The sequence below is a fragment of the Rattus rattus genome, chromosome 18 (genome assembly GCF_011064425.1).
Source record: "Rattus rattus isolate New Zealand chromosome 18, Rrattus_CSIRO_v1, whole genome shotgun sequence".
Classification (NCBI taxonomy): Eukaryota; Metazoa; Chordata; class Mammalia; order Rodentia; family Muridae; genus Rattus; species Rattus rattus.
Genome location: NC_046171.1, coordinates 39,983,053 through 40,053,294, shown reverse-complemented (window position 1 = coordinate 40,053,294; position 70,242 = coordinate 39,983,053). Strand labels below are relative to the sequence as shown.

General features: G+C 46.1%; 2 protein-coding genes and 2 non-coding genes across 4 annotated transcripts; 3 read left to right on the top strand and 1 right to left on the bottom strand.

Moving 5' to 3' along the window:
• Positions 1 to 16,212: 16,212 nt before the first annotated feature.
• LOC116887751 lies at positions 16,213 to 16,425 on the bottom strand. The gene has a single exon (XR_004386253.1). It is a non-coding gene; the product is annotated as a small nucleolar RNA U3 (small nucleolar RNA).
• A 777-nt stretch (positions 16,426 to 17,202) lies between these two features.
• On the top strand, positions 17,203 to 26,920 carry Gtf3c6 (general transcription factor IIIC subunit 6). Its single transcript, XM_032888671.1, has 6 exons — positions 17,203 to 17,323; positions 17,674 to 17,754; positions 20,982 to 21,045; positions 21,145 to 21,189; positions 23,563 to 23,676; positions 26,053 to 26,920. Exons 1-6 carry the CDS (start codon positions 17,237 to 17,239, stop codon positions 26,343 to 26,345), a joined length of 684 nt encoding a protein of 227 aa, XP_032744562.1. The 5' UTR covers positions 17,203 to 17,236; the 3' UTR covers positions 26,346 to 26,920.
• A 915-nt stretch (positions 26,921 to 27,835) lies between these two features.
• LOC116887785 lies at positions 27,836 to 27,968 on the top strand. Its single transcript, XR_004386282.1, has one exon. It is a non-coding gene; the product is annotated as a small nucleolar RNA SNORA9 (small nucleolar RNA).
• Positions 27,969 to 30,775: 2,807 nt separating this feature from the next.
• On the top strand, positions 30,776 to 52,226 carry Rpf2 (ribosome production factor 2 homolog). The gene is made up of 10 exons (XM_032888670.1): positions 30,776 to 30,853; positions 32,792 to 32,924; positions 36,326 to 36,363; positions 38,862 to 38,901; positions 40,850 to 40,931; positions 41,974 to 42,050; positions 43,590 to 43,689; positions 47,368 to 47,470; positions 50,655 to 50,799; positions 51,776 to 52,226. Exons 1-10 carry the CDS (start codon positions 30,831 to 30,833, stop codon positions 51,953 to 51,955), a joined length of 921 nt encoding a protein of 306 aa, XP_032744561.1. The 5' UTR covers positions 30,776 to 30,830; the 3' UTR covers positions 51,956 to 52,226.
• The last annotated feature ends 18,016 nt before the right edge of the window (positions 52,227 to 70,242 follow it).

Below are 70,242 nucleotides of genomic sequence, written 5' to 3'. Positions count from 1 at the left end.
TCTTGGTCTTTGCATACTATTTGAGTCTGGGGTCTTCCTTCAGTGATTCTTGAAACCCAACAAATATGTTTGTATTTGGTATATAATATAATTCTCAATAGAAATGTATGTGTAGTTTTCATAACTTTTATTTCTGTTTTGTGTATATGGGTATTTTCCCTGTATGTATGTATGTATGTCCTGCAGTGTGCAGGATGTTGGGGGACACCCATGTTAGTTAGAACACGATTCTGTGTTCTGCTTGTGGCATCATTTCATGCAATACAGACCTCATGTAAAATAAATAGATAGACAAGAAAAAAAAAACTAACTAAGCAAAACCTGTTACAATGGATAGGTAAAGTCCTGTCTTCCCCTTCTTAAAGTGTGTCCAAAGTTAGCAGGGGCTTACAGAAAGCCACCACAATGCCTGTTTGTTCCTGGGCTACAGTCATGTCCACATAGAAAAGCCCCTGATGTGACTGGTTGGCAGTGGCACATGACTTTAATCCCAGTACTCTAAAGGCAGAGGCAGGCAGATCTCTGTGAGTTCGAGGCCAGCCTGGTCCACAGAGCAAGTTCCAGGACAGCCAGGGCTGCATTTTCTGAAGATTTATGTTCAGAAACAAGCCCAAGACATTAATTGTTGCTATAAAACTCTTGTTCATGGAGATGGGCTTGGGTTACAGCGAGTCTTCTTACTGTCTGGTCCCCGCACACTGCTCTGTGACAGAGTAACTTCCCACACAAGGGCTACACTCTGAGAGCGAGCAGAGGGAACTCAGTGCGCTCTACGAGGTACAGCACTGTCCCTGACCGTCTTCCTACACTCGCTGTTCAGAGCGCATGACTAGGACAGCTTTAAATCATGCACCCTAAATAGACTCTACCAAGGCTTATGGGTTTCTCTAAATATTTATTTTTTTATGTGTGTGAATGTTTGCATGCATGTATGTGTACTGTGAGTGCCTGGTGACCACCAGGCTCACCAAGAAGCCGTCCAAATTGTTAGGACAAAAGAAGCTCCCTTCTATGCCAGGCGTCCATCTTGGTACCCACCATTTGTCTCTGACTTCAGTCCTTGGGGGATAAATTCCAGTAACCCTGACTCAGTGATCCCGCTCAGAAGTGTATGGCGGTGACCGTCTACTTGTTTCTGCTTCCGTAACTTGCTCACGCAGATACCCGAAGACTGTCTTGAGCTGCCGTCATCAGTTAACTTGGCGGAACAGATCGGCTTTTACTTGCTTACGTGAGATGTTGAAGGTCTTCGTCTGGGGTTGGGGATTTAGCTCAGTGGTAGAGCGCTGTTTGCCTAGCAAGCGCAAGGCCCTGGGTTCAGTCCCCAGCTCAAAAAAAAAAAAAAAAAAAAAAGGAAAAAAAGAAAAGAAAAGAAAAGAAACAACATGGCGATGGGGGTGCAGATGATAAAAACAAAGTGTTAGGAGTTCAAAGGGAATCATTTTATTTTGGAAAAATTTTAAAAGATTTACTCATTTGTGTGTGTGTCTGTGTGTGTATGTGTGTGCATGTGTGTGTGTGTGTGTATGTGTGTATGTGTGTGTATGTGTGTATGTATGTGTGTGTATGTGTGTGTAAGTGTGTGTATGTATGTGTGTATGTGTGTGTAAGTGTGTGTGTGTGTGTATGTGTGTGCATGTGTATGTGTAAATGTGTATGTGTAAATGTGCATGTGTATGTATGTGTGTATATGTGTGTGCATGTGGGTGCATGTGTATATGTGTGTGTATGTGTGTATATGTGTGTGTATGTGTGTGTATGTGTGTGTGCATGTGTGTGTATATGTGTGTGCATGTGTATGTGTAAATGTGCGTGTGTATGTATGTGTGTGTATATGTGTGTGAGTGTGAGTGTGTGGAGAGAGAGCTTCACAGCACTCATGTGGAGATCAGAGGATAGCTTTGTAACACCTCTAATTCTGCATTGTGGGCCCCAGGAAAAACACTCAGGTCCTTGAACTTCACAGTAAGGGCCTTCACCGGCTGAGCCTCCTTTCGGGCCCCAGAAGTGGTTAGTTTAGAACTCTGAATTGGCCCTTCCACCCTACAAGTAAAGCAGCTCCAGTTTAATTCTTCCCACTTTGAGGAACACCCTTCCATATGGAGCTTGGGAAAGAAAGGGTACCTTTGCTGAGCTCAGTGACTCCAAGCGTCAAATGAGCAGAGCGTGGCTCTGTTTCTCTTCTCCAGTCACTCGAGCCCCTCTCAGCCCTTCCTTGGGTAAGCATCTCCTGATGCTGTTCTGGTAGCTAAGACTTGTATCTACCATTGTTCAAGTCAGGAGCTACTAGCATTTGAGAAGAATGTTATCTGCCTGGGTGGCTTTGCTGTGAGTTTTAAAGACCCATACTAGATAACGGTTACCAGCACAGAGTGTTTTCTAGCTGAGAGTTATGGCTGGCTGGGCACGGTGCTGTACACTCGTAATCCCAGCACTTAGATGGAAGCAGGAGGATCCGAAGGTCAGAACTTGTTTTGGATTCACAGCTAGTTCAAGGATGGCTTGGGGTGCAGGAGACCATGTTTCAACCCTCCAACCCCATGGGGCATCTGGGCTAATCCCCCAAAGTTCTTTTTTTTTTTTTTTTTTTTGCAAATATGGAAACAGAAGTTCTAATCTTAGGTAACTGTCAGGAGACACATGATGAGAAAATCTAAGTTTAAGAGTTATTGTGGGCCCTGACTCTTCTCTCCCTGATTCCTTTCTCCCTCTCTCTCTCCTTTCCACCCCCCCTCTCTCTCCGCATGTTCCTGGCCTTTTCTTTTTCTCCCTCTCTATGTCCTTCTCTGCCTCTACTCCCTTCTCTACTCCCCTTCCCATGCCCTAAATAAACTCTATTCTACTAAAAAAAAAAAAAAAAAAGAGTTATTGTGGGCTTAGATTTTTTTTTTTCAAAACCTACTTTTAATAAGGGTATTAAATGCTTTAGCCTCCCAAAGAAACCAGAAATTTCCACTTCAAGTTATCATATCCACCAGGTGGTGGTAGAGGCCCACACATTTAATCTCAGTATTTGGGAGGCAGAGGCAGGCAGATCTCCTTTGAGGTCAGCCTGGTCTACAAAGTAAGTTCTAGGACAGCCAAGGTTACACAAAGAAATGCTGTTTCAAAAAAACTGAAAAATGAGAGAGGGGTGAGGGGGAGAGAGGGGGAGGGGAGTGGGGGGAGGAGGAGAGGAGGGAGAGGAGGGAGAGGAGAGAAAGAAAGAAAGGAAGAGAGAAAGAAAGGAAGAGAGAGAGAGGAAGGGAGATAGGGCTGGAGAGATGGTTCATCTGTTAAGAGCACTGACTGCTCTTCCAGAGGTCCTGAGTTCAAATCCCAGCAACCACATGGTGGCTCACAACCATCTGTAATGAGAACTGATGCCCTCTTCTGGTGTGTCTGAAGACAGCTACAGTGTACTCATGTACAGAAAATAAATACTAAAATAAATTAAAAAAAGAAAGAAAAGGGGTTGGGGATTTAGCTCAGTGGTAGAGCGCTTGCCTAGCAAGCACAAGGCCCTGGGTTTAGTCCCCAGCTCCGAAAAAAAAAGAAAGAAAGAAAGAAAGAATTTTACCTAGTCCAGCCTGAGATCACACCTGAACACTGTTCTGAATTGTCCAGGTGCTCCAGCTTCAAGGACACTGACGTAGTTTCTAGGTGTCAGTTGCTGAAGTCCATCTCACTGTCCAGAATTGAGAGTTCTAGCTCTCTGGCTTGCTCTTGGCAGGTTTTCATTTTGAGAGTATAGCAAGCCTCCTGGAGATGGGGGTAGAAAGGAAGAAAGGGCCTTGGCGCGAACGCCAGCTCCGGAGACTTAGGGCAGGAGCCGCTGACTTAGCCAAGGATCATGCTACAATGGGCTTTGTGTCTCGCTCTCCTTTGTGGCTATCCGAACTCTCTCCGGGAAGGGAGAGCCAGCACTGGGTGCGTTTGAATCCCTGCCCTTTTTATTTTATGTGAGTTTTAATTATGGGGAAGCTGTAGGAAGGGCTGAGTGTGAGCGGCTCTGGCTCAGCGGGCGGTGACCGACTGCAGCCCCGTAAATTTCTCCTTGTAAGACAGCATTCTGGCCTGAGCTGTCTGCCTCTGAAGCCGGAGGGAGCCCCAGAGGCTACCGGCTGGGTTTTGTTCAGTAAGTCAGGCTTCACGGAGGAATGCTCTATTCTGTTGGAAAACGGAAAGCTAAAAATCTGACGAAGGCAGAGGGATACAGCGCTAGCCCAGCCAGCCTCATCGCACAGACATTCACAGACACACAGACACATGTAAACACACACGCACTTCAAAGATTGGGTCTCTGGCCTGAAGAATTTCTGCTCTCCGTGTGGAGGATAAACCCAATACGCGTTATTCTAATAATTCAAAACACTTAGTAAGTCCCAGTAAGAGTCAGGTTACTTCTCTAGGGCAGAAATAAGATAAACTTGGAAGGGGATCCTAGAAAGTCAGCCTCCCAACCATCAGTGGGGGCTGCGCTAAGACAGATACCAACACTCAGTGAACCCTTTACAATGTCACCCTCACCGAAATAAATCAAAACGTTAATAAATAAACGAATTGAGTCTTTAAGCAGGATTCGAGGGGCTGGAGAGGTTGCAAGTGTAATTCTGCACCCCCTTTGCTCCCACATAACTGCAGGGCGACTCTGTGCTCTGCTCTGCTCTGCTCTGCTCCAGCCTGTTTTGGCTCCCAAAAAAGTGACACAGAGACCTGGTATTTTTATTAACGAGCCGAAAGCCCGTGCCGGGCAGGTTCTGAGCTATTCTAACCTCTATGGTTGCCTCCTTCCCATGGTGTGATCCTTACCTGCATCTGAGTCGTGCCCCAGCTCGCTCTGGTCCGTGTGTGCCCTCGTGGTGGTGACTCCTCCTGCTCTAACCATGTAATTTCTCCACCGTCTCCTCCTCGTGGCCCTTCTCTACTTCATGAACCAATCAAGGGTGATGGGAAACGATCTTTTTATAACATTGAGACTGGAGATGCTCGGCCATACCATCTTCCTGAGCGTTACCAGTTGTCTGGGCACAGAAATCAGCATCTGAATACACAAAGCACAAACCATCCCCCAACGAGAGACGACTCAGCCGTTAAGAGCAACGCGTTGCTCTTGCAGAGGACCTGGGTTTACTTCCCAGCACCCACAAGGCAGTTCACAGCCATCCAGAACTTCAGTTCCGGGATGCACAGACACATATACACATAAGCAAAATACACATACAAATATGATAAGTATAAAAATATTCCTCTGAGTTTTGCAGGTTCATTACCCCATAACTGGGACGACTATCCATTCATCAATTCAGAAACACACAGGAAACGCAAAACTGTACAAAAGATACACAGAACTGACTCAAGGCACTAAGATGAGACCGAGAAAACGCACACCCACGAACTAACAAATATAACGTCAAATTGGAGCACGTGGCTTAAAGCTGTGGCTCGGGGAATGAGGGACAGATTGGAGTCTGTCCCAGCACAAGGCTCCTGGAGCAAGAGCAGTAATGAGCGGGAAGGAAAGTGGGCAGATGACAGACGCATCAGGAGAACAAAGCAGGTGCGGATTGACTGCTGGTTAGGGAAGGGCTGGGTGTCAGGGGAAAGGGAAGGGTGTCAACTTTGATAAGGTATTTAAGGTTCTGATACCAGTGAACTTCACCAATATTTAAAGCTATTACAGTCTAAGGTACAACAGTCTTTTCTTCTTCCTCCTCCTCCTCCTCCTCCTTCTCCTCCTCTTCTTCTTCCTCCTCCTCTTCTTCTTCCTCCTCCTCTTCTTCTTCCTCCTCCTCTTCTTCTTCCTCCTCCTCCTCCTCCTCCTCCTCCTCCTCTTCCTCCTCCTCCTCCTCCTCTTCTTCTTCCTCTTCTTCTTCTTCTTCTTCTTCTTCTTCTTCTTCTTCTTCTTCTTCTTCTTCTTCTTCTTCTTCTTCTTCTCCTCCTCCTTCTCTCCTCCTTCTTCTTCTTCTTCTTCCTTCTCCTCCTCCTCCTCCCCCTCCTCCTCCTCCTCCTCCTCTTCCTTCCTGCCTCTTCTTCCTCTTCCTCTTCCTCTTCTTCCTCCTCTTCTTCTTCCTCCTCCTCTTCCTTCTTCCTCCTCTCTTCTTCTTCTCCTCCTCCTCCTCCTCTTTCCTCCTCCTCCTCCTCCTCCCCTCTTCTTCTTCTTCCTCTTCTTCTTCTTCTTCTTCTTCTTCTTCTTCTTCTTCTTCTTCTTCTTCTTCTTCTTCTTCTTCTTCTTCCTCCCCCTCCTCCTCCTCCTCCTCCCCTCCTCCTCCTTCTCCTCCTCCTCCTCCTCTTCCTCCTCCTCCTCTTCCTCCTCCTCCTCCTCCTCCCCTCCCCTCTTCTTCTTCTTCTTCTTCTTCTTCTTCTTCTCCTCCTCCTTCTCCTCCTCCTTCTCCTCCTCTTTTTCCTCTTCCTCCTCTTGCCCCTCTTCTTCCCCCTCCTCTCCTTTTTTTTTCTTCTATTTTATTTTATATATTTTTGAGACAGGGTCTCACTATGTAACCCTGATTGTCCCGGAACTCACTGTGTAGACCAACCTGGCCTCAAGCTAGTTTCGCTTGCTCTGCCTCTTGAGTGCTGGGATTAAAGGTGTGCACCACCACACTAGACTTCTCTTCTTCTTCTCGGTGCTACATAGAAATGGAACCCAGGCCCTTAGTGTATGTTCCACCCCTGAGCTTCCCCAGAGCCCCTACAGTTCTGTTCTTGGAACTTTAACTTCCCAGCTGAGTGTGGTGCACACACCTTCGACGTCAGCACTTGGGAGGCAGAGGGGTGTGTATCTTCGGGGCCAGGCTGATCTACAGGCAAGTTTCAGGACATTCAGGGCTGTACAGAGAGACTCAAAAAACAAAATAAACAAATGCACACACAAACAAAAAAGAACTTTAACTTCCTGTTTTGAAAAGTGATGATAATAATAATATAGCAATTCCATAAGACCAAACTATCATATCTGTCTGTCTGTCTGTCTGTCTATCTGCCTGCCTGCCCACCTGTCCGTCCATCCATCCATCTATCCATCCATCCATCCACCTACCTACCTGTCTGTCTGTCCATCTATCCATTCACCCATCTACCTATCTGTCTGTCTGTCTGTCTGTCCGTCCACCATCCATCCACCCACCTATTATCTATCTATCTATCTATCTATCTATCTATCTATCTATCTGAGACAGGGTTTCACTGTGTAACCCTAGTTAGCCTGAAGCTCAATAAGTAGACCAGGATAACCCTGAAGCCACAGAGATCCACCTGCCTCTGCCTCCAGAGGGCTGGTTTTAAAGGTGCTTGCCATAACACCCCACCCAAGGCCAAACCATTGGTGGTATTGGGCAGGCCTGAGTAATGACACACATAATGTCAGTACTTAGGGACTGATTGATAGTTCCAAGCCAGGTGAGCAGGAGAATGATTGATAGTTCCAAGCCAGTTTGGGTTACATAGTGAGTTCTGGCCAATCTAGGCTAGAGAGACCCTGTATCAATCATTAAGAAAACGACAGACACACAGATAACCAAGTAAACAAACAGGCAATGTTTCGAGCATCATGGTCCACACTTTAATCTTTTCATTTTTGGATGCTTGAGCCAGAGTTTTACTGCGACGCCCTGGCTGTCCTGAAACTTGTTCTGTAGACCAGAGATCTGCCTGCCTCTGCCTCCTGAGTGCTAGGATTAAAGGGGTGTGCTACCAAAACCAGCTATGGTTCACACTTGTTACCTTACCACTTGGGAGGTAGGTCAACCTCTGATACATAGATAGCTTGAGGCTAGCCTGACTGTTTCAAAAACAGAGACAAAATAAAAAACAGACACCACGAAAACAGGCGTAGTGTTGCACGCCTTTAATCCCAGCATTCAGGAGCAAAGGCAAGCCTTGCATTCTAGGAGTTCAAGGCCATCTTATTCTGTACAGTGAGATTCAGGTCAGCCCAGGGGGATATGGTGAAACCTTGTTTCAAAAAAACCAAATCAAGCAAACAGATAAAAATCAAAAGAATTCCCAGAACCCATTAAAAAACTAGACCTGAGGGTTTGGGGATTTAGCTCAGTGGTAGAGCGCTTGCCTAGCAAGCGCAAGGCCCTGGGTTTGGTCCCCAGCTCCGAAAAAAAAACAAAAAACAAAAAACTAGACATGAAGGATCTCTGAATTCCAGAAGGCCAGACCCCCCCCCACACACACACACACAGAGAGAGAGAGAGAGAGAGAGAGAGAGAGAGAGAGAGAGAGAGAGCATGAGCCAGCAGCGGTATCATAAGTCTTTAGTCTCAGCACTCCTGAGGCAGAGGGATGTGGATTTCTGTGAGTTCAAGGCCAGCCTGGTCTTCATAGAATGTTCCAGGCCAGCCAGGACTACATAAAGACTATGATTCAAAGACAAAAACAAACAAACAAAATGAAATGCTGTGCGTAGTGGTGTGCTCTTGGAATCTCAGTGCTGGCGTGGCATGCGCTGAGGGATTCCTGACGCTCACTAGAAAACCAGCCTACTGTAATTGGGGAGCCCCACTAGTCCTAGGGAGAGATTCTGACCCCCAAAGACAAAGTAGGTGGAGCTAGCGAGATGGCCCAGCAGGGAGAGGCATCTGCTGCCCAGCCTGACAACGGGAGCTTGATTTCACACACACACACACACACACACACACACACGGCTCAGGATGTGGCTCAGTGGGTAGGATGCTTGAAACCCTAGGTTCAATCCCCCAGCTTGGCATAACCTGGGAGTGCTGGCATACAGTGACAATCCTGGAAACAGGAGGATCAGAAATTCAAGGTCAGCCTCAACTACACAGCTACAGGAGACCCTGCTTCATAAATTGATCTATCAACCAATCAATAAATGGTAAAATAAAACATTTTATATTAAAAAAATACTCATCTTTTAATTAACTTCTGCTTAATCTGTTTCGGAGGTATATCGACTCTTTTTGTGTTTCAAAAACATAGACTCAGGGGCTAGAGAGGGTAGTGGCTAAGAGTGTGTGCCATTGTAGGGGTCCAAGCTACTTCCCAGTGCCCCCCTCAGGCCCCTCACAGCACTGCAACTCCAGTTCCAGGGGGATCTGGCGCCCTCTTCTGGTATCGCCAGGCACCTGCATGTATATACCCTACACGCATGCACATATAATTAAAATTTAAAACATGAAGAATGTAGACTCACTCGGGCTACCTCGGATAATGAATACTGTATACTTTCGTGTGAAGTAAGATAACCAGAGGAATCTATCAGCAGCAACGTGGCTGGGAATGAATGGAAACGGGAAAGTTCCACGCACGTTTACAAACTGGGTTTCTGGGTTTCTCTAGACAGCCACAGGAATGCAGCACTCACCACCACGAGGGTGTGTGCCACCATCCCTCTCTGTGACTGCGAGCCAACCGCCTCATTTAGTCACCGTGACTGCTTGCTTAGTCATAACCTCTCTGTAGCCAACGTTCAACCCCTCTTCCAACTGATTCTTACACGCCCCAGTCCGAGTTCTTGTCAGAGAGGAAAATGAACCTGACTAGGCTTGACTCAGCTTTCAAACCAAGTATCAAAGTGTCCCGGAGAATTTAAACCACCAACTCGGGCTTTTGCGGGGGTTTTTTGTTTAGTGTTCTTGGGTAGAGCCTCAACATTTGCATTTTTGACATAATCCCAGCTAATGTTGAATACAGTCCCTTGGGAACCACCCTTGAAAACCACCGGCCTGGTTAATCATCCTTTTATCTGTTTGGACAGACAACTAGGGCAAGCCACCTCATGTTACCAGCGCCATCCATCTGAGCTGAGCTCAGGTTCATATTTGGAGATTTTCAATTCCCTCTCCCTCATTTATCTTATCTATACTCTATATTTGTTACTAAAACTCGGACAACAAGATTGCCTTTATTACAAATTCTTACAAACTAGAAAATCCAAAAGATCTACTCCAATTATGAACTCCTACCCAAACTACCCCAGACTCTTCCAAGTTGAATCTCAGATTTGAGGCTTCTAAAGCTCACCGGATACTTGAATCTCACTCTTACTACTTTGGGTCAAATTAAACAGTGACGTAATGAAGTCATCCGTGTGCATTCAAACTTCACACATTCTCTATAGACAAGTTGGGAAGAGATGTGCAGTTATCAGAAGAACGAAAGAATTGTAATATCATAGAATTCATGCATAGATCATTCAAAATGACTGCCGGACTGTTTAATCTCGTCATTTACAGTCGCTGCATGACATCGATGGCAGTAAGGACAATGTACAATTTTAGTCTAAACGGACTGTCTACCTTGCTTCGGGAAAGGTGCTTTCAGTGTCCCTCAAGATTTTTCCACTTTTGCTCTTAACCGTCAGCTCTCACCCCGGCCGCCATGTTCTGGGCGGAGTGGACGGGAGCTTCTCATGACTAGGGTTAAGGGTCAGCTTTCTCCGGCCCTTTGCTGACACTTCTGGCTTCCGAATCGTGGGATGACTCTTTTTTTTTTTTTTTTTTTTTTTTTTTAAGTTTTATTTATTTATTTAATGTATATAAGCACACTGTAGCTGTCTTCAGACACACCCAACCCCATTACAGATGGTTGTGAGCCACCATGTGGTTGCTGGGAATTGAACTCAGGACCTCGGGAAGAGCAGTCGGTGCTCTTAACCGCTGAGCCATCTCTCCAGCCCCCGTGGGATGACTCTTGTTCAGTTCATCCGAAGGAGATTTCCGGTTCACTGTGAGGTCAAACGTCTCTGATGGCTCCACAGCGGTGGGCGGAAGCCTCAACAGCCAGCGCCAAACAAAACTGCTCAGTCTTGGTAAAGAACAAAGTCCAGACTCCGGCGAGCAGAAACTAATGAGTCATTCCTTCTTTTCTTGGCTTCCACAGCTAGGCAAGGCACCCAAGCCTTATTCTTTGAGCAGGTTCGTCCCTGTCCTCTACCATTGCCTTACCCATGGTCCTCTGGGCTTCCCCATTCCTGACCATCAGAACAGCATCCTGTTCCCACTCACTCCACGCACGCCATTGCTAAAGCACCTCTTCCAGTAGTAGGACCTCAAGCTTTATGGATTGGCAAATTAAAAAAAAAAAAAACAAAAAAAAACAAAAACTCGGGCTGGAGAGATGGCTCAGCGGTTAAGAGCACCTGACTACTCTTCCACAGGTCCTGAGTTCAAATCCCAGCAACCACATGGTGGCTCACAACCATCTGTAATGAGATCAGATGCTCTCTTCTGGTGTGTCTGAAGACAGCTACAGTGTACTTATATATAATAAATGAAAAAATCTTTAAAAAAAATCTCTACACGTTTTACTTGCACTACTTTTACTTTTTAAAAAAATGTTCACCTTTGTTTTTCTATTTATGTTCGTGTTCCTGAGTGAGTTTATGTGTACCTCGTGCATGCAAATCTCCTCGGAGGCCAGAGGGTATTATATCCACTGTACTGGTGCGGGTGGTTGAGAGCCATAACCTGGTGCTCTTATCCACTGAGCCCCATCTCACTTCTTTAAAAGAGGGGTGGTGTGTGTGTGTGTGTGTGTGTGTGTGTGTGTGTGTGTGTGTGTAGGGGCACAAATGCCACAGCACATATATAGAGTACAGTAGGCAGTTCTGTGGAATCAGTTCTTTCCTTCCACTTCTAGGATTGAATGGCTTTCGTGGTTAAGTGCCTTCACCTGCTGCTTCTGCTCCCTTAGTTTACCATTTTGCTTCTCCTCCCTCCCTCCCTCCCTCTCTCCCTCCCTCTCTCCCTCCTTTCCTTCTTTCCTTCCTTCCTCCCTTTCCTCATCCATCCATCCATCATCTATCCATCCATCCATCCATCCATCCATCCATCCATCCATCCATCCATCCATCCACCTATCTAGTCAGGGTTTCTCTGCCTAGCCCTGGCTGTCCTGTAACTTGATCTGTAGTCCAGGTTGGCCTCAAACTCAGAGATCCACCTGCCTCTGCCTCTGGAGAGCTGGTATTAAAGGCGTGCACCGTCAGGCCAACTGAACTTTTAGTGGAAGAGAAACGGCTACACAAAGTTGTCTTCTGACACCCACGTGTGAATTGTTTCAGCTTGGCACCCAAACACATGTCTTGCGTGTGCACATACACACTGATAATAAGTGAAATTAAGAATTTTAATACATGGGTTGGGGATTTAGCTCAGTGGTAGAGCGCTTGCCTAGCAAGCACAAGGCCCTGGGTTCGGTCCCCAGCTCCAAAAAAGAAAAAAAAAAAAAAGAATTTTAACACATGTATTTTATTTTAAAGGCAGTCTCTGGATACGTTTCCTAGGCTGTCCTTTTTGTAATCCTTCTGCCTCAGTCTCCTGAGTCTGGGGTTAGAGGCATACACTACCACACCCTCTAACACTAATAATCTGGATTTTTCTTTTCTCATCTGCTCCTCTGCATCCAATTAGAAGCCAGGTGCCACAGATTCTACTCCACATCAAAAGGCTGCTGACACCTGGTGTGTACTTCTGCAGCTACAAATGTCACATGATATTCCAAGCTGCAATTACTTGTTTATTTGTAGGTGCTGGGGATCGAACCTGGGTCTTCACAAAACGCCAGCCATACCCTCCTCATTTTACTTTTATGTTGAGACAGAGTCTAACTAAATCACAAGGCCGACCTTGATTTTTTAGACCCTCCTGCCTCAGTGTCCAGAGTACTTGATGTGACTGCCCTTTACCTTCCAGGCCAAGTTACCAATCATTATTAAAAAACAAAACAAAACAGTATTTCAGTATTTCCCAAACTTTTCCACAGAGGTGTCTTTAACAGCAGAGAAAACTTTAAAAAGGTGGGCAGAAGAATACACTCATGGAATGTAGCTCCTTGACAGTTGGTTCCAACTGTCAGGTGAACGAAATCTAGAACCACCCGGAAAGAGGGTCTTTTTTATTTTTCTTTAAGATTTTATTTTTTCCATGTATGTGAGTACACGGTCGCTGTCTTCAGACACACCAGAAGAGGGCATCAGATTTCATTACAGATGGTCGTGAGCCACCGCGTGGTTGCTGGGATTTGAACTCAGGACCTTTGGAGAAGAGGTCAGTGCTCCTAACCACTGAGCCATCTCTCCAGCCTCAGCGTTACTCATTATTCTCTGCTATGATGGACTACAACCTGAAACTGGGAGCTAAAAATAAACCCTTTCTCCCCTGTTCCTTCTTTTTGTTAAAATCGCAGTAACAGAAAACAATTCTTTGTTGTTACTGCTGTTGCTGGTTTTTATGTGTGTGAATGTTTTGCTTACATGTATGTTGTGCATCGTGTGGGTACCTGATACCCAAGGTGTCAGAAAATGGTGTTGACTTCCCTGGAACTGGAGTTAAGGCTGCCTGTGAGTCATGTCTGGGTGCTAAGAACCAAACCCAGATCTTCTAGTGAGAACAAGTGGGTTTTTTTTTTTTTTTTTGGTTGTTTGTTTGTTTGTTTTGTTTTTGTTTTTTTTTAATGATCAGCATTTTTTTTCGTTTATTGGATTTTTTTAAATTTACATTTTAAATGTTAACCCCTTCTCCGGTTTCCCCTCCAGGAACCCGCTATCCCATCCCCACCCCCTTCTATAAGGGTGCTCCCCCACTCAACCACCCACTCCTTCCTCACCTCCCCACCTTGGGAACAAGTGTTCTGAAGCTCATATCTCCAGTGGTCCCACCCCTGTTTTTGTTTTGCTTTTGTTTAATGAGGCAAGTCTCAGATATCTCAGGTTGGCCTCAGACTCTTTCTGTAGTTAGGAACAGCTTCGAGCTTCTCATTTTCTTGCCTCACCACTTTCTTGAGTGGTAGGATTACAGCCATGTGCCACAGCGGCCAGTTTATGAACTGTTGGAAATCAAACTCGGTTTTGTGCATGCCAGCCACTCTACCAAATAGTCTACCTGCCCAGGCCCCGTAAGCACCCGATGTCTTTGTCTTCGTATATCAGAGAGTCTCTTGTAAAGATGGGTCTCTATGTAGCCAAAGACGACCTTGAATATTGCGACCACCTCTTCCTCCTATGGAGTCCTGAGAAAACCGCCACATTTATGTGGTGCTATGATGGAGTCAGGGCTTCCAGCGTGTTAGGCACTCTGCTAACTGGGCCACATCCCTTTGGGGAATCAAAGAAATTTCATCATAGACTTTGGCACCGTATGCAAATCTTATGATCTTCTCCGCCTTTGCCTTTTCCTCCTCCCCCTCCCCTCCCCCCTCCTCCTCCTCCCCCTCCCTCCTCCTCCTCTTCCTCTTCTTCTTCACAGTGTCTCACTACGAAGCCTTGACTGGTCTAAAGTTCACTATGGAAACCAGTTCCAAATGCTGGGACATCACAATTGCTTGTGCCATCACTCTCAGCTATTTTTGTTTTAACGTGTGGTCCACAGACCATTAATGTAGGCGAAACACCTATACACGTAAAAATAATGAAATGAAAGTAAAGATTTATTATTTCTTTTCACAGCTATTATTACTCTCTATCTAGCTGGAATACTTAGGTTTGCTCTAGTTTGCTTTAGTCGTACAATGGTTGCTTGCAAATGGCTCCTTGTTATTATATTCTAGTAGATTCTCAACTGAATTCCTTAGACCAGAGCATCGGTATGATCTGCTCACTTGCTATCTGTCCTACCCTGAACTTTCCATAATTAGATCCCCGGAGCTTCAGGGATCTGGAGAAACCTTCCAACTCATTGTGATACAGCTGAAATTTGAAGCCGCCTTACTTAGCCAGCCCTAAGTTTTTTTCGCCCCGCCCACCCCGCCTGCCCCGCCTCACCCCGCCCTGCCTGCCTTGCCCCGCCCCCCCGCCCCGCCCGCCTATTGGCAGTTGGGCTAAAGTTTTTTTTTTTTTTTTTTTTTTTTTTTTTTTTAAGACAGGGTTTCTCTGTGTAGCCCTGGCTATCCTGGAACTCACTTTCTAGATCAGGCTGGCCTTCAAACTCAAAGATCTTGCCTCTGCCTCCCGAGCGCTGGGTATAAAAGCGTGAGCCACCACCGCCAGGCAAGGATCCAGGGTTTTTTTTTTTTTTTTTGAAGGTTTCAGGCAAGCGCTCTACCATTGAGCTATATTCCAAGGCTCGCACTTCATTTTCTCATCCATGTAAGGTACAAGTTTAAAACAGAATAACAAAAACTTACTGTATATAACTCTTATGTAACCTCAAAATGTTCACTTCTGAAACAAGATGTTACCTCTAAAGGATCTTTTACAAGAATTCTGGTATAAAACATGGCATGGTGGTGTATACCTTTAATTCCAGCACAGGCAAAGGAGGAGGCAAGCCTGATCAAGAACAGCCAGGCAATTATGAAACCCTGTCTCAAAAAAGCCAAAAAGAGAAAAGAAAAAGCAATAAACCGGGGCTGGAGAGATGGCTCAGCGGTTAAGAGCACCCGACTGCTCTTCCAGAGGTCATGAGTTCAATTCCCAGCAACCACATGGTGGCTCACAACCATCTATAAAGAGATCCGATGCCCTCTTCTGGTGTATCCGAAGACAGCTACAGTGTACTTATATATATAATAAAAAAATAAATCTAAAAAAAAAAAAAAAAAAAAAAAAAAAAAAAAAAAAAAAGAAAAAAATAAACCTTCTCATATAAGCTTTTCATATAAAAGAATAAGGAGCAGATTGTTAAGTCACTTGTCGCCTCCTAGTGGCAGTGTTTGAATATTGCGATCAATATCACATTTAGAAACATAGAAACTGTGTTTCTGGATCCCTTCTCCCTTCTTATTTAATTAATAGTATAAAAAAAAAGCCTTTTAAAGAAAAGTTAGTGGGGGAGAAAATTGAAAAAAAAAGGGGGGGGGCTGGAGAGATAGCTCAGCGGTTAAGAGCACCGCCCCGCCTATTGGCAGTTGGGCTAAAGTTTTTTTTTTTTTTCTTAAGACAGGTCCTGAGGTCCTGAGTTCAATTCCCAGCAACCACATGGTGGTTCACAATCATCTGTAAAGAGATCCGATGCCCTCTTCTGGTGTATCTGAAGACAGCTACAGTACGTGAACGATCAAGCACTGTCGTAAGACAAGAAAAGCAGTTCAGTCAGTAGTGCACACTTTAAACACCGGCACGTGGAAGGCACGAAAAAAACCCTTTAGTTTTAGCTGTAGAGAGAAGAAATAAAACACAACGAAAACCTTCAACATATGAAAAAGCGTCTGGCTATGGCCAGACCTAGAAACGCTTTGTGAGTTAGTTTACAACCACACCTATTCGTAATGACTAGGTATTAATACCAAGGTTAGTTCTAACTTTTAGACCAGGAATAAAAAGAAACCACTCAGACTGCGTTCCCTCCCTCTCGAACCTCAGAGAGGATCGAGAACGATCATCAATGGCCAGTAGCAGTTGCAAGAAGCAACACTAAGGCCGGCTTCACGCTCAGGAGAGAATGCTACGTCTCCTCCTCGTGGTTTCGGGTGCTCTACACAGTCAGAGAAACTTCTCTAGTAACGAACTATAGAAATGATCCCTGAAAGTATAGTCTTGCCAGAACACCGCCAACCGCCGCGACGTCACACCTGGCAGCCCATTTTATACAAATGGTGACATTCCCCACCACCACCCCGTAATAGTCTCCAAAGAAATATCACACACATGCATTTCGAAGTTGAGTTTATATATAGTCTTTTGCAAAAAATAAAATCATCCTGAATAATTATTAATTGTAAACTAACTCAGATTTACGTCCATAATTAACATATCGTCGATGGCAGCCAATCATACGCCAGTGTCTTCAGTCGCTCAAACAAAACCACTTCCGGATCGGTTTTAAAGGGTGTGTGCGGTTTCTCAGGTTGCATTTTGTTGTGAGATGGTTGTTGGTTTGTTTCCTCTCTTTTCCGGATTGCACCCTTGCAGTCTTACCCGGGTAACATTCGGAAGCGTCGCTGCTGGGTTTGTGTGAACTATGTAGCCACCCTGGCCTAGAGTTTGCATTAATCTTCTTCCCTCCGCATCTTTAGTTGCTGGGATGATTCTCTAGTCTTATGTGCAGCAGACAATGTATGTGAGATTTTTAAGTAGGAGGTGGATGCAGTTGATTAGCTCATCCTCAGCTACTTACTGAGTTCAGAGCAGCCTGAGCTCTATGAGCCACGTTCCTCAAAGTGGGGCTAAATATCCTAAATTCCCAAAGCTCGGAGCGTGTTTTAGTCTCCACGAGGGAGCCCCTTACGGAAGCCTGGCGTCGCCATCTTGCTCCCTGGCGAGGCGTGTGTGCGTCATGCGCCGCAGTGGCCGGATACGGGACGCCGCTGCCCGTAGCTAAGATGGCGGCTGCAGGGGGCGTGGCCAGTGATGGAGTCTCTGAGCGCTATGGCGGCGGTAGTGGATCCCAGTTGGGAGGACGAAGATGAGGAGGAGGAAGAAGAGGAGATAGAGGAGGTTGTAAGCGCGGGCCAGAGGCCTGCAGGGTCGGCGTTCTTGGCTGAGCCACCCCCGGGTGGGGAAAGGAGTCCAGGATGCGGACAGCGGGAGGGAGGCCCGTAGATAGCTCGCTTGCTTTCAGAAGCCTGAGAAGCCTTGGAGGGCTAGCTCCAGTTCGGATTTACCCATTTAGAAAGAATTGATAGTCTGGGCGGTTCCGGAGGTAGTGGGTTTCCACCAGAAACTAGATCGAGTTTTCACAGAGGAATTTGGGGCATTTCTTGTTTAGTGTCCCTTATTAACCTTATTAATACAACCTTACTAACTTATACGTATACAACCTTATTAACTTTGCTTTCTTCCACCAGGAGCAGTTTGTTCTGGTGGAATTGTCAGGAATTATTGATACAGACTTTCTCTCCAAATGTGAAAATAAATGCAAGATTTTGGTGAGTCTTAGAATTCGGGGAGTGTTGTAGCTACAGAAAGCCATCCCGTCTTCAAAAAACCTGAAGAAGACACAACTTACAATATTAAGTTATTGCCTGGTGGTGGTGCATACCTTAATCCCAGCACTCTCAAGGCAGAGGCAGGAGGATCTCTTGAGTCTGAGGCCTGCTTGTTCTGCAGAGAGAGTCCCAGGACAGCCAGGGCTATTACACAGAGAAATCCTGTCTTGGAGGCTGGGGGGAAATGAAGTTAATTGCTATAAAAATTTTTGGGCAAAATCCTTGGCTCCAAATATTTAAACAAGGTAATTTCTGCCACTTACCCAACATTGCCAATCAGAGAATGGTGGACACAGCAAGTTCCAAGACAGACAGACCCATAGAGAGACCCTGTCTCAAAATGACAACAGAAAGTCTACTCAGGCATAGTGGGCACACTCTTAATCCCACTCAATGCATGGGAACCCCAAACAGGCATATCTCAGTGAGTTGAGGCCAGCCTGGGCTACATAGTAAATTCTAAACCAGCCAGGAAGCAGAAACCCTGTTGAAAAAACAAACAAAAAGAAAAACCCTGTAAACCACAAGGGGCCGACAAGAACTTTGATGTTATATAGAAAAGGGAATATGGAGGCAGAACAGGTGATCTTGGCCAGACCTGTAGTCCAGTTGATCACCATTTTGGTTCTGGTTCTGAAAGGGGTTCTAGAGAAATTAAAAAAAAAAAAAAAAAAAAAAAAAAACACCAAACAAACAACCTGTCACCCAAGGGGAGGGGCAGAATGGTTGCTGTGATATATGTAGTCTACCTTTACGTCCTGCCGTGGGTAATTGATCTGGGTTGGTGAGTGAGTGGTCTTTCAAAGCTTCTGTTGTTTGGCATTAATTCAGGTCTCTTGTCAGAAAGCTGTTTATTGATCAGTTTTGTTTTTCCTTGAATCCAAGATAACTTCTGGAGAAAACAGGACCCAGGACCCAGGAGGAAAAGTTAAAAATAGAGAAAATAGAGAGAGAGAGAGAGAGAGAGAGACAGAGAGAGAATATGAATGAGAATATGAATGAGAATATGGAGTTAGGACAGTATGTGTGTCTCTGACAGAATATTATGGGATATTGGGGATATATGTTGCTATGGAAAGTAAGATGCAGAGGAAACAGGGTAAAAGGAAGATTTACCAGCAGCTCTCAGAAAAGCTAAACTGGATAAGAGGGGAAGTTATTTACTCAGAAACTGATACAGGGCAGGAGGGAACCTTCTTGGTGGTGACAAGTACTTCTGAGGTGAGAAGCACAAACTTGCAGGCAGAAGCTTCAACAGAAGAAGTATTTAGGCTGAGGAGAGAGAGATTCGCGGTGCCTATGGCAAAGGAAAGGATCTATGGTCTTTCATCGGAAGTATCCAGGGATGATGCGGTATCTTGTATCATTGTGGGAGTACCCAGGGTTCAATACGTTCGTGTTTATCTATAAGCATGGAATTTTACAGAGATACTTTCCTGCAACGAGAGATGATTTAGCTATAAACTTTGTTTCGTTTTTGTCTTTTGAGACAGGGTTTCTCTGTAGCCCTGGCTATCCTAGAACTAGCTCTGTAGACCAGGCTAGCCTTGAACTCACAGAGATCTGCCTGCTTCTGCCTCCTGAACGCTGAGGTTAAAGGTGTGCGTCACTAAGCCGGTGATGGTTCAGCTTTAAAGAGTGCTTCCTCCTCTTTGAGAAGACCTCGATTCAGTTCCCAGTACCCACAACCACCTGTAACTCCAGTTTCCAGGGCTTCCAAAACCCTCTGGCCTTCACAGGCATCTATGCCTGTGGTACACATAACCTCGTACACACACACACACAAATGAAAGTAAACCTTCAGGGGTAAAATGAAAAATCAGATACTTTCATCCCAGCACTTAAGAGGCAGAGGCAGGCAGATCTCTGAGTTTGAGGCCAACCTGGTCCTCAGAGCAAGTTCCAGGACAGCCAGGGCTACAGAGAGAAACCCTGTGTCAAGACCCAACCAAAACAAAAAATAACAGAAATCAAAGAAAGAAGGAAAGAAAGAAGATATGAAGTGTGTAATAGTTGTGTACACAATAGGTATCACTCTGATACATGCATAAAATTACTTGATCCCTTTTCTTTTCCCTTTCCCAGTAGTCCTTGAACTCCTGACTCTCCTACATCTTGAATACTGGGATTACAGGTGTGTGCTACCACACCCAACATATTAAAAGCATTACTTTTTTTTTTTTTAAAGATTTATTTATTTATTTATGTGACTACACTATCGTTCTCTACAGATGTAGAAGAGGGCATCAGATCCCATTAGAGATGGTTTGAGCCGTGAGCCACCATGTGGTTGCTGGGAATTGAACTCAGGACCTCTGGAAGAGCAGTCAGTGCCCTTAACCACTGAGCCATCTCTCCAGCCCCCTACTTCTTTTTTTAAAATTACATTTATCTCGGTTAGTTGTGTGTGTGACTGCATATGTGTGATGGGGTCCCAGTGGAGATCAGATTACAGCTTGTAGGAGTTTTTTGCTTCTACCATGTGAGTTCTGGGGATTGACCTCAGGTCAGCAGGTTTGGTGTCAAGCTTCTCAGCCTGCTGAGTGATCTTGGTAACCCTTGAGTTTGTTGTTATTTTTTTTGAGACAGGGTTTCACTTGTAGTGTAGGCTGGCCCTGATCTTGCTATATAAATTAGACTGGTATCGAACTCACAGATGGCCTGCCTCTGCCTTCCAAATGCTGGGATTAAAGGCTTGGCCCATCACACATAGCCCACGGGCATTTTTTTATTAAGTTTTGTTTTTGTTTTTTGAGGCAGAGTTTCTCTGTGTAGCCCTGGCTGTCTAGAACTAGCTCTGTAGACCAGGCTGGCCTTGAACTCAGAGAGCTGCCTGCCTCTGCCTCCGGAGTACTGGGATTAAAGACACACCCTACCACTGCCCGGTTCCAAGGGCATTTTTTTTTTTAAGATTTATTTATTTTGTGTATTTATTTATTTTGTGTATTTATTTATTTATGTGTATGAGTACATGGTAGTTGTCTTCAGACACAGCAGAAGAGGGCATCAGATCCCATTAGAGATGGTTGTGAGCCACCATTTGGTTGCAGGGATTTGAACTCAGGACCTTTAGAAGAACAGTCAGTACTCTTAACCACTGAGCCATCTCTCTAGCTCTCAAGGGTGTTTTTTAAACAATGGTGGTTTTGCCTTTTAATGTGTTGTAGGGAATTGACACCGAGAGGCCCATCCTGCAAGTGGACAGCTACGTTTTTGCTGGGGAATATGAAGGTAGGACAGTACCCACCGGACACAAAAGCCTCTTTTTCACATGGTTCTCAGAGCTATACTTCCGCCGCCTTTCCTGACTCGCTTCACGTTTTCCTGCAGATACTCTTGGGACCTGTGTTATATTTGAAGAAGGCGTTGAACGGGGTAAGACTAGCTTTTTCTACAGATTATTCAGACATACGGTTTGTTTTCCTTTCTGTCTTTATTTTGTTTTCTCGTTGCTCAGTATCAGGTCAGGCTGTGGCTGAGGCTTTGACCTCACAGTCCTCACGCCTCCATAGTGCTGGGACTACAGCCGTGCACCACTGTGCCTAGCTTCGGATATACAGCGTGGAGTGAATATTGGGGGCTGAAGTGATGGCTCAGCAGTTAAGAACGTTTTTCCAGAGGACTGGAGTTCAGTTCCAGTACCCATGTTGGGTGACCCACAGTTGCCGTGACTCCGTCTCCAAGGGATCTGGCCTCAGAGGGTACATTCTCACAGACAGATAGGCTACATAGAAAGTTCTTTAAATTAAAAAGCTCAGGCTGGGCATGGTAGTACAGACCTTTAATCCCAGCATTTAAAAGGCTGGGGCTGGCGGTTTCGGGGCCAGCCTGGTCTACATAGTGGATTCCAGGCCAGCCAGCATTATGTCTCAAACACCTAATAGTAAAAATAAATAACACCTCACACTGCTGAGATGCTCAATGGGTAAGGCTGCTTGTTGCCAATCTCTGGGGCCCAGGTGATGGAAGGACTCTTATAAGTTGCCCTCTGACCTCCACATGTATGCTGTGGTACTCCTGTGCACATACAAACACAGAAATAAATGTATTTTTAAAGACAAAACAAAACTAGCGGTTAAGAGCACTAATCACTTTTCCAGAGGTCCTGAGTTCAATTCCCAGCAACCACATGGTGGCCCACAACCATCTGTGATTGGATCTGATGCCCTCTTCTGGCCTGCAGATATATGTGCAGCTGAGCACTCATAAATTAAAAAAAATAAAATTAAAAAGGAACAAGCAAGTTCCATGTACCCATTGTCTAACTATTTCAGATCCCTCCATCTTGTCATTGACCTGGAATATGTTTAATGCTAAGGTCTGGTGGCACAGGCTCAGGATCCCAGCGATGTGGGAGGATTGTGAGTTCCAGGCCTGACTGAGCTACCTACCCGCTGAGCCTCTGCCCAGCTTCATGGTAGAGTGCTTGCACAGTGTGTGGGAAATCCGTGTCCAATCTCCAGTACCTCAGTCCCCGTCCCAGGAGCGAAGCCCGGTGTGCTCAGTTCTAAGCTTACTGCCTTTCCTCTGTCTTCCGAAGTGACCACTGTTGGATTGATTTTCCTTCCTATACCTAACTTTATATTACATTTTTATATTATATTACATTTTTCAGACTTGAGGCTGGGGGTTAGCTTTGTGGTAGATTCTTGCCTAGAAATATGGATTCAGTCCCTACCACAGTTCACTAAGCAAGATACGTTTTGTTTGGAAGCAGCCTCAGCATGGGGTGGGCTAGCATTGACTGTGTATCCCAGGCTGGACATAACTGTGCAGTTCTACTCGAGTCTTAGCCTCCCACGTGCCAGCATAGGTACCGTTTCCATGATGATTTACACTGAAGCCCGGGGACCAATAACACTTTCTGATTCCCAGCGAGCGAATGGCAGGGTCAGGGCTTGGGTTTAGCCTGGCTTCAGGATTCACTTCTGTCTGTCCCTCCTGGTGATGCTGGGATTGAACCTAGCAAAGGAGCTCTGCATCTCCTCTCAGACTTGTGGTCCTCCTGTCTCAATCCTCCGACTGCTTCACTGTACAGCCCCGCCTACCTCAAATGTTGTTCACTGTACTGAATTCACTCTGAAAACGCCACTGTGCATTCTTTATGTGTGTCTTTGTGTGTACAGGCAGTGATGTCTCCAAACTTTTGATGTAGAACTAGATTGACGAACTGGGGAAAGAAGTAGATTTAACAAGACGCTGGGGTTTAGCTCCCTCTAGAACATTTGCTTAGCATGTGTGAGGCCCTCGCCACAACTGCCCAACGCAAAAGAGTGCATGTAAACAGAGGTGGAGGAGAGTGAAAGTGGAGTGTGTGTTGTCTTCGACTAGCTTTGCTTGATGTATAGTGGCAGCTCACACTTGGCCGAGCAGTGTGTGGAAGCCTTGGCCCAGAGTCGTATTCGCTAACCTGTCTGGGCTCACAGTCTTTTAATAGTTGTTGTTCTAGGCAGCAGTATTTAGCAGTCCCCCCAGGCTTATCTAGTTGAGAGCATCCCCACTCCTGAGCCCCAGTCCCCATGTTAGGAGCCCTGCCATGTTGCTTTAGTCTCTGTCATTACAGCTGTTTGTGTCTGAGTCCTATTGTGCCTTCAAATGTTGGTGTTATCTGTCCCTGCTGTGCATGTGGGACAGGAATGATCAGTTGCAGTGTGAGTTTCCTGTGCTGTTTCCATAAGACATAGTTGAGGCTAACTCCCTCACCATCTGATGGCATGAAACGGTATAATACGATCTTTTGTGTCCCAGTGGATCCAGAAGGGAATGATAAAACGGTGCTGAAGTACAAATGCCACACCATGAAGAAGCTCAGCATGACGAGGACTCTCCTGACAGAAAAGAAGGAAGGAGAAGAAAACATAGGTTCGTTCACTCCATTCTCTGAAGACTGGTGCTCTTGGGCTGAGGACGTAGCTAAGTGGTCAAGAGCACTTGCCTAGCATGTGTGAGGCCCTGGGATCAGGGCCCAGTACTAGAGGGATGTGGTAGCATATGCTGGAAATCCTAGTGCTTTGGGGAGTGGGGGAAGGCGGCTGAAGATCGTGAGTTCAAGGCCAGAGTCAGGTACTCGGTAAGGGGAAGGAAAGTGTGACCTCAAACACCCTGTCTCACACACACACACACACACACACACACACACACACACACACACACACACACACACACACACACACACAGGAGAACATAGGTCATCCTGTGTAGGTTTTGGCTATTGGGATATGTGTAGTGAATATGTGTAGTGATGTTGCTGTCAGGCTATTCCGTGCACTTCAGAGAGTTAGCTGTATTAATAAACTGTGGTTTATTAAAACTGAACAGCACATGGGCTGGGTGGCTCGTGCCTGTTTGCCAGCATTTGGGAGGCCAGGTTCCCTTCGTCTTCCTTTTGCTTCCATGCTACAGATTCCCATTGCCTCCTGATGCCCTCCCTCCTCCTCCTGATGTCCTCCCTCCTCCTCCTTCTGATGTCCTCCCTCCTCCTGATGTCCTCCCTCCTCCTCCTGCTGTCCTTCCTCTTCCTCCTTCTGATGTCCTCCCTCCTCCTCCTGATGTCCTCCCCCTCCTCCTCCTGATGTCCTCCTCCCTCCTCCTCCTGATGTCCTCCCCCCTCCTCCTGATGTCCTCTCTCCTCCTCCTGATGTCCTTCCCCCTCCTCCTGATGCCCTCCCTCCTCCTCCTGATGCTCTCCGCCCTCCTCCTCCTGATGTTCTCCCTCCTCCTCCTCCTGATGTCCTCCCTCCTCCTCCTGATGTCCTCCCTCCTCCTCCTCCTGATGTCCTCCCTCCTCCTCCTCCTGATGTCCTCCTCCTCCTCCTCCCTGATGTCCTCCTCCCTCCTCCTCCCTGATGTCCTCCCTCCTCCTCCTGATGTCCTCCTCCTCCTGATGTCCTCCTCCCTCCTTCTGATGTCCTCCTCCTCCTCCTGATGTCCTCCCTCCTCCTCCTTCTGATGTCCTCCTCCTCCTTCTGATGTCCTGCCTCCTCCTCATCCCTTTTTTTTTTCTTTTTTCTTTTTTTTTTTTTTTTTTTTCGGAGCTGGGGACCGAACCCAGGGCCTTGTGCTTTCTAGGCAAGCGCTCTACCACTGAGCTAAATCCCCAACCCCTCCTTATCCCCTTTCTATTTTCATGTCCTATATTCACATATTAAAGAAAGCATGTAAGATGTGTCTGTCTCATCGACTTGTTTTGTTTCACAGAGTGAGTTCTGGTTGTATCTGTTTCCCTACATGTGTCAACTTAATTCTTATTTATAGCTAAGTAAAACTACATTGTGTGTTGTACATGGACCACTTTTGGGTTTTGACAGGATCTCTTAGAGCCCATGCTGGGTGAATTTCTGATCTTCCTACCACCTCTACTTCCCTAGTGCTGGGCTTACAGGCACTCCCACTCCCAGTTTAGAGATACCCTTTCTAGCTGTTGGGGTAATGACTTGCTGTGGTCTGGGCCTGTAATCCTGGCACTGAGGAGGCAGAGGCAGGCAGATCTCTGAGCTTGAGGCCAGCCTAGTCTACAGAGCGAGTTCCAGGTCACCCAGGGCTACACAGAGAATCTATTTTGAAAAAAACAAAACAAAAAAAAACAAAAACAAACAAACAAACAAAAATATATACATTTATATATTAATATATATATTATATACATATTTATATATTAATATATATTATATACATATTTATATATTAATATATATATATATATATATATATTTGGTCCGAAGTGAAGATACTTTGTAATGAACTTGAGGCACGCAAAGTTGTCCCTGCCTACATTTGTTTATCTGTCTGTCGGCTAATCGTTAGGATGGCCCTGTGTCTTGGGTGTCGTGAACAGTGCAGCCTTGAGCATAGAGCTGCAAGTGTCTGTGCTCTACTGACTAGAGAGCCTTTCCACTGTGTGCCCAGGAATGGTACAGCTGGTTCCTACAGTGCTACTCTGTTTCAGAAGGCCTCTGCATACTGACTTCTGATTGGTGCTTCTGTTCAGAAGCTTCTGCATACTGACTTCTGATTGGTGTTTCTCTGTTCCGAAGGCATCTCCATACTGATTTCTGATTGGTGCTTCTGTTCAGATGGCATCTGCATACTAACTTCTGATTGGTTGTACAGATTTACATCCCCACCTGCGGTGTAGACTCTTAGTTTGTGCCATATTTGTTGTCAGTTAACGGAAAAATGTGACCTGAGCTTACCCCTTCTGTTTCTTTCTTTTTGTCCGTTTATCCCCCACCCCATCAGATGGTGTCGAATGGCTGCAGATGAAGGACAATGACTTCTCCTATAGACCCAACATGATTTGCAGCTTTGTCCACGAAAATGAAGATGAAGCTGCAGGGCCAGCCTCGGATAAGCCTGTGGAGGCGGAAGACCAGGAGAGTGAGATGAAAGGCGATGCAGAGCAGACGCACGAGCAGGAGCAGGCGCAGGAAGTGGGGGACCCTGGTCCTACAGGGGATACCCCTTCTGACATGGAAAGTTCTGTTTTCATGGGAACTCAAGATGGAAATGTCTCTCAAAACAGCCAGTCGTGAGGTCTAAAGAAGTGGTCCTTATGCAGTGACGGCTGAGCTGCGTATGACTCACCATTCTGTGTTGTTATGACAGTACACGTGTCCAGTTACAGCACGATTTAGTACGCTAGAGTCATGCAGGACCACACAGGAATTCAGTTTTTATAATAGCGTGGGGGGGGTGGGGTGTGAGCGCCATAGTTAAAAACACTGGCTGCTCTTCCAGAGGACCTGGATTTGATTTCCAGTGTATATGTAGCAGTTTGGAGCCATCTGTGGCTTCGATTCTAGGAGATCTGATGTCTGCTTCTGGCCTCTGTAGGCCTCAGGTTCACTCCTACCTTTCGTGGGTTCTGGGAATTAAACTCAGGTCATCAGGCTTGGGCAGCAAATGCTTGACCTGTCAGGCCCTCTCACAGTCCTCTCCACACACTCTTCCTAAAAATATATACTTACATGGAGCAAGTTGGTGGTGCACACCGTTGATCCCACCATGGGGAGGCAAGAAGCAGGCACATCTCTGAGTTCAAGACCAGCCAGTTTGCAAAATGAGTTTCAGGACAGCCAGGGCCATGCAGAGAAACCCTGTCTACAAACAAACATTTATGTGTATGTGTGGATGCATATGTGTGTTCACCATGATCTGGTCCTGAGGAGAAGAGGATTTTGGGTCTCTTAGAACTGGGGATAGAGATGACCACGAGCCCTGTGCTGCTGGGGTTGCAGTCCAGTCCTCTCCAAGAGCAGAGTCCTCCCACCTGCTTCTGGCCTCTGAGCTATCTTCCCAGCCTAGAGGCAGTTAAATTTCATGGTGTACTCTCATTTTTTATTTTTATAAAAATTGTTAACAATAAATCTTGCGAAATTACAGTTTTTTAAAAAAAAATGCGTGTATTTATTTAAATGTAGGAGTGCTGTGAAGAGGGCATCAGATCCCTGTGTAGATAGTCATGAGCCACCATGTGGTTGCTGGGATTTGAACTCAGGACCTCTGAAAGAGAAGCCAGTGCTCTTTTTTTTTTTTTCCCCCGGAGCTGGGGATCGAACCCAGGGCCTTGCGCTTGCTAGGCAAGTGCTCTACCACTGAGCTAAATCCCCAACCCCGTGAGAAGCCAGTGCTCTTAACCTCTGAGCCACCTGATGGGCCCTATAATGGCTTTTATGTAGTAGGAAGCTAATAAATAATATTAAAAGGAAATTGAGGCCTGAAAATCAGTTTAGACCGAAGGAGGGAGGGAAGGAGGGGAGAGGAGCAGTTCCCTGGTAGTTTTTGTAAGTCAGAATAGGAGTGGTAGAGACAGAGACACAGATAAAGCACTGCAGAGTTAGTAAAACAAAACAAAAACAAGGAACCCTGTTCGGTGACTCCTGTCCATTATCCCAGCATTTAGGAGACTGAAGCAGGGGGATTGCTGCAAGTTTGAGGCCAGGCTCTGGATTACAGCATGAAATCATGTCTTCCTAAAAAAAGGGGACAAAAACCTGTTATTTTTCCTAAGACTGAAAACGTATAGCAAGCCTCCAGCGTGCTTGGGTCTGCAGTGACCCTGTGCATTCCTACAGTGCTTGCCAGAACAATTTTGAAGTGGTTTGAGGCCTTGCCCTGCTCTCTCCAGAGCAAGGTTATAGAAATTTCAGACAATATTACAGAAAAAAAAAAATGTAGGTCCTGTTCCTTGTTCCTTTTTTTTTTATTTTTTTATTTTGCCCTTTATGGAAAAATCAGTTCTATCACTGGAGGAAACCTGTTCCTTCTAGTCTTTTTTTTTTTTTTAAATAAAATCTTGTTTAATTTTACTTTAATTGCATCCCTGATAATCTGATACATCTTATGAGGTTTTCTTTTTTCTTCCTGAATTTTTTTCATCTTTATTAACTTGGGTATTTCTTATTTACATTTCGATTGTTATTCCCTTTCCTGGTTTCCAGGCCAACATCCCCCTAACCTCTCCCCCGCTTCTAGTCTTTCTATTTTCAGCACTTCAATTTTTACAACAGATATATAGAGGGTGGTTTTGTTTAAATCACAGACAAATTCCCTAGAGGACACATATTCAATGTCATCCAACCCAGTTCAATTCTGAAGTTCGGATATTAATCAACATAGTGTCAGATCACAGGTTAAGGGCACAGTCCCATACCATCATCCCATGTCTAGTCCATGTGCTAATCTCAAGAAATTTCCCAAGTTTTCTACTACCTCTGAGCTTGGCTACAAACTGAATCTTTCCACAAGGCTTTTCTTTCTTCCTTCCTTCCCTTCCTTCCCTTCCCTCCCTTCGAGTGCTTAATGTACATCTGCAGGCCAGAAGAGGGCATTGGATCCCATTACAGATGGTTGTGAGCCACCATGCAGTTTCTGGGAATTGAACTCAGGACCTCTGGAAGAGCAGCCAGTGTTCTTAACAGCTGAGCCATCTCTCCAGCCTCCCCCCAAACCCCGCAAGGCTTTTCTCACTTTCAATGGCTTGCTAAAACAGCTCATAGAATTTGGGGAAAGGACCTGGGAAAGTTTGTTTACTGGATGGATTTATTGCTTATTTATTTTGAGATAGTGTCTTAAATAGTCTGGAATTTGTGTAGCTGAGGACGACCTCTGGCTGACCCTCTTTGGGAACAGCCAGATGGAGGGCCGCATAGAGCCGAGTGGGTGTTCCAGCTCCTTTCCAAGTCCTGTCCTTTGGAGCTTTTGTGGAGCAAGCACGGCTGGTAAAGTCAATGGCTACATCATACATTAAACTCCCAGGCTGGTTGGTGGAGGCACACACCTTTAATCCCAGCACTCTGGGGGCAGAGGCAGGGTATTCTCTGAGTTTGAGGCCACCCTGGTCTACAGAGCAAGTTCCAGAATGGCTGAAAGAGTCAGAGTTGGGGGGTCAATCTAAGGCCAGTGGGAAAATTCCACCGAAAACCTCCAAGCACAAAGACCCCCTCCCTTCCAGGGAGTAGTTAGCTCCTGGAGCAACTTCAAGCCAAACTGTCAATCAAAGCTACCTATGACTTCCAACCAACCTCTCCTTGACTTCCAACCTTCCCCCGTGGAAAGTCCAGAACAGTCCACTGAGTACAAGTCAGCTTAGAGGTCACTTTACCCCATCAATAATACCCTGCCTAGTTACCAGTTGTTTGAATTCTGACCCAGTTGTTTGCAAGGTCTATAACTCCCTGTCAGAGTCTGCTCAGGGGCATCTCCCCTTGGAGTGGGAGGACCCTGGCATGCTGGAAATTAAACTCCTCTTGCTATTGCATCATCACTGTCTCCATGAGTCTCATTCAAGAGTTCCCTGAAGAGGTTCAATTTGGACCTCACATGGCCAGGGCTATATAATGAGACCCTGTCTCAAAAAACAAAGAAAAATGAATCAAATTCCAGTCCCTTTACCAATCCGGACGGTGGTGAGTCAAAGTGAGGTTGGAGGCATCACTGCTTTCCTTTAATTCAGTGCAGGAGTTTGAGCCTAGGACCGTGTATATATAGTGTATAGATTTAAGTGCTGTACCACTGTGACAGCCCAGAAAACTCCAGCCCGGCCTTCTTCTGAAGCTATTTAGAAGCCACCCTCCTACTTGCCGTCATTCATTCCAATATGCAAAAAGATGGATTTCCTGGAATGGCAGGAAATGCCTTTAATCTTGGCAGGATATGCATTTAGTTCCAGTTCATAGGGAAAGGCAGCATCTCAAGTTCTATACCAGCATGGGCAACAGCTCTATGTCAGCGTTGGCTGCATTTTAAGACCCCTTCCCCCCCAAAAAAAGAACAACAACAAAACAAAACAAAACAAAACAAAACAAAACATAAAAAATACAAACCCAGAACACACAAATGCTCCAACCTTGAAATGGCGAATTAGGTCAGGTGTGGTGGCAAATACCTTTAATTTTGTCACTCAAGTGGCAGAAACAGAAAGAACACAAGGTGTATTTTATAAAACTATATGCAAATTATGACTGAGCTTTGAGAGGAAGTCACAATCAGCAGTATTCTCCGTGTATTTTCTTTTTTTCTTCTTTTTTTTTTTTCTTTTTTTTTTCGGAGCTGAGGACCGAACCCAGGGCCTTGCGCTTTCCAGGCAAGCGCTCTACCACTGAGCTAAATCCCCAACCCCAACCGTGTATCTTTTAAGTAGAAGGCAAGTGGTTAACGTGCCTCAACTGATCTCGCAGTTAATGGTGTCCTTTTCCTATCAGTCGTTTTGGTAACTGAGTACCATGCCTCCAACCTTTCTAGCATTCTAGTTATTTCCCTGAAGAGGAACACTTGGCTCCCAAATCCTCGACTCCACACTAAGTCACTTGAAGTAGTTACTTTCCGCGGAACAACCAATCAGCGTTCCGTAACCAAGGGAGACAGAACGCTACGCCTTCTCAAAATGGCCGCCATCGCGGCCCGCCCGGCTCTCTAAGGAAGTGGTATTTCGCATTTCCGGCACTGCCTCTTCCGGCGCTAGCGGCGGCTTCCCGGAAGTGATCGGTACACGTGCATTCACTAGGAGATCAGCAGCGATGGATGCTTTGGACAAAGTCCTGTAAGTGTGTGGGGGGCGCGATGGCGTGGGAGCGAGTCTTCCGTGACTCCTGCCGCGGTCTTCCGGCTGTTGCTTTTTCCGGACGCGCTTTGTTAAGTCGTTCCTGGGAAGGAGCCGGCTCAGCCGGTCTCCGCCCGGAGTCGCTGCTGGTAGCAGACCGCGAGCTGTGGGCTGGAGCGAGGGCCGGAGCTGTGATCGGCTTATGACCTCGCTACTGATGGATTCTGAGCTGTGAGAATGGCTGTGGACCAGGTTGAGAGTTCAGGCCTCGGAATCTGACAAGAACCAGTGCGACAAACTGGACTCAAAGTTTTGTCACTTTGGGCATTTAAACCGTCCTAAATCAGTTTACCTTGTAAAATATCTGTCAAAACAGTCGTGTGTCATAGAACTGTAGAGAGCAGTGTTTGCCACAACAGGTACAAGATGGTACTTTTTTTTTTCTTTTCTTTCCAACTTGTACAGTTCTGCTTATCGCTGAGTGATGGTTACGTTTGTTCAAAAATATTGAGTTCCCAAATGTTACTACATTGGTTCTTACAGTTTTCTACTATTTAAATAATAATGTAGACGACAGTTGTTTTTAGTCATTAATGGATTTTGTGCAGCCACTATGCCTTACTAACAAGCAAGTTGCTATTTACATCGATTACTGGTTAGTCAAATTGCATAAAGACACGGCTGTAAAGTGTACAGCAGTTAGCACTGTATAAAGACAGTGCATGCCTTGATTTAATTCAATAAAAAAATGTGCATCTTGACGGGCCAGTAAATGACTACTTTGGTTTAATACATGGTTTTATACATGACATTTCATTAGAGGAGATTTTTTTTTTTTTTGATTCTATGTAGGAAACTAAGGTGTATGCATACTGGTTCTTTCCGTACCTGTCCCAAGATTGGGAAATGGAGGATTATTTTTAAGAGAGGAGGAATTGTGAAAAGTACGATGTTTCCCATAGCAGAGGCAAAGTTGAATTCTTTCTGAACAGAAATCTGTAGTGGCGTCCTATAACTCCCACACCATAAACACAATAATAAATTAGTTTTTCACATTGGGGTTGTTTTTAGTCTTGGGGTTTAGTTTTCAGTCTTGACTTGCCTGATTTGTTAAAGAGATTTATTACAGGTATAGGCCACCGTGAAGAAACATACTAAGTTAAAAATAACGCTTAACTTGAAGTCATTTCATTTTTGTAAAATTTACTTTATTTATATTTAATGCTAGCTTACATATATGTGCACCTTGGGTATGCAGTGCCCACAGAAGCCAGAAAAGAACATCAGATGCCTGGAGCTGGGATTACAGCCAGCTTGGAGCTGTCCTGTGGGTGGGTGCTGGGAACCAAATCTACATCCTCAACAAGGAATGGCAGCAAGTGCTCTTAGCCTAGTCTCTCACCCCCACAATCTTTTAGTGTTTAATATGAGGTTTAGAAAAATTAGTACTGGAACAAGTGGAAATATCAAGAAGTTTTTGTAAGAAGCCAGAAGCTAACAAAACACATATTTAATAGTAGCGATAAAATACTGTTGCTAATATTTCTTGAAAAAGTGGGGATTTTGTGTGTGTGTGTGTGTGTGTGTGTGTGTGTTATTTTTTATTTTTGTTTGTTTGTTTGTTGAGACAAGGTATCTCTGTGTAGCCCTGGCTGTCCTGGAACTCACTCTGTAGACCAGGCTGGTCTTGAACTAAGATCCACCTGCCTCTGCCTCGTGAAGCTGGGATTAAAGTTGTGTGCCACCATCACACAACTGGCTAGGTGAGGTTTTTTTATTTTTTGTTTTTGTTTTTTGTTGGAATCCTCCTTAATAAATATGAGTATGATTCCTGTTGAATCTTGTTGAATTCCTGTTTTAGGTCGTCAGTCAAGTTGCCCTTGTGTCATATGAAGAAATTGTGTGTAACTTGTTCCAAATTGTGCTTTTTTCATACAGAAAGCCTAAAACAAAAAGGGCTAAGAGATTCCTTGAGAAGAGAGAACCAAAACTCAGTGAGAACATTAAGAATGCCATGCTGATTAAAGGCGGGAATGCGAATGCAACGGTGACACAAGTACTCAGAGACGTGGTAGGCATTGAATTACTGCTTCAGGGCTGTATTTTACAGTATGTGTATGTGCGTGCATGAGCGTGACTGTGTGTGTGTGTGGGTATGTGCATATGTGTGTGTTTGTGCATATGTGTGTGTGCATATGTGTATGTGCATGTGTGTGCATATGTGTGTGTGTGCATGATTGTGACTATGTATATGTGTGTGTGGGGGGGTATGTCCTGTGTGTGCAGCTGTCCATGGAGGCCAAAGACCTTGGATCGCCTGTGGCTGGAGTTGCAGATGACTGTGAGCCTGCTGATGTCATGGCAGCTGAACTCCCCTCTTCTGCAAGCGAATGCCGTGCCATCTTTCCAGCCCTCTTGACTTGCTTTAAAAAAAAAAAAAAAAGATAGCCCATGTAGCCCAGGCTAGCTCTGAACATTCTTTTAAAGTAAGATTGAAATATTTGGGTGAACTGACTGGAGGCCGGTGTGATGTGATGTGTCTTAAGGGCTAGCCTTGAAGAAGACCTGAAGTTGGAAGGTAAATACAGACACTGAAATCGGAAGCCATTTATCTCGTGAGGGTACTCGTCAGGGGACATAAATCGACCAGTTCTGAGCGGCTTTGTATTCGTATGGGTCGCCCCACCCCCAGCCCTTTGGACGGGGTCTCATGATGCAGCGCTGGCTGGAACTTGCTGTGCAGGCTAAGTTGACTTCAGCCTCCTTGCTAGGACGACAAGCACACGTCACCACGCCCTACCGTTCATAAGTTGTTTAAAGTTGGATTTATGGTATTTGCTTCAGTTGTGTATGGGTATTTGGCCTGTACGCATGCTGTGCACCACCAGTGTTCCTAGTATTCTTAAATTCAGAAGATGACTTCGGGGCTCCTAGACCTGGACTTGCAGACAGTCCTGAGTTGCCGTCTGAGTGTTAGGACTTGAACGAGGTTCTCTAGAGAGCAACCAGGGAGTACTCTTAATCACTGAACCGTCTCACTGCACCTTGTTGATACACATTTTAGTAACTAATTTGTGAGCGGAAGCAGCTTGGTATTACTGTAAGTTCTTTCAACAATACTAGTTATTCTAGGTTCTGAGAGCAACTGACTATGGCAGTCTTAGTCCTCTGTGAGAGCAAAGAAGACTTACGTTGTAGGTGCCGTGCATTAAGCTCCGTGCAGGAGGTGTGCCCAGGGTAGGATGGGCATAGTTAGAAAGTAGAGGCTCAGGTCCAGTCATGGTGGCACACAGCTTTGATCCCAGCACTTGAGAGGCAGAAACAGGGGGGTCTCTGAGTTCAAAGCCAGCCTGGTCTTCATAGTGAGTGCCAGGCCAGCCAGGGCTGCATAGTAAGACCCTGCCAATATAAAAGAAAGGAAGGAAGGAAGGAAGGAAGGAAGGAAGGAAGGAAGGAAGAAAGTAAGTAAGTAAGTAAGTAAGTAGAGGTTCAGAAAGTAAGTAAGTAAGTAAGTAGAGGTTCAGAAATTCAGTTTACCTAGAGCTGAACCCAAGATAGGCTAATGAGACTAACAAAAACCAAAAAGGCATACAGGAGGGACCTACACATGGGTGGACTTCCTAGAAATCATTCTTCATTTTGAAGGAGGAGTTGAAACAAGAAGCTGCTGAGGAGAAAGAACAGGGCTCACTTGGTCAGAGGAAAGTGGCCACCTGAAGCTAGAAAGGAACAATAACATGGAGTGGAGTTCACTCTGAAACCTGTGGGGTCATCAAGTCTTTTTTTAAAATATTGCTGTTTTTCTTTTTAAGTGAGATATGGCCAGTCTTGGGATGTGTGTGGTGGTGGACGTGGAATCCGGGGCTTTATGCAAAGCAGGCGCGTGTTACCACTGAGCCGTGCCTGTCCAGACACTATTGGTTTGATAAAAGAGGGTTGGCAGCAAACGGTGTCAGCCTAGAGAGGGCGTGTCTGGATGAAATCGACAGCCTAGCATGCTGAAGCCGCCTTTAATCTATTACAGTGCTGGAGGGGCAGAGGCAGGCAGAGTTCAAGGGTTTGCCTGTGAGTCCAAAGGCAGGTTCCAGGACAGCCAGGGAGAAAAACAAACAAATGATGAATGAATGAATGAAGGAAGGAAGGAAGGAAGGAAGGAAGTTGAGAGCTAGTCAGAGGGAAGAGATACGGAGGGCACAAGGTTTACTGTCAGTGGGAACCATGGGTTCCCGGGTTTCTGCATTGATTGCTCAGGAAGCAGTAATAGCAGTTCAGAGGCCGGAAGAGCTCTCTGCAGTTCAGAGCACTGGCTGCTCTTCCAGAGGACACAGCTTCCAGTCTTAGCATCCCCATGGCAGCTCACAGCCATCGGTAACTCCCTTTTTCAGGGGATCCAGCACCCTCTTGTCTCCATGGACACCAGGCATGTGTGGGATACACAGATAAGCACTCATATGTATAAAGTTAAAATAATTTAAAAATAAACTATCAGTTCACAGAATATATCCAATAAGGCAGGTTTGGAGGGAAAGGTGATAATGTTCAGGGGACATCCAATTTAAGTTGTTAAGATAAAAATTAGTTAGTTAGGCTGGCAAGATTGGGTAAAGATACTCACTACCAAGCCGGACAGTGTCGGGACCTGGTGAGTACTCAGTAAATTGGTGAATTGCAGTCATTGTATGTGCGCTATCTAATCGGTACATGGGTATTTAGGACTGAGTTATGTAGCAGATAGAGTCTTTGAATTAAGTCAGTGAAATAACTGGAAACTTGCCCCTTGGAGGCGGTGTCTCTTATGGAGCCCAGGCTGGTCTCATGTTAACCACCACCTTTTTAAGCTCTCCAAGTGCTGGAATTGCAAACATGTGCCATCGTGCCCAGCTTGGATATATGGGAACTTTGACCTTCGTCATTTCCCCATTTTCCCCCATTTGACCGTGTGGGTGGCTGGAGTCGAACTCAGGTTGTCAGGCTTGCTAGCAAGCACTGTACCCACCGAGCCACATTTCTTGCTTTGAACCTCAGTTCTTTGTCTCCAGCGTCTCAGCCCTGGGATGCAGATGGGAGCCACCGTGCCTGGCCTGACTTGCTCATCTTTTTCTGAAATGTTTGACTGAATGTCATGGCATTGAGGAGAACAGCCCTTCCTTCCCAGTGAGCTTCCACAGTTACGCACGTTCTAAGAGCAGTATTAGAGTATTAGAGTATTACAGTAGTCAGCAGGCATGGTGGTCTTTCTTGGCTGAGTGAGGACCATCAAGTGTTGTACGAAACATGGCAGCACAGGCCCCTAATCCCGGAACTCAGGAGGAGGCAGAACAGTTGGCAGTCAGGATGGCCCAGGCTACAGAGCGAGATCCTGCCCCACCCTTAAATTTAAAACCACTGATGGCCTAACCCCCTGAATCCTGAAGATTGCTCACTCTGCTTTTTGAATGTTCTGTTGAGAAAGTTTAAAATTGTGTTTTACAGTATGCACTGAAGAAACCGTATGGAGTTCTCTATAAAAAGTAAGTTGTTGTTGTTGAGTTCTCTATAAAAAGTAAGTTGTTGTTGTTATTATTATTATTTTGCTCAATTGTAACAATTGCTTTACGGAAGGTTTGGAAGAAAAAGATATTAGTATTTGCACTGAATGAATTTTTTATTTTATTTATTTTATTTTATTTATTTTATTTTTTTGAGACAGGATTTCTCTACGTAGCTGGAGCTGACCTCGAACTCCGAGATCCTTGCCTCCCAAGTGCTGAGAGTAAAGGCGTGCACCATGCCTGGCTCAGAACATTCTTGTATAATTGTAATCTGTATTTACCTTACTTTGAAGTAATTACGTATGCACAGGAGAACTCTAAGAATTATTGGAGTTCCTGTATGGTGATATCTCCCCACCAGCCACCCACCCACGTGTCACATTAGTGTCACATTAGTGCCACATTAGTGCCACATTAGTGTCACATTATCACTGCAGTTATTGTAATCAGGGACTCGAAGGTGCTGTGATGATACGGAGTAAGTTACTGACTTACTTAGTTGCTCTTTCCTCTTTCTCGTTTTCACATTGCTTTTAGTTGTGTTTCCTTAGTCTGGTTGTTTGTTTTGTTTTCCCTTCTTGGAAATACTGGGGATTGAACCCAGGGCCTTAGACATGCTGAGCAAGTTCTCTGCCAGTGAGGGATACCCTCAGATCCCAGTGCTCATCTTGGTATAGGTGTGGAGGTCAGGGACATCTCTGGGCGAGTTCTCTCTCCACCTTCCAGTGTGTTCTAGACTGAAGTCAGGCTGTTAGTGTGGGAGGCAAGCGCTCACCTGCCGAGCCATCTTGCCAGCCCCACCCTTTGTCTTCTCTAGTTTGTGAAAGTCTTTGGTGGCTTTGTCTCTGGTGTCTCCACCGTTACTATTTTCCCCTGTATAGGTAGTAAATATCTAGGGGAGATACTTTGAGACTATGCAAGTGTCCTCAGTTCTTGGGGAGTGGCCTTGGGACTTTGCTGGAGTACAGATCTGCAGATACTCCAGTCCCGAGTGTAAAGTGGCAAGGCAGTCTCCTAAGCTATGCACATCCTTGGTTGTCTCTACGTCACCTCCTGTGTAAACTGTGAATGCCTGCTATACAGCTGTGCTGTGCCATTACTGGACTAAAGCTAAGAAGCCCACGGCTTCCCATGCCCAGTGCAGATGTACCCCAGCCCCAGTATTTCACATGCACAACTGCATGACTCTGTGGATGCTAAACTCACAGGTTCTGAGGGTCTGTCTCCTTTCTGTCTGGAAACATGGCTGCTACCTGACCCATCTGCAGTGCTCTGTGTGCATAGTCAGGATGATTGTGGTACTCTGGTGGTCCCTTTCTGCTCAGAATTCTGAAGATAAAGTTGTCTGTCCCTTTATTTTTAAGTTACTGGAATCAGTGTGGGTCAGTATACTCTTGAGAGTTATTTGATCATAGTACAGTCTGTTCTGAACACAGTGACGTTTTAATAAGAAGATTTTAAAATATATATGTTTATTTATGAGTATACATATACAAGTTCTCTTCACTGCTAAGCAATTGCTCCACCCAGCATTTAGAATAATCTTTTTGTTTTTGTGCCAGGGTTTTCCTGTGTAGCCCTGGCTGTCTTGAGCTCACTCTGTAGTCTAGGCTGACCTCGAACTGAGAGATCTCCCTGCCTCTGCCTCCTGAGTGCTGGGCTTAAGGGATGTGCCACCATTGCCCAACAGGAATAATGTTAATCTCAGACCCTTTTTATGGCAGAGTGATTAGTCAGAATTTAGCTGGGATAATCTTCACTTTTTATGCTAATGTGGTGCTTGCCTTAGCTTCGTCACAGCAGTCATTGGCCTTTGGTCGATGTTGTTGTTGTTGGTTTTAGATAGAGTTTCTCTGCGTGGTCTCGGCTGCCCTGGAACTCTCTGTAGACCAGCCTGGCACCTGCTTCTGCCTCCCTACTGCTGCGATTAGAAGTGATTGGTTGTTTGTTGCTGTTTTAATTGTATGTTTTTGGGTTGTTTTGTCTGCATGCACCCCTGCACCCTGTGTGTGCCGGTTGCCCTTTGAGGCCCTGCACTGGAGTTACAGAAGGTTGAGAGCCGTGAGGTGGCTGTTGAGAATTGAACCCAGGTTCTCTGAGACAGCAGCCAGTGCTCTTACCCGCTGAGCATCTGTCCAGCCCTCCTTTCACCCCTTTGGGTAGCAACTATTGAGGCAGGGTCTCACTACGCAGCCTAGCTTGTCTGGAACTCACTGATACCTACCTACCTCTCCACTTTCCAAGCGGTGATGGTAAAGGTGTGTGCCACTGTGCACTACTGTTTTAATTATTTGAATATAAAATTAACTGAATGTACTTTTTAACATTAAAACTGGTTTCGGGGTTGGGGATTTGGCTCAGTGGTAGAGTGCTTGCCTAGGAAGCACAAGGCCCTGGGTTCGGTCCCCAGCCCCGAAAAAAAAAAAAATTAAAAAAAAAAAAAAAAAAAACTGGTTTCACTTTTCTAATACTCTTAGGAAAAACATTACAAGACCATTTGAGGATCAGACGTCACTGGTAAGTACAAGGCTCTTTTTAAGAGAGCACATATGGGCAGGCCTGGATGTGTGGTCGGGTATAGTCCATCTCTCACTTGCCTAGCCTGCCTGAGGTCCTCTCCCCCCCCCCGAAATAACAGAACAGAGAATGTAAAAATGGCTGCAGACTAAACTATGCTGTATCCATAAATTGTTATTTTTTAGTTAGAAATCCTATATATGAGAATTTTGATACTCAGATTGAGAAATAAGATTACTGACTTTTAAGGCGTGTGTGTGTGTGTGTTTGTTTTTTGTTTTGTTTTGTTTTTTTTGGTTTTCCCAGACAGGGTTTCTCTGTGTAGCCTCTGTGGTGGCCTGTAGACTAGGCTATCCTCAAACTCAGATCCACCTGCTTCTGCCTCAAGTGCTGGGATTAAAAGTGTTTGCTGCCACTGCCTGGCTTCTTGTTTGTTTGTTTGTCTGTTTGTTTTGAGACAGGTGTCTTTATTTATTATGTAGCTCTCTCTAGCTGTCCTGGAAATATGTAGACCAGGCTGGCCTCAAGCTCCACCAGCATCTGTCTCCCGCGTGCTGCGTGCTGGGAGGCATTGTCTCAGCACACTCAGCCTGTCTTTTTGGGTTTTGACACAGTGTCCTATGTATTCCAGGGTGGTTTGAACTCTGTGTAGCCAGAGATGACTTTCACTTTCTTATCCTCCTGCATCCACCTCCAGTGCTGTGATTTCAGGCGTGGATCACCACTGTTTAGACAGTGCTGGGATAGAACCCAGGGCTCCGTACATGCCAGGCAAGGATTCACTGCCTACATCCCCGGACCTCGTGGTGGTTTTAATGAAAAGAAAGTTAATATCTAGACAGAGGAATCTGATGGAAACCATGACGACTTCGACTGCAGAGCAAGGGCAGTTCCTCTGTGCTGTGCATTACGGGATTGGAGACAAACAGTCAGGGAGATGAGGAGGAAGGGCTGCTTTATTTTCGTGTGTATGTGAGTACACTGCACTGTCGCTGCCTTCAGACACACCAGAAGACGGCATCAGATCCCATTGCAGATGGTTGTGAGCCACCATGTGGCTGCTGGGAATTGAACTCGGGACCTTGGCAAAAGCAGTCAGTGCTCTTAACCACTGAGCCATCTCTGTGCCCGAGAAAGGGCTTCTTGTATAAATTGGATGAATGTGACAATGGTGTTGACCTCTGAGCATGAATCTTTGTTTTGTTTGCTTTTTTGTTTGTTTGTTTTTGAAACTGGGTCTCCTGTGCCTTGGCTGGTGTAGCAAAGGCTGGCCTTGAAGTCCTGTCTTCCATGTTCTAAGTGCTGGAATGACAGTGTGTGTAGCTTGAGTACATTTTTTTTTTTTTTTTTTTCGGAGCTGGGGACCGAACCCAGGGCCTTCCGCTTGCTAGGCAAGCGCTCTACCACTGAGCTAAATCCCCAACCCCGCTTGAGTACATTTTAAAACTTGACTAAACTTCATATTCTTTTACATTCTTCATTGTCAGTTCAGATGTCTGGATGGTGTGTGCTCATCTAAAAGTAAAAATGTTTATGTATGAGAGTTTTGCCTGACTGCATGTATGTGCACTATATGTGTCTAGTACCCTTAGAGGTCAGAAGGTGGAGGATGGTTCTTGGTTGCCATGGGTTCTGGGAACTGAACCCTGGTCCTCTCTCTACAAGAGCAATAAGTACTCTTGACCTCTGGACCATCTGTCCAGCCCCTCTGTACTTCCCTATCTAGATTATTACGTTTTCGTTAGCGTCTTCCGGGAGAGGGGAGGGGAGCCCCTAATGCCTCTGTAGGCTTCCAGATAAGATGGTTGCTTGTTTGGAGACAGGCGCTTGCTGTGTAGCTTCTGCTGGCCACTTTACAGCAATGCCCCTGCCTTAGCCTTCCAACTGCGTGGGCCACCACAGAGGGTCAGGCTAAGGCTCTTCAAGGGTTCTTCTTCTTCTTTTGTAGGAGTTCTTTTCAAAGAAGTCGGACTGTTCTCTGTTCATGTTTGGCTCCCACAATAAGAAGAGGCCCAATAATCTCGTGATAGGTGAGTGCCGCACTTGTGGGTTTGGCTTGAGACCGGGTCTTTCAGTGTAGCTCTGGGTGCCTGCATCTCTGAGGACTCCGGCCTCTCAGTGTTGGCGTTCACTCCGGGGCTTTGGTTCATGGAGTGAGCTCTGTGACTCAGATTAACGGATGCTTTCAGAAGTGACAAGCAGTCAGTAGGCCCCAGATAGTTTCTACTGCTGCTTTAACCTTGTGATGTTGGACTAGGGGCTACCTCAGTGGTAGAGCCCTTGCCTAGCTTTTTGAAGGCTTGGATTGGAATCCCAGCATCACCATAGAAACTTTGCACCAGTGACATCAGTATTACCACCCTGCCATCCCAGGGAAGTGAGAAAAAAATACGAATTAGTTCTTGATTAGCAATCCTACAACACCATTGCTAACATCTTTGGAGACCAGTTCCAGCTTTTAAACAGGAAGTGTGGCTTTATTATCTATTTATCATCTTTATCTATGTACTCTGTGTGTGCTTGTATATGTATAAATCACATGAATTACGGGGTGCTGGGAACCAAACTAAATCCCTTGGGAAGAGCAGGAAGTACTGAGCCATCTCCATCCCCGATTCACAGAGTTTCTACCTAACATGTTCAGTTGTAGGCGACCCCTTACTGTCTGAGGTCTTCATGTGTCCTGGTTTTGGACGGTGGGTGTTTTCGTTAAGGTTTCATCCCAAGCCTGATGCATGTTGAACACTCCTGGTATGGCTGAGCTACACTTCTTCTTAGTTTATTTAATTACTTTTGGGTAGAGTCTTTATCCCCAGGTTGGCCCAGGTTGATCTCGAGCTCCATTCTCCTGCCTCCCCAGAGCTGGGATTATAGGTGCTCAGCCGCCACACCCAGCTCCCCATTTATTCTGTGAGTGGTGTAGAGCTTTTCCTGACAGCACAACTAAGTGGATGCCAGAGTTTAAGAAGGGAGTGTGTGGGCTTAGACAGAGGAGACGCAGGTAATTTGGAGCCTTATAGGTGACAAAAGGTGAATGTGACAATCTGTGCTTAAAGATGTACTTGCTTTTAGGTCGTATGTATGACTACCATGTGCTGGATATGATTGAACTAGGGATTGAGAAATTCGTGTCTCTGAAAGATATTAAGGTAAGATACTGGTCATAAAACTAATAGCATTTGAACAGTGTTCTTGGTCAAATATACTTGGCCAAAAATACTGACAGAATATTATAGAAAAAATAGAATATTATAGAGAAAACTTCACGCAGAAATACAATCTAACTTTATTTTAAAAGAGGACACTTAGGCTGGGCAGTGGCAGCCCAGGCCTTTAGTCATAGAGCTTGGGAGACAGAAGCAGATGGATCTCTTGAGTTCAAGGCCAGCCTGGTCTACACAGAGAAACCCTGTTCCCTCAAAAAAGCAACAACAAAAAACAAAACAAAAAAGGAATGACTTTTTTAATAATACATAGCACATGGATCTCATGAAGTGAAACCTGAGAGTGTGATGACCGTTCTCTGTTAGGCGTATGGTTTAAATGCTGTCTTTCCTAAGTGGTAACACTGTCGACAGACTGAAGTTTTCAACTTGGGTGCTGTTCTATGACCAAAACCCTCTGGCCACCCCACCCCTGTATTCTGGCCATTAGTTTATTATTCTGTATTGTTCTGGCCATTAGTTGTCAATTATAGCTAAGCTCCTCTGGGAGCCCATAGTGTGCCTACTTGTTTGAGCAGGATTGTGAGGTAGAGTAGCAAAGCATGGGAAAACGGCCTGGAGGCCGGAAGAGCCTCACCTCAGCCTGCGCCATCAGGTGCATGACGTCACTCACGTCTTACAGGTGTGAGAGCTAGGCAGGTTTCCCTGGCTGGGGGAGGCGGTGTCGTTTGTGGGTCTGTTTGTTTTTGAGACAGGGCTCACTTTGGCTGTGCTGGAGCTCTTACCTCTGACATTCACCACCACCTCAGGCCCAGTTTTCATTTACATTTGGTGATTGAAGCCCAAGGGGTAAAGTCATGCACATGGTAGATGAGACTCAAAGTTAGAATTCAAGGGCACAGAGAGGAAGGAACACTGTGTAATGGAAAGTTAATGCAACTTAGTGGGGGCTTTGTGTGTTTCTTTGTTTGATGTATGGTTAGTATCCAGGCTGGCCTCAGACTTACTGTGTGACCAGGGCTGAGTTTGAACTTCTGCTCCTTCTGCTTCCACTGCCCAAAAGTGCTGGGGTGACAGCGTGATGGTGGTGCCCAGCTGAGCCTTCTCGGGCCTGTGTGTGGTTAACACAGGGAGTGTGTAAGGCTCAGCTCTTCACCTCTCCTCTGAAAGGGGCAGACCTGGAAGGGTCAGGACGATAGCTGAATATCCTTACCTGGAGGTTTGAACACGGCTTTTACCAACTTCCTGTGTGCTCAGTAACTCCAGCTTCCAAAGCCCAGCGTAGAGCAATGGCCTCAAACTGGACCTGTGGGTTGAAGGCATAACTTGCCATTTGAGTGGCACTGTGATTTATCAAATCAGTTATTTTTTTGATCCTTAGTTGTGGATGTAGCCACAAGAAATGAGATAGTATGTGTGTAAAAATTTTAAGATTGTTTTAATACGTATTGGCTATCTTAAACCATAAATTCTCTAGGTTTTGGTAATTATATGATTACACTTGTTTTGTTTTTAATCTCATAGACAAGTAAGTGCCCCGAGGGAACAAAGCCCATGTTGATATTTGCTGGTGATGATTTTGATGTAACAGAAGACTACAGAAGACTGAAAAATCTTCTTATTGGTGAGTGCTGATAGGACTCATCCGTTAACACTTGCTGGTTTTTCTGTGAGGTTGAACTTGTTCACATTCTTTTTCTCACCAAACTCTGCAGTTCTCATATCTTCATGCTCTGCTCTTTGCTCCCTCTCTCCGGACTCTGGATGAGTGGTGGTTTTCACTTTTGTTTTTTGTTTGTTTGTTTGTTTGTTTGTTTGTTTAAGTCAGGGTTTCTCTGCACAGCCCTGGCTTCGAGACCAGGCTTCAAGTGCAGGAACTAAATTCCTCTGCCCCCTGAGTGCCGGGATTAAAGGGGTGCCACTACACCCCGTTCTCTTTAAAACTTCTTCCACGGGATTGGGGTTTAGCTCAGTGGTAGAGCGCTTGCCTAGGAAGCGCAAGGCCCTGGGTTCGGGTCCCCAGCTCCAAAAAAAAGAAAGAAAAAAAAAAAAAAAAAAAACTTCTTCCACCAAGCAAGTCAGCCCTTCCTTGCTCAGCTCACTCAGGGTCTGAGGACAGAGTGCAGCCTGCCAGTTTGTCAGCTGTCACACTAATGGCCTCCTGCCCGGTCCCTGTGCTGCTGAAAGCCTCTGTTCCTGCTGAAAGCTCATGGCCTGGGCCTCCTTGTTCATACTTCTTCAGCATTGGTCTTCTAAGCTCGTTCTAGAGGGGCCTTGCGGTACTCGTATCTGCGTATGGTGTCGTAGGGCTCGTCTAGCAAGCGGGCCCAGCCTCTTCCAGGCGCCTCCTACAACTCCCTTTCTGACTGTCTCTGCCTTCCGAGTTCCGGGACCACAGGACTGCACCACCATGCCCAACCCTAGCTTTGATTTTCCTAGCCAAAAATACTTAGTTTTCTCCTAGCTAATGGGATTGCTAGACTTCGTAGGGTTTGTTTTCTTAATTACGTTTTTGTTTGCATGTGGGGCTGGGGCGTGCTCATGTTGAAGTTGGTTCTCTCCACCATGTGGGCCACAGGGATTGAATGCAGGTTGGCTTGGTGGCCATCTCAGCAGCCCAGGCGAGCCTTGAGGAATCTTTGAGTTTGTTCTAAAGCCTTGGCCTAAAGCTCTAGTCCTCTGCCATCATAACTGGCATCGTGAGGTCAAATTTAGAAATCTGGTCAGTTAAAACTTAAGATTGTAAAATATCATTAATTCCCAACTCTGAAACCCCCATGTTTTCTATATAAGGCCCTTCATAATATAAATACTATGTCACATGCTTTTAAAATTTATCTTCAGAGTAGGGAGGGAGTTAGCTCATCATAACTGAGGGAATCAGTTCATTGTAATTGGTTTTCTTCAGTTTCTTCTTAAAAATTATCTGATGTAATTTGAGGGTGTTTGTCTGCATGTGTGTTTGTGCATTATATACATGTCTGCTGGTGGACATCAGATCCCACAGTAGATGAGAGCTGCCACGCAGGTGCTGGGAATCGAACCCAGGTCCTCTGGTAGAGTTACTAATCCTACTGTGGAGATTTCTCCAGGCCCCCAATTTCTTCTTTAAAGAAAGTGGGGGTTGGGGATTTAGCTCAGTGGTAGAGCGTTTGCCTAGCAAGTGCAAGGCCCTGGGTTCGGTCCCCAGCTCTGGAAAAAAAAGAAAGTGGCTTGTTGAAAACATGTTATAGCTAGGCAGTGGTGTGTTGCAGTTTCCTCTCCAACCCGAATTGGCCCGTACAATGAAAATGCAACTCAATTAATGTGAAAACAATCCAGCGTCTAGATTTGGCAGATCCACCCTACACTGTCCTATTCCTAGCTCCCAAATCTCTTATCCCTTGCACCTTTTATTTTCCAAGTCTCCAGCTTCTTCTTCTGCCACGACGACTCTCTCCTCGCTTCTTCTCTTTCTCCTCCCCTGATTCCTCTTACTTTTCTCAGTTCCCCATCGTGTGCTAAACAGTCCTTTTTTCACCTCTCTTCCTTACTTCTCTCCCAACTCTCTCTCCACTTATCTTCATTACTCCTCTCCCAACTCTCTCTCCCCTCAACTCTTCAATCCCCTCCCCCTTCCTCAGGTTCTACTGGCTCAACTGTCACCAACTGTCTTCTCTCACCCTATTCTCTGATTCTAATCCCCCTCTCACTCCCGACTTTTCCCTCTGTCCAAATCTCACGTTCTTGCCTTTATTTAACAAATTCAGAGAAAATTTCAAGGCAAACCACAACAGTGGTGGACATTCCTGAAGGCAGGCAGATCTCTGAGTTAGAGGCTAGCCTGGTCTACAGAGCGAGTTCCAGGACAGCCAAGAAACCCTTCACAGAAACCTTGTCTTGAAAAACAAGAAGGAAGGAAGGAAGGAAGGAAGGAAGGAAGGAAGGAAGGAAGGAAGGAAGGAAGGAAAGGAAGGAAGGAAGGAAAGTAAGTTAGCTATGACCACTCCTCCTGTGTTCCTGGCATCATGCTTTGTGTGTCTGTTGGTCATTTGAGGCATGTCCTGCTGTAACTCACACTAGCCTTGGATTCTCTCTGTTTGGCCCGTCAGCCCGCTGAAAAGAAAGCTGCTATCCCCAGATAGCTTTGCTTTTACCTTCCAAGTGCAAGCACTCTGTCAAGTTCTTTTCTAGGGAACCCTTCGTGAGTCCGTCCAGCGCCTTAAGTGCTAAGCTTTTTCTTTCGCTTTGTACTGGGGACTTGGAGCATCTGAGGCTGGCTTTTCCCTTTGGGAGCTCAGGGCCTTGTGGGTGTAAGTATACGTATACTCTGTGCTACTTTGCCAGTAGAGGACTGAACTCTTAGTGAGCCATGCTAACTTGGACCAGCCTCATATATTCCCCTGGCTGGCCTTGAACTCACAGAGATCTATCTGCCTCAGGAGATACCATGCCCAACTCCAAGTCACCTTTAACGTTTTGAAAAGCTGCCCTTATTCTCTATCTAATCATAGTATTGAGAATTATTTATTTAAGAATTATTTATGTACTTTTACATATATGAGTACACTGTAGCTGTCTTCAGACACACCAGAAGAGGGCATCAGATCCCATTACAGATGGTTGTGAGCCACCATGTGGTTGCTGGGAATTGAACTCAGGACCTCTGGAAGAGCAGTCAGTGCTCTTAACTGCTGAGCCATCTCTCCAGCCCTATTTGTTACACTCTTTTTTTTTTTTTTTTTAAGATTTTTTTTTATATGAGTACCTCTAGCTACCCGAACAGACACACACCAGAAGAGGGCATTGGATCACCAGAAGAGAGCATCTGATCCCATTACAGATGGTTGTAAGCCACCATGTGGTTGCTGGGATTTGAACTCAGGACCTCTGGAAGAGCAGTCAGTGCTCTAACCACTGAGCCATCTCCAACTCTTAAAGCAAACTAAAGTATGGCTGGGGAAATAGCTCAAGGGCTAGTTATGTGCTTCAGCTTGGTTATAGTCCAGGGCTGCTGCAGAGTGGGAGATTGGCTCTCTCAGGGAGCCAGCTCCTGAGGAACGGCACTGGAGATGGCTCTGGTCTCAATGAGTGTTTGTATGTGTCCCCACACATCCCTCCTCTATCCCTCCTCCTCTTCCTCCTCCTCCTCCTCCTCCTCCTCCTCCTCCTCCTCTCTCTCTCTCTCTCTCTCTCACTCACACACACACACACACACACACACACACACACACACACACACACACACACACACGTTGAAAAGATGGCACTCTGTAGCTGAATGTTGAGTCGTTCTCTTTAACAACCGAATATGTGCTTTCAGATTTCTTCAGAGGCCCCACAGTGTCAAACGTCCGTCTGGCTGGATTGGAGTATGTTCTGCACTTCACGGCACTGAGTGGGAAGGTTTACTTTCGAAGCTATAAGTAAGTGGGTCTGTGGGTGTTTTTTGAGGTTTTCAGGGGTCACAATGGGTCTGGAGATTTTGTAGACAGTAGTGTCAAGGGCTGTGCCCTGACCCTCCATCTTTCCTTCCTGCTAGCCTTGATCTCCGGAACTCACTTTTCCTGGGTCACTGATCATCTCTTGTGAGCCTAGTGTTTAGTTAGCTCCCATCCATATTTCTGTGCTGTCTCATTGTTCCTGACTGGATTTAGAGCACCAACCACCGTCAGGCCTGCCAAAGTAATTTTCAAACTTCTAGATTTGAAAGCTACAACCTAAAGCAGGTAGAAAGTACCAACAGGAATTTCTCCTGTGTAGTGGACTCCTGCCGTAGCCCAGCAGTGTTAATGTGAATGTAAATTCCAACAAGCAGATCGCTTTCTTGTTTGATTCGAGCTTTTAAACCAATATCTCTTGATGTAACTTTAAGCTGGCCTTGAGCTCATTGTATAGGCCTCAAACTTGCAATCCTCCTGCCTCAGCTTTTTAAGTGCTGGGATGGAAAGCCTGAGCTGCTGCTTCCAGCCCGATTCCATTTTTATTAATGAGATACCAATATGCTAACACTTTGCCTTTTTTTTTTTTTTTTTTTTTTTTTTTTTCTTTTTTTTTTTTTGGAGCTGGGAACCGAACCCAGGGCCTTGCGCTTCCTAGGCAAGCACTCTACCACTGAGCTAAATCCCCAACCCCAACACTTTGCCTTTAAGGTTAGTATCCCTACTCCTCTTAAAAAAGAGACTGCAGATGGAGCTAAGTGTTTACCTCTTGTCCATCTGTCCTTCTGTGCCCTGGTGGATAAGGGTTTCCTGAGGGACAAGCTAGTGGGCTCAGGCCTCCTTAGCAGCCCTTTCTTCGTGGCCACATCTACCGTGGACGACAGCAGCAGGTTGGGCTGACCCGGCCTCCTCCACGGCAGATTCAAGAGCAGGGGCAGGCTGTACGTCATGGCGGCCCACATGTAACCCAGCACTTGGGAGGCGAGGCCGGTGGATCTACCATGGAGCATGACTGCTGAAGCCACTTAGGGCCAGCCTGCAGGCATGCAGAGTAACCCTGTACAAACTTTGGTTTTCCTTTACGGGATGAGGTTTCTTACCCAGGCGGGCCTTAAATTCTCACTCTTGCTTCCATCTCCAGGGCTGACATTGCAGGGTTTCTGTGGCTGCTGTGTCCTTGCTTTCTCAGTTCTGTAGAACATGGCAGTTGTCACACCTGTGCTCGTTAAGTGTCCCTCGGCTGTGCTATACCTGTAGTGATTCTTCTGCTTCTCTTTCCACGGACTAGAATTATAGACGTGCATTCCCATGGCAGTCGGACAGAGTTTGAAATGCCAGGCACCTGTGCTGGGCTGTTGGTTGGTTGTATGCAGAGAAGTAGGCCAAACAGGAAGCATTACTTTACCTGGAGAGAGCAAGTTTCCAGTGTGAGTTCATGATGGCGGAGGCAGCACAGTGTCAGCTGACGGGAGAGCTAAGGTCGGAGAGCGGTCATCTGCATGGGGTGGCACTGTCACTTAACGTGAGACGTCTTTGCCAGCCTCAATTTAAGCCCTGTCTTACCTTCCCAGGGATGGAGGACAAGCACATGCCAATATGCCTGGCTCTTGGTTTGTCTTTCTTTGGGGCCACGGGGTGGCACAGGGGTTCTCTTTGTAGCCCTGGCTGTCTTGGAACTCTAGACCAGGTTGGCCTTGATCTCCGAGGTTGGCCTGCCTCTGCTTCTTGAGTGCTGGGATTAAAGGCGTGTGCTAGCATGCCCTGCTCATTTTATCTTTCTGTGTTACCATAGCTCCTTGTGGCTGAGTCCTCTGTCATTATGTGTCACAAACGGTTTTGCCTTGTTTAACTGAGTGTAGGTGATTGTTCGATGCATCTCTGACTTGCTGTAACCAGCAAGTGTGTCTCCCATGAGTGCACTGTCTTGGTGGCCATCCGTATACTTGTATCCCCACTGTTTGGTCTCTTGGGCCATCCTTAATTGTCTGTTCCTTCTCATTACCCGTCTGTTGCCTCTGTGACAGCTTTTGTGCGATGGTAATCTTTTATGGACATTGTTCTGTCAGTAAATAGCTCCCTGCCAACCTCACCTTTTTACTTGTGGGGACTTTAGGGCTCTATTGAATGTGGTTATGAATATAATACTCAGATTTGGGATGGATATTTTTTCCCCTCCCTCCCTCCCTCCCTCCCTCCATTGTTGTTTTATTGAGACACCTTCACATAGCCAAGACTTACCTTAAAGTCACTGTGTAGCAGAGAATGGCCTTTAACTTTAACTGGTCCTCAAGCCTCCATTTCCTAAGCGCTGGGAGCCCCACGCCTTTCTAGTCCTCGGCTCTTTAGTTCTTCGTGGGTTAGCGTTCAGAAAACAGTTGGGGTGAGATGGGATGTGCACCTGAGACTGAAAGAAAGGTCATTGGTGACTGAAAGTGGGGATGGAAAAGAAAAGGGGTGGAAATTGTGGACACACAGGTGTGTCCATATAAAAATATCATCGTGAATCCCATTACTTGCTGTTAATATGTTAATACAGAGAAAATCTTAAGACTTGCTGTGGTCTCCATCCTGTCTTTGTTGCCCAGCTTCTCACTCTTCCTCCCTGCTGCTCCCCCAGGTTTTTCCAGGTCTGGAGTTACTGGACATGGAGTGTTGAGGAAGAAGTTGTGGTTTAGCCATTAGGATGTTTGGGCTTACTCCAGTCTACAGGCGCCATGAACGTGCTATGGGGAGACGCTGATCTGGAGTGGGCTGACTTCACTCAGACAGCGTTACTTTCTGAAGTCCAGTCACAGTTCTTACTCTGGTGGCATTGCACTTGGAGCCTTGTACAAACATTCACGTGTTCTACCACGGAGCTATTTGAAAATTAGGTTTAGGGGTTGAGGATTTAGCTCAGCGGTAGAGCGCTTGCCTAGCCAGCGCAAGGCCCTGGGTTCGGTCCCCAGCTCCGGAAAAAAAAAAAAAAAGAAAATTAGGTTTACACTTGTTTCTTAGTGATATCACATAATTTCAGTTTCTGAGTTTTAAAAACTTAACACAGGATGCACTTGGCATGAATGCCCAAAATGTTGCAACTTATTATTTGAAACTACAAAACCCTCTCTAAAGATATTTCAGAGAAGGACTTTGAAAAAGAATTAAAGCAGATTTCCCCCCACTCATAAAGGCTGCTGCTGAAGAAATCTGGGTGCAGAACACCGCGAATCGAGCTAGAAGAGATGGGGCCGTCGTTGGATCTGGTTGTGAGGAGGACACACTTAGCATCGGACGACCTTTATAAACTGTCCATGAAAGTGCCCAAAGCTCTCAAGGTACATGGCCAGGATGTGGGACCTCCCTGCTGCGTTATTTCTGTGTCCACTCTGGCCAGCAAGGATGTGTGGTGCATTGTATTCAAAGACACAGAAAGATGAATGAAATTGATAAAGGTTTTGAGCCAGGAAAGGGAGAAAGAATGGATCCAGACGTCAGGGCAGTAGAGTTGCAGGGGCGAGGGGTCTAGTTTGGCTGGCAGATTTCTTATGGCCAAGACTGCTATTTTCAGGGAACCTGGAATAGTGTGGGCGCCATGAAGATGGGGTTGAGAGCTGCGTTTCTACAGTGATATATGAAGTGTGTATTGACTTACAGTCTAAGCTGGCCTTGAACCTTTGATTTGTCTGTCTCAGACCTTCAAAGTGCTGGATTGTAGGCTCGCAGTACCAGGCCCAGCTTTGTTTTGACTTTTAAATTGTTTCAGAGACAAATAAAAGGACTAAGGTTAAAAAGCACTCGTTACTGTTCCAGAGGACCAGGGTTTTGAGTCCCAACGTCCAGGCGCATCAGATGACTCACAACTGCCTGTGTGTGAGCTGCTGGTGGCCTCCATGTCCCCCCACCCCCATTACATTGTTTTAAAGCAACAGTGGCGATTTTAACTCTGGAGTACTAGCACAGATTGGCGCTAAGCATGGCAAACTGTTGGTACTCGGCAGTGGTAAATGCATCCTGACTCTTGCCAAGCAGCCTGACGTTTTACCCAGGTGGCAGCATTGTTGGACATGGGGGAGAGACCAGTGCAGGCTCTGAATGAGAATTTGCGTTTTAACAAAGTCCCACGATCTCTAGATAAGAGAGGTGTGTAAAGCTGTGTTCTTTGTGCCACCGAGAGGCTTCCCAGTGGGAATTGCTACTAAGAGCTATGGGCTACATGTCAATCACTTTATAGTGAGAGCCATTTTGAAAATTACATACATACATATATGTGTATATATGTATACACACACTTTTCCCTCTCTTGTTTTATAGCCGAAGAAGAGGAAGAATATCTCTCAGGATACTTTTGGTACAACGTTTGGAAGGATTCATATGCAGAAGCAAGACCTAAGCAAACTACAGACGAGGAAAGTGAAGGGGTTGAAGAAGCGGCCTGCAGAGAATGGAGTAGAAGACCAGGGGAAGAAATCAAAGAGAATTAAGAAAAGTTAGTGAACCCGACTGACAGACAGCATCACCTTCTTGTGTTGTTTACTAAAGAGAATTTTTCTGCTTGAGGCTGTTTGGTTTTCTGATAAGACTTTGTGGCTTATTTGGATGGGGTGAGGGTGTGACAAAATTTCACACTGTAGCCCAGGCTGGCCCCAGCCTCCCAAGTGCTGTGATGTACCATCAGAGCCAGCACACTGTATATTTCTATAACATTATTTATTACGTAAAACTTTTTTTAAAAAAATTGAAATTCGTGTTTGGATCCTACTCACCCCAGCTCTCACTGTTTCTGATTTTTAAAGCTGGTTTGTGTGTGCACACGTGTGTCACAGTGTGGGTGTAGTCAGAAGACAGCTGTGGAGTCAGTTCTACTCTGTGGGGATTGAACTCTACCTTAGTGTGTCAGACTCCTACCATAGGTAAGCATCTTTACCCACTGAGCCATCCTGCTCGCCCAGTTTACTACCTGTGTTTATGGACAAAGGTCACACGCTACAACTTCATAAAGGGCTCACTTACCCGAGTTATAAGGTCCTGGGTGTGACCTTCATGCCTGGCATAATAACCCTCTCCCCAGGCTCTTCTGCCTGTGTGTAAGAATGAGGGGACCGCCACACCAGTGGGTCAGGTGCTGCTGGACACAGTGACTTGGGTGACAAGAGAAGCGACCGTGAACACATGAGCAGAGGGGGAGGGGATTTTCCTGAGGGGGCTTACTCTGGTAAGTGTTGGGGTGTGTTAGGATTCTTTACTGGTCATGCGCCACCTGAGCCCACTTCCCCCTCAGGGTAGCCAGGCCTATTGCACACCAAGCTGGACTGTGGGGAGGAAGCTTAGCTAGGCATGGGTGGGCGGGCGCAATGCAGGATCTCTGTAGGCAGTGGGTGTGGGGGCAACGGACACACCCAGGAACAGCTTTGGAGAACTGGTCTGGGTGTGTGTGTGTGTGTGTGTGTGTGTGTGTGTGTGTGTGTGTGTGTGGTGTGGTGGGAGGGGAGTATTTATGCCCCCGGGGAGGTGGCCAGGGTCTATGAGAAAATGTTTGTGTGGCCGTTTATCATTGGCCAGGCGAGGAGGAAACGATCTACATAGTTGGGCTGTAGGGTTGGACGTGGGGTGGGTGGAGCCTTACAGGGTCAAACAAAGAGTGAGGCCTAATAACCGTCAGGATAGTCCATTCCTGCTAGGGTCGATGGTGGGGGAGCCGGCTCTATGCCACCAGGTTGGGAAGGGGGAAGGTAGCCCCTTGCTGCTGCCGTCATGTTTGAGGTATCCTGGGTTGAAGCTCCCTGGATCCTTCTGTAACCCCAGGCCATTATGGTTCCACAGTTGTAAGTGTGCTGCACTTTAGGAAGCTACTGCCTGTGTAAGATGGCAATCTGGCCAGTTTGTCCTTGGAGTCATGGGGACACTGACGTCCTTAGAGTTCACCTGGTCTTCATGAGAGTAGGGATCGAGGGAAGCCATGCATCATTGAAGTAGGGAATTGCCCCATGCGTTGTTGAAAGTGGGGGGTTGGAAAAGGCAGGGGTACTTTCTAGTGTCTAACAGGTTTGTGTTAAGATCAGGAGCCTAACAGCTCTGTGGTGGTCCCCGTCTCACCTGAGCTCTTGGGCAGAAGTGGGAGCTGTATGTGTAGTGTTTCAGGAGGAGCTCCCGGGAATGTGCGCTGTCTCCCAGGACACGTCTAGAACTCGATCTTTGGTTTTAGTCTTACCGTTTTGCCAGAACTCCTACTAATTAGAAGGGTTACTTGAGTTGTATTGATGGTCCATTTCAAAAGACAGTAGACTCACGGTTTAAAGTACAGTCCTTTGAAAGTGATTGTGCGGTCCTGAGTGCAGTTCTGCAGCCTGCTATTTTAACTGAGGGCATTGTATGCTGTGCTAGGGCCTGACCACTGAGCTGCATTCCCAACCCACAACACAATTCCACCCCCAAACCCAGACAGGGCTCTCTGTGTATCCCTGGCTGTCCTGGAGCTCCCTCTATAGACCAAGTAGATTTCACAGAGACCCGCCTAACTCTGCTGAGATTAAAGGTGTGTGACATCACCACCTGGCTCTGCCCACAAAAGGGTTTAACAGGGTAGATGGGAGAAGAGGAGAGCTTAGAACTGACGAGTTCGGGTGAAAATCCCATCGTTCCAGAACTAGGTAGCCTTCAGAGCTAAATAAAGTCTGCATGGACAGCCCGAGTATTTACAGACAGAAGAGTCTATCGATCCTTGGAGACCAGCCCCATCTGTCTGAGGAAATAGAAGGCACACTGTGCCCTCCTAGTACTGTACCTTTCTTCAAAGAGGAACTTAGGTTCCTCAGGTTGGTCCTCAGCAAAGGAGATATTTCCAGGCCCCGCCCTTGCACCTTGGAAAGGCTTTGCTTATTTTGAGATCCACTTGCCTCTGGCTTCAGAGTGCTGTGGTGTACACTACCACACCTGGGCATCTTTTTATTACTATGTGTATGTGTATGGCTGTGCACAGGAGTGCAGGTGCCTGTGGAGGCCAGAAGGTGGGGTCAGACCTCTCAGAGCTGTGTTTGTGAGCTACTGGATATGGGTGGGTACCGGCGTGAACTTGGGCCCTCTGGAAGAGCAGTTTTGCTCTAACCACTGAACAGCCTCTCCAGCCCAAGAAACTCCTCCTCAGTCAAGCTGGTTCTGCTGTGAAGCCCAGAGCTGAGCAGTCCTCCGCACCACAAAAGAAAAACAAAGCTGACAGCTTGGGCCAAACACGGAAGAAGAAAGAGCTGATCAGTGCAAGTTTGAGGCTAGCCTGGTCTACAGAGCAAATTCCAGTCAGCTGGAGTTACAGAACAAGACCCTGTCTTCAAAACCCAAACAAGAATGTATGCGTGTGTATGCGCACTCACATGTGGGTGCACACGTGACTCAAAGGTGCTTGTTTTCAATTCCACGTTGAACGGTCCCTTGCGCCTGTGTTTTCGCTTGCTCAGCTGCGGGGCCGTAATGTTGCCAGAGCGAATGCTGGGGGCGGGGTTGCCCTCTGTACTTTATCCTGCTAACCAGTCAGAGCCAGGCCGGGGCTGAGTGTGCTCGACCTTGGGAGCTCCTTTTCTTGCCCAATACTGAAGGTGAACATAGAAACAGGTTCCTGTATAAATGGGCAATCAAAATAACCTTTGAAGATTTGTGCATTAATTCCCTATCTGGTTCCCTGGTCATAGCACAGCCTTTCAGTTTCTGAGAGCAAAGTAAAGATAAATTAAACACAGACTCAAGTACATGGGCATACAAACCCATGGGCAACAGCACTCGGTGAGGTGGTGTTGAGACCGTAGCATTACAGTAACAGCCCTTTCAAGAAGCCTTGTGCTTTTCATCTTGGTGTATTTGGGAGGCTGAGGTGTGAGGATTGTCACGAGTTCAAAGCCAGCCTGAGCTACCTCCAAAATCAATGAAGGAGCTTGGCCGAAGGCTCAGTCTGAGGAGTATGTTGCAGGTGCGGACCTGATTAGTTTCTATCGCCCACATGAGAAGCTCGCCACGATGCTGCTTGTAGGGCGGAAGAGGAGGCAGAGGCAAGCAAACCGCTGGAGCTTGCTGGCTAGTCAGCCAGGCTACACAGTGAGCCCCGGCCCCAGTGGGAGATTCCATCTCAAAAGCTAATGTGGAACGCAGGAGTGATGGTGCAGGCTATAATCCCAGAATTAGGGAGGCACAGGCAGTTTATCTCTTGAGTCTGAGGCCATCCAGGTCTATATGGTAAGTTCCAGGGCAGAGAATGCCATAGACCCAGACTCAAAAGGAGACAAAAGCTAAGGTGGCGTCCTCCCAAGGGACAATACCTGGTGGACCTCTTGACCCCCACACATGCACACATGCATACACATGAACATAACCCAGCAAAAACAACAGAACCCCACAATGGACAGTAAGCAAGGCTTTGTTTGGTGGGACACATACACAACGGTAGTCCCACAGGACATCATCTAGCCTTCAATTTAGGCTTGTGTGTAAAATATTTACACAAAAAGTTACCTAAGAGCATGTTTCAGAACGTGTTCCATTATTAAATAGCAGATGACTGTAGGAATAATATGACAGATTTGTTTTGTTTTTTCCCAGCACTCAGGCAGGTGGATCTGTGTGAGCTGGAGGTTGGCCTGGTCTGCAAAGAGAGTAACAGGACAGTCGGGGCTACACAGAGAAACCCTGTCTCAAAACAACAGCACCAACAGAAAGGGAGAACTAGAGAAACAGCTCAGCGGTTGAGAACACGAGGTGCTCTCGTGGAGGGCCCAGGTTCAAGTCCCAACACCCACATGGTCTCATGACTCTCTTTGATTCCAGTTCCCAGGGATCCAGTGCCCTCTCTGGCCTCTCAGGCATATGGTGCACAGTCATACATGCAGACAAAGCACCCATACACACATAAAATAAAAATAAATCTTAAAAAAAAGTGGTGTGGCTGTGGCTGTAGCTCCGTAGTAGCACACTTTCCCAGTACACATGAGGCCCTGAATTTAGTTTTCAGCACCACAAAAATGAAATGATGATGATAATAATAGCATAAAACTTAATGGATAATGGCCAAGGTATCAATCCATAGTAGGCATCATTCATTTCATCATGCAATCGCTAAACAGAGACGAGGCTAACTGTAGCTACACAGAGTACATACTAGGAGCCAGGCCTGATGGTACACACAGCTACAGTTTCAGTTCCCAGAGCTGAGGCAGGAGGATGACAAACTGAAAGTCAGCCTGAGTTTCACAGAGAGACTGCCTCAAAATCCAAAGCACAACAGAAACAAACTAGGATATGTATTAGAAGACTAAATTATATCTGAATTTGTAATTGTTAGACAAGCCCAAGAGTACTTAGGGCTAGGGCTGTACCTCAGTTGGCTGGAGCGCTCGCCTAGCTTACGTGAGGCCCTGGGACCAGGCGTGGGGCCATAACGTGTGTAATCCCAGCATTCAGTGCTGTAGGCACCGAAGTTCAAATACGTAGGGAGTTTAGACAAGCCTGTCACACGAGACCCTGTCTCGAAAAACATTTGAAAGGAGAATAACGAAGGAACAATAATGGAAGAGAAGGAGAAAGAAAGAGAAGACGAAAACCTGAGAGCAGCCGTGGGATAGGTCGCTTTGTTCTCCTCGTCCTGGTACCTGCTCACCCGCTTTACAAAAACGCCATGCTGGGGTTGGGGATTTAGCTCAGTGGTAGAGCGCTTGCCTAGGAAGGCAAGGCCCTGGGTTGGTCCCCAGCTCCGAAAAAAAAGAACCAAAAAAAAAAAAAAAAAAAAAAAAAACGAAAAAAGAACCAAAAAAAAAAAAAAAAAAAAATCGCCATGCTGTACGACTTCAAGGCATGCTAACTCAAGCGTGTCTGTATTGATTCCTTTTTGTGTAAAACGTAGGATGCTTAGGATTCTCGGCTTGAGGAACTTAACTGACAGACTCTTTGTCATGAGAGATGTGTGTCACAACCAGAACTAGATAATACTGCGGGGGCTCCTCAGGCAGTGGCCCAGTCACCTGTGGGGTGGGGAGGTGAGGGAAGGGATGGTCTAACCTGCTCCTTCAGCCCTCCACCCTGGGGTCCTGGGTTTCCACAAAAAGACAGCCAAGCACAAGATTTCTTTGGGAATAAAAAAATTATGAAAATTACTGTCGAGAGCTGCCCAGCTGTGAGTGTGCAGAAACCACTTAAGTGTGGCCTTTTTTTTTTTTTTTTTTTTTAAAGTTATTTATTTTATGTATAGAGTACATTGAGCTGTGTTCAGACACATCCAGATCCCATTACAGATGGTTGTGGACTTTGGGAAAAGGACCCTCTGGAAGAGCAGCCAGTGCTCTTAACCGCTGAGCCATTTCTCCAGCCCCAAGTGTGGACTTTTAAAAAGGACGAAGCCTGCGCAGAGGTGTGCGTGTGCGTACGTGTGTGCACGTGCGAGAGAGAGAGAGAGAGATAGAGAGAGAGAGAGAGAGAGAGAGAGAAAGAGACACAGACAGACAGACAGACAGACAGACAGCCACAGAGAGACAGAGTTACATTTCTACAGCGAAGAGCTAATTTGTGGACAGCAGCGGTTGTTGCCGTGGTGAATGTGGGCCGCCTGCTCTAACCATCTGTGGTCTTCCTGGGCATAAGCTGTGTTTGGTTTGGTGCTTTTCCTGTATTGGGGAACGAACACTCTAAGAAGGCCTCTGGCTAAGTCATCGCTACATTTCCTGAAGGATGTCATTGGGACCGTCTTCCCTGTGTTTACAGGAACCTCTATAGGATATTGACAGGGGCACTCTTTGATTTCAGTACAAGGGGTAATCACAATGTTTTTGTAAAATAATATTTGATTTTTAAAAGAGTATTTAATCTTTAAAATGCCTTCATCGGTCTATAACTTTTATGGCACACAATTCATCCATTAAAAGTGTAGTCTGGTGGCATGAGCTCTATGTGCAGAATTTCATAACTTTTACCATAATCAGTTTTTACAAATGTATTTACTTCTTTTCTTTTTAATTGAGCTGTGCATGGTGGTGCACTCCTTTAAGCCCAGCGCTCAGAAGGCAGAGGCAGGTGGATGGCTATGAGTTGGAAACCAGCCTGGTCTACAGAACTAAAGCCACACAATAAATCACTGTCTCAAAAAACAACAACAACAACAGAACTAGTTTATTCTACGCGTATGGCATTTTGACTGAGTGTGTGTCTGGCACCACATTTGTGCCGTGGACTTGGAGGACAGAAGAGGGCATTGGATCTCCTCAGACTGGAGTTCCAGATGTGGGTGCTGAAAACGGAACCTGAGTCCTCTGGAAGATCAGCCAGTGCTCATCTGCTGAGCCACCTCTCCAGCGTCTATAACCAGTTTTTAGAACATTGTTATAACCCTTTCTCTATCCCTTTCTTTGCTCTCTTTGAAATCTGGAATGTTTCCCAAAGGCCTAAGTGTTTGGAGATGTGGTTCCATCCCATGGGAGGTGGTGGATGGAGCTCATAGGAGGTGAAAGGTGAGGGGTGAGGGCTGAGAGGTGAGAGGTGAGCATGTGAGGGGTGAGAGGTGAGCCTGTGAGGGATGAGAAGTGAGCCTATGAGGGGTGAGAGGTGAGGGGTGAGCCTATGAGGGGTGAGAGGTGAGAGGCCTGTGAGGGGTGAGGGGTGAGAGGTGAGCCTGTGAGGGGTGAGAGGTGAGAGGTGAGCCTGTGAGGGGTGAGAGGTGAGAGGTGAGCCTGTGAGGGATGAGAAGTGAGCCTATGAGGGGTGAGGGATGAGAGGTGAGCTGTGAGGGGTGAGGGGTGAGAGGTGAGCTGTGAGGGGTGAGGGGTGAGGGGTGAGAGGTGAGAGGTGAGCCTGTGAGGGGTGAGAGGTGAGCCTGAGGGGTGGGGGGGGGGTGAGGGGTGAGGGGTGGGGGGGGGGTGGGGGGTGAGAGGTGAGAGGGGAGGGGGTGAGGGGTGAGAGGTGAGCCTGTGAGGGGTGAGGGGTGAGAGGTGAGCCTGTGAGGGGTGAGAGGTGAGAGGTGGGCCTGTGAGGGGTGAGAGGTGAGAGGTGAGAGGTGAGCCTTTCAGAGCTCTAGTGGAAGGAAGTCAAGCCACTGAAGGGTTTATTGAAGCCTTGACCCTCCCTATTTTTCTCTTTGGTGTTTCCTGGCTACCAGAGAATGAACAGGCCTCCATCATATGTTCCCACCATGACACGCTGGTCCACTCAGGCCCCACAGACAGGCACGTGACCTTGAATAGAAACTTCTGAATAAATTCCTTGTTGTAAGTTACTTCTTGGTGTTCTGTCACCACAGACGCCGAGTATCACATCCCCTGACCTATCATCTCCTGGTTTCTCTGTCCTAGCCACCCACCAATCTACTTGCTATTTCTCAGCGTTTTCCTTAATCTGAATATTTGATATTCATAGAAGATTGGTCAAATAGCTGGTCATCTGTAACCAGCTTCTCTTAGTAGGTGTTCCGGTTAGTTTTTTGACAACCTAACACATAACGATGGAGTTATCTGGGGAGAGGAGACTCAGATAACTCAGCCCAGGCCTGGCTGTCTGCTAGGCAACGCCAGCCACCGCTGCTGATTCGTTGTAGATTGCTGTCTGTACAGGTGAAATAGAAGACTGTGATTGGACAATGGAAAAAGAAGGCGTGGCTGAAAGTTTTAGAGAAGAGACGGTTGGGGGCGGGTTGGGAAGGGGGGTCGGGACACGAGAAGACAAGATGGAACCTATAGGAGAGGATGATGAACCAGATCCACGTGGCCTGAAAAAGCCACAGGCAGCTATGGATATCACAGAGGGACAATAGAGTAATGTAGGGTACATTTGCCCCATCTAGGTGAGCAGCTTGTATCAGTATCAATTGAGTTTTGAGTGGGCATTTTGGGGGTTGAGGATTTACTATTATAAATCTGGCTGATAAATTATAAGCCTCTGGGGTTTTCATTTTTTGGGTTATGGGGATTTGTGACAGCTAGCTGCAGGGGACGGATGGCTTGGAAAATGCGAACCCTGGAAAACTGGGTGGACCTCTGCTTGGGGGGTAGCCATGGGGGGTGGGTTGGGGAAGACCCTTGCTGCTGGCGCTTAGCGGGGCTAGCGTGGATTGATTTTTAATAATTACACGATACAATTCATGTTCGCTATCTTGACTCTACCGAACTGGACTGCTGGCGTGTATCCATGAGGTGTTTGTGAGGAGATTGAACTGCCGCTGCTGACTCCTGTGAACTGCTCATTTTCTGACAACCCAGATAGGATTTGCTCCGAAGAACCATTTCTGAACAGGTCCACTTCTCCTGTATTCTTTCTTTTCCATCACTGGTGCGTGGTGGGTTCAAAGGGAGGTTACAGCATTTAAGAACCATCATTAGAAATAGACTTTGAAAAAAATTAGAGTTACGATCCTGGGAGCAAACCGGTGGGCAGCATTCCTCCACAGTCGCTTCTGCTCCCGGTTCCTGCTCAAGTGCCTGCCCTGACTTTCCTCAGTGATGGATCACAGACCCAAGGGTTGTAAGATGAAATAAATTCTTTCCAACCCAGATTGCTGTTGGTCATGGTGCTTATCACAGCAATAGTCACCAAACCAAAACAGTGTTTTCAAGATGTATCCGTCTGTACGATTCTGCCTCTTTTAGGGCTACATAAAATGCATTAGCCTGGTCTTGTTGGTAGGTCGCCGGAGTGTCTCCACTGTTTCCAACTGTAAAGGCACTCATGCATGCACTGTGAGATGAGTTTTAATCCTTTGGGGTCTACACAAGGTGGTAGGGGTCTGGGTTATATGGTAATTCTATGTCTGGCTTTTTTGAGCAACAGTGAGACAATTTTCTATAGTGACTGAATTACATGAGATTCTCCCAACCAGGCATGAGGTTCTAATCTGTCCACTTACTGCCCTGTTTGCTGTATTAACCTAATGGCTCGCTGTGGTTTGGGCTTTCCTTTCTCTGATGACTAGTAATGTTATTTTTTATTTCATGTGCTTATTAACCATTCACGTATCTTCCGTGGAGAGTGTTTATTAACATAATTTTTGTTTTGTCTTGTTTTGAAATGGTTTCTCTGTAATGGTCTGGCTGTCCTGGAATTCACTCCATCCACCAGGCTGGCCTCAAACTCATGGACATCCACCTGCCTCTGCCTCCTGATTTATAGCTGGGATTAAAGGCTTATGCCACCAGGCTTAGCTTACTTATATTTAAAGGGCTTAGTCATGTGGTGACCAAAGGTAGTAGCCCAAAGTGGAAGTTGTGAATTTTGTTAACTAAGTAGCTATACTTTCCAAAAACTAGGAGTGTTTCTGTGCCCACTCGGGGGTCTTCTTTTTTTTTTTTTTCTTTTTTCTTTTTTTCAGAGCTGGGGACCGAACCCAGGGCCTTGCGCTTGCTAGGCAAGCGCTCTACCACTGAGCTAAATCCCCAACCCCCACTCAGGGTCTTCTTGCTTCCTCTTTTCCTGGGTTGATGCGTGTCCTCATTTGTTAGAGACGGGTCTTACTGTGTGCCCAGCTAGGGTGGTCCTGCCATATAGCCCTCACTTAGTGTGCTAGCCTCTTTTGTCTCCATGGAAACTATGTTCCAAGAGTTTCCCACAAGGCCTTTGGCTCTCACATATCCAGGTACGGGGATTTCTAAGCTGTGTTCTGGATTGGCTGCTAGGGTTTTGGCTCTGGGTAACTCAATACTGCTTTAATGCCTGATCCTCTCAAAGGGCTATTCTTAGCACGGCAAAGCCAAATCTTAGTTCCTTCAAGTAGTCTGATCGTATCTGAAAATATGACCTCCCTGCCAAGTCTGGGTAACAGAATCACCATTGTTAATTGTATCTTTTCCAAGCTTCCACAGGCTGTAGATAGCTCAGCAAATACATTTTCTTAAATGCGCCCATTTGGTCAGGGTCCAGGTTCCTAGCCATAGCCAGTAAAGTGAACACTAATTTTTATTGTCCCATCTAGTTGCTAAAACTATAATTTTAAAATATAAATTTATCTAATATGCATATACTATGTGTATACATATATAAGTTCAAAATATATTTTATAAATAGAAATATAACATATAACATATATTATCTAGTTTATAATTTGTATATAATATAAATTTATACATAAATTATATGTCATATATATAAATTTTAAAGTTACAGAAGCTTCCAGCTAGGATGGCAGACTGGAACGTGTCTCTGTGAGACCCACTAAATACGAGCTGCAATAAAAAAGCAAAAACAGGCCGGGCCAGTGGCTTGTGCCTTTCCGCTCAGCTGTGGGGAGGCAGGGGCAGGTGGCTTAGAGCTCTGAGTTTTTGCAGAACTATCTATAGCTCGTAGAAAAGATACAATTAGCAGTGGTGGTTCTGTTACCCAGACCTGGCAGGGAGGTCATATTTTCAGATACAACCAGACTTCTTGAAGGATCTAAGGATTGGCAGAGTTCTAGGTCAGCCTGGTCTACCAAGCCAGTTCCAGGACTGTCTGGAAAAACAAACAAAACAAACAAACAAAAGCAAAACCGAACAAAACTAAGGTGGATTCTGGAAAGGTGGCTTGACTGTTAAGGGCGTTGGCTGCTCTCCCAGAGTACCTGGAGTTCAGTCCTCAGCATACAACTGTCTTTTTTTTTTTTTTTTTTAAGATTTATTTATTATTTATTTCATGTATGTGAGTACACTGTCGCTGTCTTCAGACACACCAGAAGAGGGCATCAGATCCCATTATAGATGGTTGTGAGCCATCATGTGGTTGCTGGGAATTGAACTCAGGACCTCTAGAAGAGCAGCCAGCGCTCTTAACCGCTGAGCCATCTCTCCAGCCCAGCATACAACTAACTGTCTTATTACAGTTCCTGGAGATCCGGTGCCCTCTTCTGGCTCCCCAAGGGCAAAACACTCGCTCACTTGAAGTAAAAATAAATCTAAAAGAATGCGAGAACAAGCTTCAGAAAACCACGAAGGTATTGACGGGACACCTGAAAGAGCTGAGAAAAAGACGTGTGCTGTATGGAAAAGAAGGGAAGTCTTACTCAGCCACGCAGTATGGAGCCCTTAATGGGCTACATCCGAAACAGAAGCCGGTGACCCTGGTGAAAAGAGACTAGCTATCCTACCCTCATGGCGAGTGCCCAGCCCTCACAAGCCTCAAATCCAGCTGTAGATGGTGATAAACGGTGACACAGAGGCCCAGAGCAGCAGTGGAGAAGCATCCCATGTTGTCACTCTGTATGGCTTACAAGGCTTGGGAAATGAACCGTCTGGAGAGAGAACCACTGTTTGAAACGGAGGTCCTACCGTGTGGACCTGAGAACAAGTAACAAGTAAAGGCAGAGACCGTGAGGTTATTCTGCTGCAGCTATGGGGCTAGAACCCGTCCAGGGAGCAGGCAGAAGGAGCAGGTACACTGACGGGCTGATGAGTGGGCGTGACAGGGGCTGACCTCAGGCCGTCCAGGGAAAGGGACTCGCACCCTCAGTGACTGGGTGATAGCAGGCTTCACCAGCTGAGACCAACCTGGAGCTTGAGAGCCCTGAGCAGGAGGAGAACAACTGGTAGATAACCCTAGAAGCTGCCTGGAAACGGAAGGCCCCGAGGTCTGTCTGTGAGGCACCCCAGCTGCGCCTCTCCAGCAGGGTGGTGAACACATGGGAGGTTTGAAAGATGGAGCACAGTAGAGCCTTTACATCTAACCACGCTCATAATTCCCTCGGGAGACACCGCCAGCTACAAGAGTAGCCACCAGGGGGTGTAAGCTGGAGGGTTTCTCTCCGAGAAAAACTTGCTTGGCCCACAGACTGACTGCAAAGCTAAGCGCGGCCAGGAGAGGCCCCCTGTATCCAAAAAGTGACGGCTCTGGTGGCCATGGACCCTTAATACAGGCTCAACCCCAGTCCAAACCACAGGAAAGGAAAATACATTTTCCTATCCACCCAAGCGTACAAAGAGTGGCTTCCAGTTTTTGAAAACATGGGGGGAAAATCTGTTTAAACGCTTCGTCTTCCTTTACACTCTCTATTTTTAAAAAAAATTGCAATTTTAGTAATATTTTTACTTTGTTGTATTTAAGGAAATACTTTTTTAAGATTTATTTATTTTATTTTTTATTTTTCTTTATACATGCAATTTATTGGACGATATTTTAATTTTTTTCTCTTTTTGCTCCTACCAACCATCCCCACTTCTGTGTCTTTACTATATATTTTTTTTATCTTGTTGAGTTTTTTGTTTCTGTTATTAAATTTGGTTACTTTATTTGGTGTCCAAAAAGGTCAGAAGAGGGTGTCACGTCCCTTGGATCTGGAGTTACAGGTGGTTGTGAAGCACCATGTGGGTTCTGCAGGAGACCTCTGCAAGAGCAGCCAGTGCTCTTAACCCCTGAGCCATCTCTCCTGCCCGACTTGATTTTTGTTTGTTGTGCTTGTGTTTGTTTTTGTATTTTCAAGACAGGGTCTTACATAGACCAGGTGGGGCTCAAACTTGCTATGTGTTGTGGTTAAATCCCAGTTCTGCCTCCCAGCCCCATGCTCCGAGACATAAGACTCAAATTATATTTACAAATGCTTTGGCCACTTAGCAAGGTTCTACTCTGCCTAAATTATACTAAAGATAACCCATTTTTTAAAAACCTACTTTTGGCCACGTGGCTGGTTCCCTGTAGAGATGTCTCCTCAGGTCTTTTCCGGCTCCTCTCTGCCCTCCTTCTCTCCCAGAATTCCTTCTCCTCCCTATGTCCCACCTCTATTTCCTGCCTAAGGCATAGGCCATATGCTTTTTAATTGACAGCTAAGACATCCGTATGATACACAAGATACTTTCTCTATAGCTATGTAACTGTTAATCCCCTGCCTCATCTCTCAAGAGCTGGCATTACAGCTGTGTGGATGCCCAGACCATGAGGTGCTGGGCCACACTAGGTAGGAAGCAGGCTATCAACTGAGTTGTAGCCCTAGTCCTACTCATTTTTGTTTACGTGTAGATGTGTGCACACCACATGTGTGAGGGTGCCCTTAGGGGCCAGAATTGGGCCTCGAATCCCCTGGAGCTGGAGTGAATCCTTTGCTGTGGATGCTGGGAAGCAAACCTAGGTGTTTCAGAAAAGCACAAATGTTCTCAGCCTGCTGGGCCACAGCCCAGCCCTCTGGGCTTCTGATTTTTTGTTCATTTTATGTTTCATTTCCCGTCTTGCATCTATTTAATGTAACTCAATAAAGATGGGGGTTCAGTTTGCAGTACCCACAGGCTGGGATTCCCGACAGGTCACAATCATCTCTAACTCCAGTCCTAGGGAATTCAACGCCTTGGTCTGGCACCTTTGGGTACTGCACACCCGTACACATGAAACAGACTAAAACATGCATGTGGTACACAGACACACATGCAGGCAATGCACCTATGCACACAAAATAAAAATAAATCAAAAGAAGTTGCCCCAAAATAAAAAGAATAGTTTCTGAAGTTTTACTCTCTTCCCAATTACATACTTTCCATTCTGTTTTTTGAACGCATTCTCAGTGCCCAGGGAACGTAGAAGACGGCGTCAGAGCCCCTGGGACCAGAGTTACAGATGGTTGTGACCCATCCTGTGCGTCCAGGGACTGAACCTAGGTCCTCTGCAAGCATCAAGTGCTCTTCATCACTGAACCATTCGTCCAGCCCCAGCTCTTAGTTAGCTTTTATTTCCCTCCGTTTCTCCTGCTTCCTTCAATCATCTCTTTTATTGATTTCCACATTTACCCTAAATAATTTTAACTCCATAATGCATTCTAAACTAGCTCTCTCCTGTGAAGGAGAATATGCTAGTTTAAATAATGTAGATGAGATTGGTAAAGAGAATGGTCCCCATGGGCTCGAATGTTTACATTTCGGTCCTCAGAGGAGGTGTGGTCTTGCTGGGGGTGTGGCCTTGTTGGAGGTGTGGCCTCGACGGGGGTGTGGCCTTGTTGGAGGAGGCGTGTCACTAGGCGTGGTCTTTGAGTTTCAAAAAATTCAAGCCATTCCTAGTGCGCGTCTCTCCCTCCCTCCTGCTTACAGTTTGAGCTCTCAACTGTTCCTGCTTCCATAGTTTGCTCTGCCATCATGGACTGCTAAGCCTCTGGACCCGCGGTCCCTATTAAGTGCTTTCTTTTGTAAGTTTTCTTGGTCATAGTGTTTTGTCACACCAACAGAAAATTAACTGGCATAAGGATTCTATTTTTAGTGCATTTCTGTATTATCTGTGGGTTCACGGGGCTGCCATTCTAACTGCTGTTTCCTCACCGTGTGGCACTGGGGAATTATACCCTCAGAGCTTCCAAAGTGAAGCAGAAGAGAGTTTCAAACTAATAGATGTGTAGATTGCATCACAGAAACATGAAAAGGCCACGTGACTCCTCTCAAGGATTAACCCCTCAACTGCTGAACTCCAAGATGGAGTGGCAGATGAAGGCTTCAAAAGTCCATAAGGGGGCTGGAGAGATGGCTCAGCAGTTAAGGGCACCGACTGTTCTTCCAGAGGTCCTGAGTTCAATTCCCAGTAACCACATGGTGGCTCACAACCATCTGTAATGAGATCCGATGCCCTCTTCTGGTGTGGCTGAAGAGAGCAACAGTGTACTTGAACATATAAACTAAATAAGTCCTTTTAAAAAAGTTCACAAGGAACAGTGATCAATGACTTCAAAGAAGATTTAAATAAGCAAATGAACATAAGCAAGGACCTAGAGATGGAAGACAGCACACAACTAACACCGGAGAATGTTTCAATAAGGAAACTATTTTTTTTTTCTTTTTTTCTTTTTTTCGGAGCTGGGGACCGAACCCAGGGCCTTGTGCTTGCTAGGCAAGCGCTCTACCACTGAGCCAAATCCCCAACCCAGGAAACTATTTTTTTTAAAAAGGAATTTTTAAAAGAAATGGAATTTTTAATAGAATATATTCTGATTACAGTTTTCTCCTCTCCACCTCCTTCCAGATCATTCCTATTTCCTCACCCAAAGAAATCCACACTTCTCCCCTCTGTCTCCTCTCTCTCATTAGAGAACAAACAGGCATCTAAACATAATAATTGTAAAATAAAAACAAGTCAGAACAAGACAAACAAACAAGAGAATGAACCAAAGGGGGGGGATCACAAAAAGACATATAGATGCAGAGACATGCTCACACACACAGAAATCTCATAAAAAGCACAAAACTGGAAACTGTAATATATTTGCAAAAGACCTGTAAAGTTTAAAAACAAACAAACAAACAAACAAACAGCTCAGGTGGGCCTGGTGGTGCATCGTTAAATCCCAGCACTCAGGGGGCAGAAGGAGGCAGATCTCTGAGTTCAAGGCCAGGCTGCTCTATAGAGTGAGTTCCGGGACAGTCAGGGCTACACAGAGAAGCCCTGTTTTAAAAAGCACCCCCCCCCAAAAAAAAGCCAGACAATTTTGAGACAAAGTCCCTTTGAATATGCCATTGAGTTCATTTTGCACTGGGCATGGGGTCTGCCCTCAAGAGTGGTTTGCATACCCAGTGGGACTCTCGGAGAAACCTACTGTCTCATTTGTGAGTGGGTGTTAGTCAGAGACAGCCCCTGGGTTAGGGATGGGGGACTGCGTTCACTTCCATTCTTAGTGGACCCCATCGGGCTTGGCCTGTGCAGGCCCTGTTCATGCTACCACAGTCTCTGCGAGCTCATGTGTGCTTCATTCACTCTGAGTTTGTGTCCTACATCTCCTCTGGCTTTTACAATCTTCCTGTTTCTTATTCCTCGGGGCTTCCTGAACCCTGGGGGTAGGGGTTGGGGGAGGGGAGTTGATGGTGACATCCTATTTAGGACCGAGTGTTGCAAGGTCTCTCACTCTTTGCACAATGTCCCACCGTGGGTGTTCCCATCCACTCCAGGAAGAAACTCCTCTAATGACGGACGGGCAAGACACTCATCTATGGCAGGATGCCATCAGGAGTCATTTTATTGCTATATTCCTTTAGCAGAAGAGAAGTATTTGGTTTCCCCCTAGATTTCTGGCCTATCCAGTCTCAGGCTCTTAGCCATGCAAACGGAATCAGGTTCAATCACCCGGTAGGGTGAGCCTAAAATCCAGTCAGACGGTGGTAGTTGGTTACTCCCACAAACTTTGCGTCACCACAGCACTAGTGAATCTTGCGGGCAGGTCACCGTCATAGATCAAGGGGATTGTGGGGGAGTCGTTACCCATCTCTTTTGGTGATGAGCAGAGTTCCTTCAGGTACCATGAACACTCGTCAGTAGGGAGGAAGGCTCCAGGTAGATACAAGCTCAACCTCTTCACGTTCGATGAGTCGTATAGGTGTTCTCCTCATCAACAGGCCTCGCTGTCAGTTTGTGCAGAGCAGCCAATAGCTTTGGCAGTAGCCTGGGTCCTTTGGGGATTCCCTTGGAGTCCCATTGGCCAACAACTCAATTAGACGTAATTCATTTCTGGAACTGGAGTCTCCATTTGGTGATGAGAGATGTGCAGTTGGGACTCTGTCTCCACTGTTTTCTGGCGATTCCACTTAGATGACTGTGGGGGTTGAACAGGTATGGCCCCCACAGATTCGTACCTCTGAATGCCTGGCCCATAGGGAGCGGCGCTATGAGGAAGTGTGGCCCTGTTTGAAGGAGTGAGTTACTGTGGAGGCAGGTTTTGAGGTCTTCTGTGCTTAAGCTGAACCCAGTGTGAAATTCCAGTCTCCTCCTGGCTACCTTTTGGATCAAAAGGGAGATTTCTTGGCTTCTTCAATTACATGTTCTCCTTTATAAGAGTTGCCTTGATCATGGAGTCTTTTCACAGCAACGAAACCCAAACTAACATAGAAAGTTGGTGCCAGGGACTGGGGTATTGCTCTGATAGGCCTAACCATGCTCTTGTTTGGAGGAATGTGGATTTTGGGCCTGTGGATCAGGAAAACAGTGGAATGCTTTACGTGGGGCTTTCCTGGGCCATCCTAGTGGTGCTGAGGGTGATTTGAATTGGGGGGGGGTCTGGCTTAAGAAGTTTCAGAGGAGAATTTTAGCATGCTGCCTAGACATCGTTCTTGTGATGTTTTGGTGAAGAACGTGGCTGCCTTTTGCCTTTGTCTGAAAAGTCCTCCTGGGACTAAGGTGAAGAGATTTAGATCAATTACACTGGCAAAGGAAACCTCAAAACAGCCTAGTATATACTCTGTTCTGTGGTTTATTCTTACGAAGAGAGCATTTTGCAAATGGAGCAAACTGTGCAAAAGCAAAACAAAACAAAACAAAAAAACCCCAAACAATGTATGGTTCAAGGGTTAAAGGGGCATCAGGAAGAGGAATGGGGCTAAAGACTGTGTCCAACAACTATAAATGAAACTGAGGGAGTGGTCACCACTGGGTAGGAACCACCCACCTAAGCTTCCATCTTGTGAAAAGGAATTAAAGAAAAGCTTAGGTCCAGCCATAGTGGTGTATGCCCTTAAACCCAGCACTCAGGAGACAGAGGCACTCAAGGCCAGCCTGGTCTACATCGCAAGTTCCAGGACAGCCAAGCTTAGATAAAGAAAGAAGCTATGGAAAACAGAAAGCTGATGAAGATGTAATTGAATGAGGGGACCATGTTCCAACCCCAGCAAAGAGCAGAAGGTGGCAGATTTGACCAGGTGGTTCTGGCTTTAGAGGCAAGAATAGAGGAAGGGGTTATGGGATCTCCTTCAGAAACAAAGGAAAGCCACTGGGGCCAGACATGTAGCAGGGGTTCCCACATGGAGGCCCAGAGAGGCCATTGTGTGAGCTGTGACGGTGAAGCCTGGATTGCCTTGGAGACCTCACGAGGTTAGAGAGGCCAGACCTGTGGGATAGCTGCCAAGGAGAGCTGC

Excerpts from the sequence above, each read along its gene's own strand:
- Gtf3c6 (XM_032888671.1), top strand. The coding sequence starts at position 17,237 with ATGGAGTCTCTGAGCGCTATGGCGGCGGTAGTGGATCCCAGTTGGGAG. Across the intron at positions 17,755-20,981 it reads AAAATAAATGCAAGATTTTG|GGAATTGACACCGAGAGGCC; the intron begins GTGAGTCTTAGA and ends AATGTGTTGTAG. Across the intron at positions 21,046-21,144 it reads TTTTGCTGGGGAATATGAAG|ATACTCTTGGGACCTGTGTT; the intron begins GTAGGACAGTAC and ends GTTTTCCTGCAG.
- Rpf2 (XM_032888670.1), top strand. The coding sequence starts at position 30,831 with ATGGATGCTTTGGACAAAGTCCT. Across the intron at positions 36,364-38,861 it reads TATGGAGTTCTCTATAAAAA|GAAAAACATTACAAGACCAT; the intron begins GTAAGTTGTTGT and ends TAATACTCTTAG. Across the intron at positions 40,932-41,973 it reads GCCCAATAATCTCGTGATAG|GTCGTATGTATGACTACCAT; the intron begins GTGAGTGCCGCA and ends ACTTGCTTTTAG.